This window comes from Coptis chinensis, chromosome 3, assembly GCF_015680905.1.
Source record: "Coptis chinensis isolate HL-2020 chromosome 3, ASM1568090v1, whole genome shotgun sequence".
NCBI classification, from domain to species: domain Eukaryota; kingdom Viridiplantae; phylum Streptophyta; class Magnoliopsida; order Ranunculales; family Ranunculaceae; genus Coptis; species Coptis chinensis.
Window position 1 is genome coordinate 41,853,594 of NC_141458.1, and position 72,089 is coordinate 41,925,682.

At 36.8% G+C, this 72,089-nt stretch overlaps 2 protein-coding genes and 2 long non-coding RNA genes across 5 annotated transcripts in view; 2 read left to right on the plus strand and 2 right to left on the minus strand.

The window, feature by feature from the left end:
- The window catches only part of LOC147509665 (nicotinate-nucleotide pyrophosphorylase [carboxylating], chloroplastic-like), a 1,279-nt gene extending 429 nt beyond the window's left edge, over positions 1 to 850 (plus strand). Inside the window, exons 1-4 of the mRNA XM_086599243.1 lie at positions 1 to 80; positions 184 to 276; positions 509 to 642; positions 738 to 850. The exon at positions 1 to 80 is cut by the window's left edge and continues 429 nt beyond it. Of these exons, the coding sequence (XP_086455369.1) occupies positions 1 to 80; positions 184 to 276; positions 509 to 642; positions 738 to 785 (355 nt within the window). The 3' untranslated portion in view covers positions 786 to 850. The remainder of the gene's footprint in view (positions 81 to 183; positions 277 to 508; positions 643 to 737) is intronic.
- A 34,800-nt stretch (positions 851 to 35,650) lies between these two features.
- On the plus strand, positions 35,651 to 41,404 carry LOC147509666 (uncharacterized). The gene is made up of 7 exons (XR_015216601.1): positions 35,651 to 36,357; positions 36,447 to 36,550; positions 36,778 to 36,883; positions 40,378 to 40,441; positions 40,532 to 40,660; positions 40,871 to 40,958; positions 41,090 to 41,404. It is a non-coding gene; the product is annotated as an uncharacterized LOC147509666 (long non-coding RNA).
- Positions 41,405 to 41,908: 504 nt separating this feature from the next.
- Positions 41,909 to 45,413, minus strand: LOC147509667 (uncharacterized). Of its 2 annotated transcripts, XR_015218570.1 has the most exons (9): positions 45,277 to 45,413; positions 45,041 to 45,115; positions 43,806 to 43,960; positions 43,601 to 43,721; positions 42,809 to 42,973; positions 42,643 to 42,714; positions 42,445 to 42,538; positions 42,251 to 42,328; positions 41,909 to 42,142 (listed from the first exon to the last, which is right to left on the minus strand). It is a non-coding gene; the product is annotated as an uncharacterized LOC147509667 (long non-coding RNA). The 2 variants fall into 2 exon arrangements; XR_015218569.1 differs by lacking the exon at positions 45,277 to 45,413 and having other exon boundaries at positions 45,041 to 45,182.
- Positions 45,414 to 55,763: 10,350 nt separating this feature from the next.
- Positions 55,764 to 56,294, minus strand: LOC147509668 (uncharacterized). Its single transcript, XM_086597878.1, has one exon. The coding sequence runs from the start codon at positions 56,292 to 56,294 to the stop codon at positions 55,764 to 55,766; it is 531 nt and encodes a 176-aa protein (XP_086454004.1).
- Between the last annotated feature and the right edge of the window lie 15,795 nt (positions 56,295 to 72,089).

Below are 72,089 nucleotides of genomic sequence, written 5' to 3' on the forward strand. Positions count from 1 at the left end.
AACAAGTGATTATCATAAGGCAAAAGTATTGTTTGTCTCTATTGCTTTCTCGCCACCTGATTCCCAATTAAAGCTCAAAGGTTAGTCAATAACTAGTTAGAATTTTCTTTTATTGTTGTATGACTATCAATTATGTGTTAACACACCTAGTTAGAACCTTTTGTTATTGTTGTGTGGATAAAGCTAGTTATTGTAATGGGAAAAGCACAACTATATTAGTAGATCACTTCAATGCCCTTATCAAGCTTGCCCTTTCCGAAGACGCCGGCGATCGAGGTGCTCTCCTTTCTCTAATAATTCACTTATGCTTCACTCTTTTTTTTATACTTCATTTTTTAGCACAAACCCCACTCATGTTGTACCATATTATATATATGTCCTTTCCTTAAATGTTTTAAATGTTGATAAAATCTATTCAAATCTAAAAATTGTTGGTTTTTTATTGGATTCTGATATGTGATCTTTAGTGCCATTAATTTATGTGTTCTATTTATCGGGTTGCTTCTAGGGGACGTCACTTGTTTGGCCACCGTTCCAATAGATATGAAAGTAGAAGCACATTTCTTCGCCAAGGAGGACGACATCATTGCCGGAATTTCTCTTGCAGAGATGATATTTAACGAGGTCGATCCTTCATTGGAGGTATGTAGGGAGTCGTTTATGCAATTCCTATCTCTATTATATTTATTTTAAATGCACAAAAGCGTCTATTTATTAACAACGTTTTTCGTTCTTAGGTCGAGTGGTTTAAGAAAGATGGAGATTCTGTAAGTAAAGGGACATAGTTTGGCAAAGTTTTTGGTAAGGTCACTGCTACAACATTTTTATACTTGTTCAACCCTTCTTTTTTTTTGCCCTTCTTCTTTTGTTTATATTCTCTTTTATTGTGTGGTTCTATTGCTTAGAAATAATTTCTAAGCAATGTGAGGACCTTGTATCTATCCTACCAGAGCTTCATTTGGGTGAGATAGCTTCCAGTGGCACACATAGTAATGATGTCCTTGAGCAATCAAATAATTATGTTCAGGTAAGGGCCTCCACTAAAGTTGCACTTCAAGTTGAGTCCTCGGTTGCCAAGCGTTCTACTCCAGAGCGTGGAGATATTCTTATTGACATCAATGACCGATTCCCTCAAGATTTCCTGTCAGATATATTTTCAAAGGAAAGATTGATTGAAGACTCCTCTAGCATAAGTCCATTGTACAGTGATGGAACTGGATTGAGCATGAACATGGAAAACCATGATCCTAAACATTGGTCATTCTTTCAGAAGTTAGAACATGATGAGTTTGTTAGAAATGATGTTTCTCTTATGGATCAGGACCATCTTGGATATTCGTCTCCACTTACTAAAGTTAAGATCATGTTCGACATTGTTCTTTCTTATCTTAATGAAATAAGTTCTTCAAAGAATTTACTTATGTTGGGTTGCTTTTGTTAATTGGTGGTGATATTTATGAATATGAAAAGGAATGTGGTGGTTTGGGACAGGTTTTTATTTGCTGGTTAATTGTCATGAGCAATACCAGCAAAAAATGACAAAGGGTGAGATAAAAGGTTGTCCAACAATCTCCCGACCTTTCCAAAAGAATTTATCACGGTTATTTTTTGATATTATCTCGGTTTCAATAAAATAAACAGCTCAGTTTTCTTCTATACTAATTGGTTTCAATCAACAATTTATCTCGGTTTTATTCTATACAATATCGGTTTTATTTAGAAAATCGAGATAATATATTTAGATAAGACGTCAGACTTCTGAGATAATTTAGTAACTTATTATCTTAGTTTTACAGAACTCTATTATCTCATTGGATTTTACCTCAGTTGTTTTTTTCTAGAAAACCGAGGTACACTACACCATAACAGGCTATTTGCAACGGTAAAAAACCGTTGCGAATAATTTTCGCAACGCTTTTTAAGCGTTGCAAATAGGGCGTCGGTAAAGTGTTGGAAATATTTGCAATGGTTAAAAAGCGTTGCAAACGAAATTTTCCAACGGTTATTAACCGTTGCAGAGTGACAATTACTAACGGTTAAAAAGCGTTGCAAAAGAAATTTTCCAACGGTTATTAACCGTTGCAGAGTGACTATTACTAACGGTTAAAAGCGTTATGTAGTTTGATTTGTAACGATTATTGATGATACTTTAATATTTATTTTTTGTTTTGCAACGGTTTACAACCGTTACTAATGTGTTGATATTGTAAAAAAATTATTTTTATTTTTTTCTTGCCATAAACCTCGCACCTCCCGGTTTCATATAGAAGCAAAGAAAAATACCAATGCTTTTTCATACCATTTGACAAGTAAAATAAACACAAGCAATTAAATAGCTTTATAAAATTATATCGACCTCGATTAATGGCTCGTGTAGACATCATTTGTTGTTATCCCCACCTACACGCTTCAAAGCATTTCAAAACTTCTTACGGTCCCCAAGAAACTGACCCGTTTGAATTGCACATTATCACTTTCTAGCGATTCTTTATCGACATAGGTCGATCGGAGCCGATTAGCATGCTTCCAATCAAGATGAATCGCAAAGTTAACAACTTCATCTGTTGTCATGTTCTCCCGAAAAAGAAAAGTACAACAAGAAAAAAAATTGGGCAAACTAAGAAACAAGAATCGCACTTACATGCATGCCAATATAATAAATAAATAAATGACTTAATGAGGTAACACACTTCTTCACTTTGCATACCCGATAAAATGTATAAATATAACCCAACACTTGCAAACATGTAAACCCATTATTGCTCACCAAATCGATCAATTGGAAACAATATGGTAAGGAAATGATTTTTGAATATCTTCTTTAATTTTTCACTGCAATCAACAGTCCATTAGAAAGAATTAGTTACAAACATCTATTATTGTTGCAACTCCAAGAGATAAATTAGAAAATATATGCATATAATAGTTTGTACACCACAAGAATATAGCCGAACTCCAAAAGTTCAGAACTCCTAAATAGTTTCAATGATAACACTTGATAGGACATAGAGTGTTGGAAAGATCAAAACATATCATCACTAGACACGAGAATAACCACAAAAATTGCATGCCATCTAAAACGGACATGAATGACAATGACCGGCCGGGTTTTCAACTCCTATTCCAAAGAATTTCTAAATAGAGGAGTGCATTGGGGGTCTGTTTTCCTATTTTAATTTCTAAAACATCATATAGAACCCAATTATAGAAGTGCTACCGGTGATGCTCTCACTAGTGTCATCACAAAGAATTCAACAAAAGAGAGCTGCAAACCATAAACATACATAAACAAAGTGAACATGGTTGACATTAAATTCAAATACAAATTGTCCGACACTCATCCATGAAGCCCATACATAAATAAGTTAAGGGCTGAATTTTGGTGGGGATATAAATTGGACATGACTTGAAAAATAAATACGGGGATATGAGAAGCCCAAATAAAAATGAATATCAAAAATTGCATATCTGCATATGGCGAGGCCGCCGATTACGAACTCCAACGTTTGCCAAATCCCCAATTTGTTGCGTCTCTTCAAGGCTTGCTCTACTCTTTCTATACATTGGATAATCCATGACACTCATAACATATTGAGAACTATCCGTCCCATGAGTCTCCTGAAACAGAACATACTGCAATAACTTTTTTTTTTTCTCTCTTCAAATTTTCCAGGATGCAGGAAGTATTTTACGACAAATAAAAACTTACAATCCACATTAGGAGGTTTTGTGATGGTTTAAAAAGTTATAACCAGCCAAAACAAATGATGTGCTTCATACAAGTTGAATATAAACTTGAAAATGATCATAAGGTTTTCAAGATATCCTACATGCATGAGGAAAACCATCGAAAAAAAGATACTGCGACGAGCCCGAAAAATTTCTAGAATCCCGGACGCTTGCCTCATGAGGTCGGCCAGACAAGTGAACAAATCTTTGCAACTTTATCCCTTCACCGTTTTTCAAGATCCACTGTGGGAAAAAAAAATAAGAAACCTTTAGGCCAAGTATAGATTTCGATTTCCGACATCTCTTACATTATACATGCACCAATTCAGAATATGCAAATGGCCAACTACAGATTTTAGACCCGGAATCACCCGATCACCCGGACCATAAAATGTATGTTCAATGGGATTATCCCACCGTGGAACTTACAAGTAACAACATTTGCTGTGGCCAAGATATCTCCAAATGGAAGGCCCGTCACAAACCACATGAGTTGCACTGCAGCCAACAAACCAAAGATCGATAGTTGCAACACCTCCTTTTGTAGCAGCATTAATAACCTACCACAACAAAATACATATATTAAAGTAAAGGTTCCGCAAATTTCTCAAAAACCTTTATAACTCTTGTTTCAAACTTAACTTTAGAAGTGATCGACATTACAACTAAAACTCAAAAGAAGTATTTCTAAGATGACTTAAACATGGATTCAAACTAAAATTGGAAATAGTTGCTTGAAATCTCCAAATTACCTTCCTTCGCAGACACCATCGAAATTTCTGAATCCATTATATGGACTTGACGGAGAGAACCCAATCTGCCCTTGTCCCGGACTCTTTTCGGATAGTCAGGTTAGCTTGCGGAGTCTGTTGGAGTGTTTGTTATCTTCACGCTAATCCAACAGGGGAAGACAAGAATTCTCGATTATCATTTACCCCGACAAGGCGATTCGACTTTCGTGTTTAGACCATTTTCCTCGGCACTTTTAACACAAGAAAGTGATTCTCTCAATCTCATTTGCAGAAATATCCCAATGAGTTCATTCGCTAAAAGATAACTAGCACACACTCACACATCTATATAAAAACTTCTCACCTCAATAGAAGCTAAATTTTTATAGAAATTCTAGACATACAAGCAATAATAAATGAGCTCTCTAAAGTTACAACTAAACCTGATACCAAAAGCTGTTTGGACTCACCATTCTTTCTAACATCAACAAACCACCCCAAGGTGACAACATAGAGATCATTTCTCAATCCATGCTTCCGAGCGTGCTCAAACTTACGGCCACCATAGCTGTAGAAAAAGTAAAGGACTCTTGCAAGGCCGGATACCCTCATTTAAATAATTAAATAAATAAAAAAACAAGAGAAACAAAAGGGAACGCCCATCATGCTTATAAGTTTGTCAACTTGTTCAACAAAAGGCCCCACACCCCAATATGCTGAAAATTTAACTCATCTCATTATCTCACTACATATATTGATATATTTTTCTCGAAAGACTTGCTTCATCATCACGATTCCAAAGCTAGGTAAATCGATCTTCAAAGAGTTGTGGTCTTACCATTCATCTAATATTTAGATAACGGAGCAAACCAAAGACACCTTTCATCCCTTGAAGGCGACTCTCTCGATGTGCTCGCAAATCGCACTATAAACACCTACCTAACTCCCAATCTTCCCGGTGAAAAACCTCATGTAGGTAGGATTTGAACACCTTCTTTATGCTCTTTCACTAGACTTGCTCGCGACTCCGCCTATAGAAAGAAGACTTCGATGTAAAGAATTCAATTTCGGCGTGTTGACTTACTTTATTACCGACCCATGAACATCCTATCGGAAAGGAGGGGAGGAAATGATGGATGGGTCTATCGATTTAAGTTTTCGGTCGGTCGACGGTTGGAGATAAGCGATCCGGCTTGATTACTAGACAACGGATGGCGTTGTCGGGTCCACCGGGTCGGATCTCGGACATCTGCTGTTTTTAGAGCTTACCCATTAGGTTGTTTGGGAGGAAGCGTAAGCGATCATCCGAGCTACCGGACTTGTAAGACTTCGGCACTCTTGTGCGGGCCTATGACATGCAAATCTAGACATGCTTGGCTTATCCTCCTTCAATGGCTGATGTTAGGTGATCATTATCGCTAAAAGAAATGAGCAAGATCGGGACCTACGGGCGGGGATCCTGCTTGTAGGAACATGGCACTTAAGCTATCCATTTCGTCGTCATATATCCGTGTAGCTCTTGGTCTTTAGAGTAGGAGCTAAATCCTTTGCGCTATTAGTAGAATCTATTTTTCTTGTTTTAGTCTTATGAACAAGAGTAAGTCGGGAGTGTCCGAAGGGGGGGGGATGATGTCTTGGGAGGCGCTTCGAACTTTGGTAAACAAAACCTCTAGCTCTCGGTGGGCAGCTCTTGCCTTTGTTCGAAATGAGGAGCTAGCCTTGCCCCTTTCGGTTGAGTGAGTAAATCTACCTAAAATTTTTTCTGCTTTCGATCAATATTTCAGTTATGGCCTTATCAATGTTTCATTTTCATTGAGAAAGAAATGAAAAGGCGTTATATCAAATCATCTTATATAATACGGATTAACGATCAGGAAAAGATCGCAAGAAAGAGACACCGAAAGATAGGAGGCATAAGGGCTATCTGTATGCCTAGGTCCTAGTAGAGATCCAACTCCGTGTTGGTCAGAAATCTCACCCTATCTATCCCGTCCCCTCGGTTTGCTTTCCTTAGGAACAAGCTCAGGGATCTGAAGACCAATTCTTCTAGATTCAAGAATAGCCGATGGAAGTTGAGGCAACCCCTACAGCGGTCGTCTTAGCAAGAGTAGAAAGCCCCGCAGCTAGCATACTCCTTCAAGCCGTGTGTGGAGTGGAGTTCAGGGGACTATTTAGCGGAACGGAATGCGATCTTGATGAGAACTAGACCTAGCCAACGAAGGAGCGGGAACAAGCTAGGGCTCAAAGAAGGAGTAATATTGTTTCTTGAAGGTTTTAGTATTCCCCAAGCGATGTATTGAATTCTTGAAGACTTGCACTTGTTTAATTTAAAATGGGGAGTTCACTTTACCGAAAGTGTATGAACTACTCATTCTTTATTTTAGAATTACGAGCGAAGCTTCACTCGACGAGTATATGTTTTTTCTTCTGTTATCTAATTAACGAACCGTGACAAGGATCTATGTAAAGTATTATAGATTTATGTTGCATTGAGTTGGTAGTTGGTACCTTTGCAGGGAGCTCACAGTTAAATGCACCTTCAACTTGGTGAAAAGGGGGAAATGAGGTTGTCAATATCAATTGCATCACAGACGAGCAAATGATATTGCATAATATAGAGGCGTGATTTCGTCGTTAGCATTATTTACTTTTGTCCACAGAAATTCAACTTGGGTTTTTCGACCATCTTTTAGTCCCCTATCTAGGAATATAGGATAATCATTGTGATTGAGAAATTTTCAAGTTTCTTTTTCAGAATGAAAAAACAGTGGATATGAAGAAATGTACATTACAATGAAAATCTTGATTATGGAAGAATTTTGAATATAAATATATAATTAAGGACAGAAATGTAAGAGCTCATGCAATTGGCGGGATTGCATTTGCAAGTTTACGACGACACAGTGTCCGTCTCTCACAAGCATTAGTTGGTCAAGTGTGATTGTTAACGTACATTAGTACAAAGCGAAGACAATGAGAACAAGAATGAAGTTAGCAAATTAGAAAGCGATAGATTGTCCTAGTTTCACTTTTTCGGAAGCATGCACCTTTCTAGTTAAGTGAAAAGACTTAATAAAACTACAAATAGCTTCACCGTGGTTAAAACGATAACAATAGTGCAAAAGATGCTAACTCATCTTGTAAACCCTAAGCCAAAGCAACAAAAAAAAATGTTTTTCCAATCGGCTATGTGCATTAAGGTCTCTCTCGTGGTGTAAATTCACACAAATAGCCAAAGCAAGCCAAAGTACAATACATGCACTATATAAGTAGTTAACAATCCAAGTAACAAACACTTACAAGAGTTGCCAATGTGCTATTAAAAATCCCGGATATAGCTTCGAGAGTAGACAAATCAACACCTCCCCAAACCAGTGAACCAACTCCTTCTTCATTAACTAACTGTTTCTCCTAGCAAGTACACCATATTAGGCTTTAATGATTCCAATACTAGGCAACTACAAATCACATAAAACATAATCACTCAACATTCAATGGTTCGGGATCCAACAGATCTGAAGACTAACTAAACTTTAATCAATCAAATCGATATTGAAACTTAATAGATCACATCAAATCGGTAATATTGGTGACTTACAGCGCCTCTTTCATAGTGATGGGAGCATTAGCAGCAACCATGGTGAGTTAGATCGGTTTAACACACAAAATGAAAACCGGATCCGTGTAAATATAAGGTTTCTTCTTCTTCATGGTACTCAATAATTGAAGTGGCGAGAGACAGAGAGAAAAGGGGCACCGCAGTGAGAAAGAGGGAGGAGACCTAGTGTAGCGGCGTGAGAGAGAGAGAGAGAGAAGAGAGAGACTAAAGTTATCTTTTATATTTCAACCGAAATAATAGAGCGATTTTTTGGTTTCCTATTTCGCGAAATTTTCAAAATTTTGATTTGTAACACTTTTCAAACGATTTTTAAGCGTTGGAAATAAATTCCTGAAATTCACCCTAATTAAAGCAACACTTAACAACATTACTAACACTTATATAGTGTTGGCAACTTACTAACGGTAAATAACCGTTGCAAAGCAAAAAAGGTCTGTGTTGCAAATATCCTATTATGGTGTAGTGGTAAAAACTCTAACATCTCACCTTTTAGCTGAGCTTATAAGCCTTTTTTTAGTAGTGACGTCCCTAATCTCATCAAAATTCTTGTCCTTTTTAGACACAATTAGTCTATAGGGATACGGTGGTTTATCTCTATATTTAGCATAAGGGTCAAAAGTATTATTAGTCTTTGCTTTAGCTTTAGCCGTTTTCCATCTAGGTGTCCATATTGGAACCTCTACAGGTGTAGGATCATCAATTTCTATGGTGGTATTCGGTAAAGTTGTGCCTTTTGGTTGTGGTTGGGCTGGAACTTCTACAGTTGTAGGGTCTTCAGTTTCTATGACAGTATTTGATATGGTTTCATTTTCAACTTCTATTTGCGGGCGATCTTTAGGCATAGTTACTTGTTATCAACTACTCTCCCTGAACGAAGGGTAGTGACTGCCTGTAAGTGCCCTGGGGTTATATTACCATTACACTGAATACTATGTATATCAAAGGCGGTGTTTGTTGACTTAGGATTAGGCACTGCTTGACCTGGAAACACGCCTGCTTGGTTATTATTTGGGTTAAGAGACCTGTCAATAACCTTTTGGCACAAAGACTGCATCATTTGCATCGTTTGTTTCATCATATTAGAGTTTTGATCGTGCTGATCTTTCATCAAGTTGGAGTTTTGTTGCATAATTTGATTTTATTGTTTTTCAAACAAGGTCACAACTACTTTGTCTGTAGATGGTTGGACTGGAATTAATGCTTGTTGAATGTTCATGTCTTGATGTTGATAGTTATGGGTCATGGGCACTAAACCTCTATTCTGGTCACCTAAGTATCCTTGCCCTTGATGTGGAGTTAACTGGTTGAAGTTTGATGGTTGTGGTGGTGGTTGTGCATAGACAAGAGGACAATAGAAGTCGGAATGCTCAAGACTAAAACAGACATTACAATGAGTAGAGTTAATGTTCATGACTGGAGTGGGCTGTTGTTGAACAGAGATCACATCTACCTTTTTAGTGAGGGCATCGATAAGAGTTTTAAGCTCGGGATCATGTTTAACCTCAAAAGAAGAAAGAGTGGAGTGGGAAGAGTCGTTACCTCCCCAATTGTTGTTCCTCTTAGATTGATCTTCTAAGAATTTATAAGCCTCCAAGACTCCTTTACTAAGAAAGCTACCCCCAGTCATGATATCTAGAACCTCCTTATGATGATGTACAAGCCCCTTGAAGAAGGCACGAACAAGCGTGTTTTTCGCAAGATTATGATGTGGGCATTCAATGAGAAGATTAGTTAAACGATTCCAGGCCTCTGAAAATGATTCATGAGGATTCTGGTAGAAGAAATGAATCTTTTGAAGCATTTCATCTATCTTCAGTGGTGGGTAAAGCTGTTCTATGAACAATTGAACAAGATTAGCCCATGAGTCCACAGAGTTTGGCGTTTGGGCAGTTAACCAAGATGCCACCTACAAGCTAGGGTGAATGGAAACACCCTAAGTTTAACTTGATCCGGACTTACGCTAGGATGATGGAATGTAGTAAGAACTTATTCTATCCTACGCATGTGTTGATAAGGTTTCTCGTGGTCTAAACCATGAAAAACCGGTAACAAGTTTAATATATTCGAGGGAATTCAAAAATTCCCCACTAGGTCTGCAAGAACGATGCACGACTTAGGGCCATCGTTTAGTGCTTTATAAAAATCAGAGAGAGGAGTCTCTGGTTCTTTAGCCATTGATACAAGTGTAGTGTGTGAAATTCTAGATAGGTGTGTGGTATTTTCTTTATAAAAAACAAGCCTGATTATACTAGAATTAAAATTTCTCTGACAGAAGGGGCGAGGAGTGGAAGAAGGAGTACCTGAATGCCTCCTTGCTACATGTATGAATTACGTCTTTGATACGCAATCTCAGTGTAATTAAGAATATGGAAACACAGAATATATATATAAATATGAACAAAACGAGAGCCGGTGAATCAACTAGGAAAATCGGGCTTTGCTTTAGATGGGCGCAGGCGCACTTGGAATCAGGCTAATAAGGGCGCATGCGCGCTCTTGCTTTACTCGATGTCCAGTGTTTTGAGCACGGACGCGCTCTAACGATAGGGTTAAGAGGGCACGTGAACGCTCTTTACAAAATTTGAAATTTTTACAGTCATTTGTTAAGACTTCCAGTAAGTCACCTGTAAAATTTCAGATCAATCGGAGTTATGAAAGTCCTACTACTGCCCTACAAAGTTTGTGAAACAGTTTTCGGACACAACACAAACAACCAAATGGTTAACCAATCAAAACAGAGCCAAAAATTGTCAAAATTGTATTAGAAAATCCTGACAGATCATGCGTATTACTATAAAATTTTTAGAGCAATTGGAGTTATACAAACCCTCCTTATTGGTTGTTGTTCCAGAAATTAAGTGTTGAAAAACTGCAAACACACACTGAAAACAATCCACTAGTTAGGTGGTCAGAATAAATAAAAAACACTTCAAAATTTTACTGTAAAATCCTGACTTATGATAGATACTCCTGTAAAAATCTTAGAATTTTTGGAACTGCCTAAGTAACATTACTTGTCAGTGTTTCCCGAAACTTACGATTTGAAAGCTGAAATGCAGCACTGTAAAGATGGTAAATAGTTCACTAGGTAAAACAACTGGGAAAACTCTGAAAATATTCTAGTAAATATTATGCCTAAAAAATTTCAGAATTTTTGGAAATTTAAAAATACCTTTACCGTAGTGTTCTACACTGTGAATCCGCAGACACAAGGGAGGGCGGGCGCGCTCAGAACAAGGCAAAATGGAGGGCGGGCGCCCCTGTGCCAAAAACAGTGAACAATACCAAAAATGCAAGAAATAAAAAAGAAAAATAAAAGGGTGGGTGGGTTGAGAATGGGGGATTGCCCCTTGGATTAAAATAATTGAATTCTTGTCCTGAATGAGTTTAAGATGGTAGCGGCGCCATTTGATAATGACAAATTTACGTAAAACTAACTATCTATGCGTAAACATAAATAATCAATTAACTAAATAAGTTCTTAGATCAATATTCATACTCTTAAATAATGAAGTAATATAAAGAGTACAGATTCGTTCCACTCCTAAACTATCAAGACATAAATGAAATTCAACTAATCAAACAAAAGGAACAATGGTGAGAGTAATATTGTGTTGTGAGATTTATACTCTACGATTATACTATCAATTGATTTTATACTAATATTAACTAAAGATAGATGAATCAAATATGGAGAAAGCTAAACAGATTGAAATCCACTTTTTAATTTCTTAACATGCTAGTATAGATTTGTATAAAAAACCCTAGCCTAGATATTCTCACACAAGGTAAAAATATAAAGACTAGACTTTTAATGATCCCTAATTACTTTATACTATCTCTAGTCATAAACTAATTAGCATGAGAGAAAGTTTGTTCCCATTCTCATGGCAAACTCACTATTATCTAGTTTAGGTTAAATTCTTCTTATCTCTAAGTCAAGAAAAACCTAAACTTAAAACCCTAACAACAAATCTATATTAACAAATCAAGTCCTCTCAAAGCTTCATTCAAACTCCCTCTAATGGGAGTTTAGCTTTGATTCATTAGACTATCATGAACAAAAGAATAAAAGGAAGACATAATGTAAAGAACTACTTTATTAAAAGATACTTGAATTGAAAAAACTAAAGTTTTTATTAAAAGGTTCTAATGGAGGCTACAAACTAAACTAATTAACTAAACCTAACTTAAACTAGAGAGAGAGAGAGAGAGAGAGAGAGAGAGAGAGAGAGAGAGAGAGAGAGAGAGAGAGAGAGAGAGAGAGAGAGCCCCAATTTACAACTAAAGTAAAGAGGGGAGTAGCCTTAATTACTACGAAAGTAATGGGGGAGCAGCCAATCTTTGTTTTAGCCTTAACCCTCTTTGAAACAGAACGGCTATCAGCAGCTCCTCTAGCTGTTCTCAATCCAGAAACAGGTGCCTTTCTTTGGCTCTCCCTCTCCATCCCACTGTCCGAGCTAGAACCAGAGATATTAAGAACAAGCTTACGAGCCCTCTTCTTCTGCTCAGTTTTCTTCTTGTTAATCTTCGCACCACCTCGCCTCTTGAAGTAGTGTGCAACCTCACCCAGCAAAGACGCTTTCTCTTCCAAAGTCAGCCTATCAAACTCTTCAATCGCTCCCGAGGACGTACGATTCTGAACTATGACCTCTACAAAACAAACATACATCAGAATGTCATCATATCAAACGTATTACCAAAACAAACGACCTACAACCTACAACTTACAAACATAAAAATGACCCACATCAAAACAATGACCTACCATCAGTCCTCACATTACGATTCTCCACCGTATAACCAGGTGCACAATAATCCCCCACAATCAACAGAGGCCTATGCCACCACTCCTCTTTACTCACACCAATAATCACCGGTGACTTACCCCTCATTACTTGAAAACAAAAATTCAAAGCAAAAGATATTTTTATAGCAAAGTGCTCCAGCACGTCAAACAAACAGATGTTGTAACCTCTGAGTCTCAACAAATCCAGCATGTGGAACACCCTCAAACTATTACCCACAAATTGTAAGGGATGCTTACCACAAAAGTTCAGAACGTCTGAAGTCAGAAGTGAGAACGGAAACCTCAACCTCGCCTTCAGTTGGCCATACGTAATTACAACCCCACCGTCTCGAGGCACATAATCACAGCCAAACACATTCTTTCACCACTCAAGTTGTATATCATCAGGTCGGGGCTATCAATCCCAAACTCCTTTCTCAAATTCCCAAAGTTATCCAACACCGACCTAGACACCCCAACATCATTCATCGTCTCCAATGAAGAGGTCGATGAATCCTCACCTCCACTACGTGTCTTAACAACATCATCATCATTACTCAAAGTTCTCTTTCTCCACTGATCAACCTCAACTTCCCCACTCAAGCTATCACTAGTGATCGATATTACTAAAACAGAAATGAAACAAAAGATCAAGTTTTTGAGATAAAAAGATGCACCTGAGAACAAAGGGTGGAAAAGTTTTTTCTTTTCTCTCTTTCTTTCGCTCTGCTTTTTCTTTGTTGGTAGAATGAACAGATGGAAACCTTTTGCAAACCAAAACCCCTTAGCTGCCCAAATCTCAAAAACAAACAAAACCTTTTTGTATTCCCACGAAAACAATCATAACTCACCCACAAACCGCCGCGATTTTGGGCCCATAGGTCAGATCCAACAATTCCCACACATTTTTTAAAACCTAGCAAAGCCAGCTGTGCGACACGTGTTGACATTTATTCTATTTTTTCTTTTTTCACAACACAGCTGTCCAAAGAACAAATAAAATAAAGGGGGCTGTGTAAGTACCCTCCGTTCTGCGCTCACGTCACTATAACACACGTGTCCACACCAAGTCATATCCCTACCAGCTCATACCACTTGACCAGAACGTCATAACGACCCAAACTCAGGTCGTCCCAAATCTCAGTTTCGACCATATATGGAAGCAAATCATCTAGCGCAATCTTGGAGTTCAGTCAATGCACCAATCAAGGAGACATTTACTTTGTAACATCAGGAGTAACGGCGAATCATCAAGATAGCACACAATGTGGATATGCCCTTGACAATGGCCTGAAGCAAATAGGGCAAGTCAGCTCAAACATCTATAAGTAGAGAGAGATGAACTACGTAAGGTTTGATTCAAGTTTACCCCAAGAAACTTGATACGTAGGCAACTGATAAAATCCCAAAACTGTAGTTTTAACCCCTTAATAATATCACATTTAGACCAATTATATGTATAATAAAGGAGCAAAGGAGGAGTATATGTATAATAATATCACATTTAGACCAATTATCTGAAAAAACATATCACTTTTGCGAGATAAAGGAGCAAAGGTTGGTTGCTAAGAAGTTCTATGATTCAAGGCCAAGATTCAAGGAGAAAAAACCTTTTTAAACCCTATTGCACGTAGTTCCTAAGAGCGAATTCCTATTATTTATGTAGGAGGAGTCTTAGGAGTCCCAGGGTTAGAGTTTCCTTCCCTCTTTGGACTCTGATTTTCTATTAGGAATCCTCTCTTCTTGAAAGTTTGAATCTGGACCATAACTTATCAGAGGTAAGTTTCCTTTTAGGTAATAATAACTCGTCATGTACGGGAAGATTAGGCCCAAAATTAAAGGTAACTCTTAGAGATATGTCATCTTGATTCCTTCCTTATTATCAAGGACCATCATCCTCAGTTTCCTTATGTTCAGGAACTGTCTATATCAGTTCCTAACGACTTGGAAAACTGTTATCTTCAAAAACGGCCTGTCACGTGACTAGCACATGTTTATGAAACACTCGTGATAAACACGAGATTACTTATTCTCAGAACTAATCCGATGGTTCTTGTCTCATTCTAGGTATCTATAGTTCCAGGTCATTTCTCGTCCACGTGTCATTTAGTTATTGACGGCAAATCCCCCTTACAGATGCCCCCTCTCGTGCCATCTAGCACGTGGGCGTTCGAAGCGATGCTGCTTTTAGTGCAAGAATCTTTTTCATAAGCAGTTGTCGCAACTACTTATGAGCTCACCTAATTAAGGCTCTAAAAAGACGGCTCGAGTAGATACGTCGTTTCCTAAAAAAAGGTAATGATGGCAGTTCCATCTTGGAAAGACGCAAGGCTTGGGACAATCTCAACCGTTCAACCTATAAATATATAAAGAGTTTGGTGAGAGAGTCCTCATTATCTCTTCAGCTAGCCTCCTTTGTATACTGAACCTTTCGTTCTCCCGCTAGGGTTTAAACCAAAAATTCAAACTTTCTCTCTTCTCTGATCATGACGAATCCAAATTGATCACTTATAAACTTCGGGGATATCTCTTCATTGAAACTTATCAGAGAGAAATTTCACATCCCTGCTAATATTGGGCTTGAGTAGGGGAGATTATCTGATAAGTTGGCATACAAAACGGTTGCGTGATAAGTGCTCAAAAAGTACAATTTAACCTTCGATTGTGCCTCTTGTTTAGACATCTTAGTGGATTAATAGTGTTTGTAAGTTATGTTTTATGATTCTACAGGTGAAAAAGAGAGTTTTGTGGAATATTAGAGAAAAAGGGGTAAAATAGAGCAATTCAGAGCATTAAGGATCACATAGGAAGTGATAAGAGCCCAAAACTGTAGTTTTAACCCCTTAATAATCATACTTTTAGACCAATTATGTGAGTAATAATTAAGAGTTAACACTGATTACGTGTTTTTATGCATTTCAGGCTTCAAAGTTCATTATGTGCAGAAATGTGCCACTTTAGCGAGATAAAGGAGCAAAGGTCGGTTACTAAGGAGTTCCGTGATTAAAGGCCAAGATTCAAGAAGATAAAGCCTTTCAAAAGCCCGGTCAAAAGCTGAAAAGTCGACGCTGGGCGTAAAACAAAGACACAAGTCAGCAAAACTTCCGAAGGCCGTATCTTTGGACTCAGATCTCGGAATGGGGCCTACCTTATGTCAAAACGACCGGCTCGGAAAGAGCTTTCCAATGTTCCAAGCCTTGACCCAATCAGAGGAGCAGAAGTGGATGAAAAGTCTGTTGAAGCCAACTGCAGTTGAAGAGGCCTTTTTGGACTGAAAGAATTGGGTTTTGGGCCTGATTCTCTGGCCCAAAACATGGCTCCAAGCCCATGCACGATTTTTGGATCTGAATGTATAAAAACAAAAGCTTAGCACTTTGTTAATGGTAGATAGTTAGACCTAGATTAGAAATTAGATTAGTAGCCTCCATTAATTAGTTTTAGATCTCAGTTTTAGAATTTCATTCCATGTTTTAGATGAAAACTTTAAATCATTGTTCTTTATTGATTAGATAAATAAAATAGTTATTCTTGTCAATTTCGATTTTTGTCATTTACAATTTATTAGATCTAATTTCAATTCTTGTTATCATTCAATTCTTAGTTATTAATTAGATTTCGATTATTGTTTAGTTAAATTTCATAAAGTTAGAATCTTTGTAATATGTTGTATTCAATTTCAATGGAAAATGATGGTTTGATGAATCAAGGCTAAAACCTTCATTAGAGGGGTTGATGAAGCCTTGATGAAAACTTAGTTGTATAGTGTAGAAGCGTTGTAGAGTCTATTCCATTCTAGAAGGTCGTGTTTAGCCATGAGAATGGGTGGGCGACCTCACATGCTAGTTATAATTGGTAGAAATGCCATGTTAATTAGGGATTAGAGCGAGCAATTCTTACCGAAGAAGATCGTGAAGAATTGGATTACAACAAGTCTATTCTAGGTGATTAAGTTGGATTCGAGGTGGATTCAATTCCCTCTAATTCTTTTATCTAGATTCAAGAACATTAGTATTTCCATATATTTCGTAGTGACATTCAACATATTGCTTTTCATATTGCATCGTAGTATAATTCCCCCTCGTAAAACTCTCATTAGACTTAAAAACGATTAGTTAACTAGAAAACATCACATGCTAGAGAACTAGGAGTGGAACGAACTTGTTACTTCACTCTATTTTGATAGATTTGAGAGTAGAAACTTTGATAAATATAAACATATAGGCTCATAAGATAGTTTTAGTTTACTTACGTTTTGAGTTTCATCGTTCATCTCGTAGGTAAATTATTCAATTTTTTATGTTTATCAAATGGCGTCGCTGCCGGGGATTTCCGCATCCCCCCAAATATATCAAATGGCGCCGCTGCCATCTTAGTGCACTTTAGCATTGTTTTCATAGTAGAATTAGTCATTTTTAAGTCCCATTAAACCCACCCACCCTTGTTTGATTCATACTGTTGTTATCCGTTTCAACTTTGAAAAATTCTGTGACAAAATTACACCGAAGCGACCGGCTTATAAGGAGCGACTCAAGGCCTTCTATAGTCGGGTAGTACGGAGCCGACCGCCCCCATACCAGTAGCGACCTGCCCTAAGTTATGGAACATGAGCGACCAGCCCCCATGTGGAGCGCGACCCACCCTTAAACACTGGAATTTCAAGTTACACGGGTGAGCGACCACACTTCTATACTAAAGCGCCGCGCTCTAAGCCAAATTTTCTCGGATTTCTACAGTTTGTTTGAACTTCGATTTTTAAGTTTTTCAGTGTTCTAACTTGTTATATACACCGAACACGCCAGAACAAGACGCTTATTCATAAGCGAAGCAAGGACGCAATCAGGTATTCCTTTCTTCCACACCTCGCGATCTCCGGTTAGAGGTTTCTACTAGTATATCGTAATTGTTTGGAGTGTTGCATGTTTAGTTAAGTTCGACTTAGTCTTGCATGAGATTAAGGTCCGGTCGAAGAAAAACAACTAACGTAATTACACGCAACGTCAACAAACAAGTCTATCTAGTTTCCCACCCACTACACCTCTAGCTACTATTTCACATATACCACGATATTATGGATGAAGAAAGAGACTCCTCTCTCGACTTTTATAAAGCCTTGGCGATAGCCCTAAATCTTGCATCATTCTAGCAGGACCATTGGGGATTTCCGCATCCCCCAAATATATTTAATTTGTTACCCGCTTTTCATGGTTTAGACCATGAAAAAACCTTATCGGCCACGTCGTAGTATTGAACAAGTCCTTACAAGATTCCACCATCCTACGGTTGGTGCGGAACAAATTAAATTGAGGGTATTCCCTTTCACCTTAGGCGATAAGGCTGCGTCTTGGTTAACTGCCCAAGCCTAATTCTGGACTCGTGGGCCAAACTTGTTCAAATTTGTTTATGGAACATTTTACCCACCCCTAAAGACGGATGAAATGCTTTCCAAGATTCACTTCTTTTCACATTTAATCCTCATGAATCATTTTGAGGAGGCTTGGAATCGTTTCACCGATCTTCTTATAGAGTGTCCACACATCACCTAGCAAAAGACACGTTAGTTCGTGCCTTTTTCAAAGGACTTCTACACCACCATAAAGAAGTCCTAGACATAATGAATGTGGGTAGTTTCCTAAGTAAAGGAGCCTCAGAGGCATATAAATTTTTGGAAGATCAGACTAAGCGTAATAATAATTGGGGGTAGTGACGATTACTCCCCTCTAGTAGTTCTTCTTCAACAGATTAAAGGCTACCCGGTATGTTTGAGGTTAAATCAGATCCTGAGCTTAAAACTCTAATTGAATCCCTCACAAAAAAGGTAGAGGCCATTTCTATACAACAAAAGCCTATCCCCGTCATGAATGTAAATTCAAATCCATGTAGTTTCTGTTGGAGTCCTGAGCATCCCGACTCCCACTGTCCTATAGCCTATGAACATTCTTGTTCCATTAATAGTGAACCTAACGCCCCTTGGAGACAAAATCCCAACTTCGGTTGGAGAAATAACCAACAAGTCACACCTACAGGGTACAATAATCAATATGTTAGGCCAACGCATAGTTATAACCAAGCTCCACCACAACAAGGATAGGATCAGGGTAATTATAATAATTATAACAACCAAGCGCAACCTCGACAAGGTCAAGCACAAGGTCAATGTAGTTATCATAATTATAATGCTAATAGAGCTATCGTTCCGGTAAATAATAAGTATCACAATCCGCCCATAAATAATCAACGAGATAGTTCGGTCCACAACACCCGTGACTCATCGCGACCTACACTGACGGATCGTCTTGACACCTTCATACAAGTGAGCCAACAACTTTCCAAACCATGGCTCAATCTAACCAACACATTCTACAATCCGTTAATAATTTAAACCAACGGTTAGCCCAAGAGAAAGCCCAACTAAAAGGCGTGTTTCCGGTGCTGCGATACCCAACCCTAGAGCAACAAACACACGGCATTTGGCGTAAGCGGTAATACTAGTGCGGAAACTACAACCGTAGGTGAGCTAAATGCCATCACCACTCTCCGATTCGGAAGAGTGGTTGATAACAAAGTAACTATGTCTATAGTTACCCCATCAAGATTCTCTACACCGGATATCGAACTAGATGCGAAATAAAAACTGAAGAACCTACCACCGTAGAGGTACCGGTTAAACCACAACCTAAGAAACAGAAAGCCAAGGTTACACATCAAGTCGAGCCATACGCTAAATATAGAAGCGAAACCACCGTTCCCTCAGAAATTAGCCATGCTAACCGGGGATACTAACTTTAAGGAGATTAGGAACGCGTTTCAAAAATCTAACGATAAACCTTCCTTTTTCGAAGCAATCAAAAAAGCTACCTAACCACGCTAAGTTTCTTAAGGAGTTGTGCACTACTAGGCGAAGACCAACATACCTAAAGCGCCTTTCTAAGCTGAGCAGGTTCCCAACTTTAACCGAAAAAATAATGAAATTGTTAAGTACAAGGACCCGGTCGCCCTATCAGACAATGCACCTTAGAAGATTCTCACACGACGACGCGGCTACTAGACACGGGGATAGTGTTAACTTACTCCCATTTTATTTGTATAAACAAATAGGTCTAGAGGAGATGCAACCTACTAAAATGACATTGCAATTAGCGATCGATTCTATTAAGTATCCTAAGGGGAGTGGTTGAAAATGTCTTTGGTTAAAGTCCAAAATTTTTACTACCCAAACCGACCGTTATCCTCGACCGAAGTCACTAACGACTCTGTACCTATCATTTTAGGCGTCCCTTCTTGGCTATCGCTAACGCGGTCATAAACTGCCGCCGATGGTTCGATGTCCTTGTCCTTTGGCCATCTTTTCTGTTGAGGTAAATGTTTTCAAAGCGAGGACCACGGTATCCCAATTCATCTACAAATGGCAAGGTTAGCATGATCGAGAGCTTAGCTCAAGATTACTTCAAAAACATGTTTCCGGAGAAACAGATTAACAAATTCCTTTCCTTCGGAAATTCTGACTTTAACAATGAGTCCCTGGTAGTAGACGAAATCGAAGAAGAATTCCTGCAACTCTTTTGCACCACTTCTTTACCACTTCGCGAGTCCCCCTTTGCCAACAACCATTCATCCCTTGATGCTATGATGGAAGATGAATTTGTCAATCTCTATCCCAGTGATCCTTTTGACCCACCTATTGAGGAATGTCTTGCATATATCAAGATTTATGATGATATGGACTTGAGAGCTCTAGCTGAGAATCATTCACCTTCCATCACCAATATTCCCTACCCTCCACCTTTTCAAAGGAACCTCAAGTTTGCACTCGATCCTTTAGTTTCTCCTGTGCTTCATGATTTTTTAAATCCACCTAGTAAACAAATACTTCCCAAGGATAAACCACTTGACACCTTCATTTTCAGACTTGAGACAGTCCCTAACTACACCATGAATGAGTTTTGTGCTAAACCCACATCCTCATTTTCTCCATGCTTTCCCTCTAAAACTTATCCCAATCCACCATATTTTCTACAACCATTCACTTTTCCACACTTTTCCACTAGGACACCCTCTCGTTCAAAGATGAAACATAAGGTGAATGCTCGGTTATGTTATAGGTCTATCCGACTTCGCTTTCATTCCACTAGGCTGCGTCGTAGGAAATCTTGGTGCTTGATTGTGTTTGGATATGTTTTCTGCGATATTTATTTATGGAACGATCCACAACTATTTCGGTTGTTGATATATGATAAACTGCATATTCATACATATATTTAGATAAAGTCTCGAGTATCGACTATAAGCGACTCAATTTTTGTGTTTGGTGCATTTTCTTTCATTTCCATATATTGGTGAATGCACCATTCAGGTAACGGGACCTCCTATGGAGTGTGTGGTTGTAAGTACCGGATCCTAAGTCCACGGTTCACATAATTCACGTTTTCCACTCTTGCATGTTTTCTTGGTTTTGAGTCATGTTTCTCTATGGTGTGAATTATGTCTTTCTTGCTTATTGTTTTCCTTTATATTAAACCTAATTCATAAAAAGTAAAAAAGTTTAAAGCTATAAAAATAGTAATCTAGCAAGTCTCGGGAATCGACCTTAAAAGACCCAAGTTTTAAAGTACAATACCAACTTTACGGGTATAGGCCAAACAAAAATTTCAAACTTAAAAAGAGTTTTCCAATTTTGTTTGGGGGTGGTATATTTTGGTATTCATTTCAAATCTTGTTGCCACCCTAAGCCTGTCATGTTTACTCCAAAGAGTTTGTGTTAGTTAGCACGTAATGGTTTAATTGTGTTTCATATTATCATATCATCTTTTCAATATTTACATTGCAGTGCGCCTATTTTTGCCACGCGTTTCTATGGTAAATTCTTTCCTTATCTCTTTACACTTTGAGGACAAAGCTGCCTCGATTGTTTTGGGGTGGGATAGAAACATTTGCAAAAATTAGACACTTTTAGGATGTAAATTATGCACTTTTATTTATAAAATGTTAAAAATTATAAAAATTAGTTAGTTACATAATTTAATTGTGCTATTGAATTGTTTCATGAACCCCTTCTCCCAAATTGTTTTGGGGTGGTATAGAAACACGATGTAAATGTTAAGCACATATTATGTTGTATATTACGTATTATTTGTCTTAAAAATAATAAAAATAAAAAAAAAAAGTTTATGCTATACACTTAGGAATATTGGTATTGTTTCTTTCTCTATGCTCTTAATAATCTAGAAGTCTCACGTAGCTTTTTGCATTAGAATAGTTTTAGAAACTTAGGTTAATATGTAGGTAATAATCTTTGCATCTATCTATAAATATATTACATGAGTATCTATGATTGTTTGGCAGTAAGTTTCAAATCTAGGCTAGAGTACTTATTCTACAAAATCTGTGAGAATATAGCCTAAAGCCTTATATGAGTGAAACATTTGAGAAATGACACAAGGGAGAAGTATATTCGAATAGAGAAATCACCGTCCACTTGCTTGACCACTATACCATGTCCTAAGAGAGAATTTAGGCCCTTTTTGGATCGATATAGCTAGAAATTCGACCTAAGTATATTTTCCGCTAGTTAAGCTAATTGAGCCTTTTATTAGCCCTTTCATAAACCACAAATCCTTTACCCTGTTACAAAACAAAACAAAATAAAATAAAAAATTCAACCTACCCAATTTAGGTAAGTCTGAGAATAGAATAAGGAAGAAAGAAGAAGAGAAAAACCTCGTGTAAACAAAAGTTAGTTAATTGCTTGGAAAATAAAGAAAAGAAGTTTCCATCCAAAGAAAAGAAAAATAAAAATAGAAATAAAATAAAACTCCAAAAAAAAATAGAATAAAAGGAGTCAAAAGCCAAAGAAAAAGAAAAAAAAAATATGGTTAAGGATGGAAACAAAGTGTAGAAGCAAAAAGTAAATAACAAGGTTTTCTCTAGTTACCTAATATGAAGACTCTATTATCTCGGACTTGTCCCTTTTGAATATCCATTTCCTTCCTTCTTAAACCATCTCCTAATCCCATGACACCTAATAAAGACCTCTAGCTTAATTAGGAATAGGTTAGTGGGATAGTAAGTGGCAGATGTGTTTGATCAACTTCGGCTTCTTTGTGTGTCATTGAGATTGTAAGGTAAAGTATGCCCCCGACCATATTTGGAGTAGCAAAACTTGAGTGGAAAAATCAGTGATTTTTGTCTTGACTTTTATGTGAGAACCTACTTAAGGACGCTATTCCAAAGTTTGAAACGGACTGTTCTGCATTTCATAGCATTACTCATTGTATATATGTTTATTTGTAGATGATTGATTATTATGCATATATTAGCTTAAGTTTCGACATGATTATTCGTATTCATTGCTAGTGAGATGTATAGATAATTGAGACATAAATAAGGAAACAATAGTTTTATTTCTTAGTCGTTGTAGTATAGATGAAGTTTGTGAGTACCTTCTTTGGAAAACTCTCACGAGACTATAACTTCGTCCACTAGGGAATTCCTAGTGGTTTAAAGGCCTTGTTGCGTATATGGTCAATGCAATTTCACTCAAAGCGAGAGTAGATAGAACTCATTTTTGGTCACTTATTCTAATTTCTCATCTTTGCTTGAGGACAAGCAAAATGCTGTTTGGGGGTGGTTTGATAAGAGCCCAAAACTATAGTTTTAACCCCTTAATAATCATACTTTTAGACCAATTATGTGAGTAATAATTAAGAGTTAACACCGATTCGTGTTTTATGCATTCGGGCTTCAAAGTCCATTATGTGCAGAAATGTGCCACTTTAGCGAGATAAAGGAGCAAAGGTCAGTTACTAAGGAGTTCCGTGATTAAAGGCCAAGATTCAAGAAGATAAAGCCTTTCAAAAGCCCGGTCAAAAGCTGAAAAGTCGACGGCGTCTTGAAAGCAAACACACAAGTCGTGAGAACTTCAAGACCGTATCTTTGGACTCAGACCTCGGAATGGAGCCTACGTTATGTCAAAACGACCGGCTCGGAAAGAGATTTCCAATGGTCCAAGCCTTGACCCAATCAGAGGAGCAGAAGTGGATGAAAAGTCTCTTGAAGCCAACTGCAGCTGAAGAGGCCTTTTTGGACTGAAAGAATTGGGTTTTGGGCCTGATTCTCTGGCCCAAAACATGGCTCCAAGCCCATGCACGATTTTTGGATCTGAATGTATAAAAACAAAAGCTTAGCTCTTTGTTAATGGTAGATAGTTAGACCTAGATTAGAAATTAGATTAGTAGCCTCCATTAATTAGTTTTAGATCTCAGTTTTAGAATTTCATTCCCTGTTTTAGATTAAAACTTTAAATCATTGTTCTTTATTGATTAGATAAATAAAATAGTTATTCTTGTCAATTTCAATTTTTGTCATTTACAACTTATTAGATCTAATTTCAATTCTTGTTATCATTCAATTCTTAGTTATTAATTAGATTTCGATTATTGTTTAGTTAAATTTCATAAAGTTAGAATCTTTGTAATATGTTGTATTCAATTTCAATGGGAAATGATGGTTTGATGAATCAAGGCTAAAACCTTCATTAGAGGGGTTGATGAAGCCTTGATGAAAACTTAGTTGTATAGTGTAGAAGCGTTGTAGAGTCTATTCCATTCTAGAAGGTCGTGTTTTAGCCATGAGAATGGGTGGGCGACCTCACATGCTAGTTATAATTGGTAGAAATGTCATGTTAATTAGGGATTAGAGCGAGCAATTCTTACCGTAGAACGTAAGAATTGGATTACAACGATCTCATTCTAGGTGATTAAGTTGGATTCGAGGTGGATTCAATTCCCCTCTAATTCTTTATCTTGATTCAAGAACATTAGTATTTCCATATATTTCGTAGTGACATTCAACATATTGCTTTTCATATTGCATCGTAGTATAATTCCCCCTCGTAAAACTCTCATTAGACTTAAAAACGATTAGTTAACTAGAAAACATCACATGCTAGAGAACTAGGAGTGGAACGAACTTGTTACTTCACTCTATTTCGATAGATTTGAGAGTAGAAACTTTGATAAATATAAACATATAGGCTCATAAGATAGTTTTAGTTTACTTACGTTCTGAGTTTCATCGTTCATTTTGTAGGTAAATTATTCAATTTTTTATGTTTATCAGGAAGCCCATGGACAATCATGGAGAAGGCCAAGGAATTGAAGCTATTAAAGATGCGACTTGGACCTATTTTAAAGCCTATTTGGATGCCCAAGGCCAAAAGATTTGTTTCTTGCACCAAATCCCACAAAAGAGGATAGAAGGATAGAGCAAAAGAGGGAAAATATATTTCCGTGTCTGGGACGCATGGATCGTGCATCCAAACGCATTGCTCGCGTCTGAGACACAAGGATCGTGTGTCTAGACGCATGAAATGACACTGTAGCCACTTCCTTCTCAGTTTTGGAGATAAAGTTGGACTCTGAAAGAAGATGATTTGTATTAGGAAACAAATGACGGTTTGGAATGCTTCTAGAACTCATTGTAACCCCTATAAATAGAGGACCTAAGTGCCTCATGTAATTTGCCAATTCACTTATATTCTTGTCTCTAGAACTTGAGGCAGAGAGAGATTAATAATAAAAGATTCGGTTTTAACTAGTCGAGGCTTAATAAGTTAGTTGATAAGAGCCCAAAACTGTAGTTTTAACCCTGTAACAGTCATACTTTTAGACCAATTATGTGAGTAATAATTAAGAGTTAATATTGATTACGTGTTTTTATGCATTTCAGGCTACAAAGTCCATTATGTGCAGAAATGTGCCACTTTAGCGAGATAAAGGAGCAAAGGTCGGTTGCTAAGGAGTTCTGTGATTAAAGGCCAAGATTCAAGAAGACAAAGCCTTTCTAAAGCCCGGTCAAAAGCTGAAAAGTCGACGCGGGCAGAAACAGTACACAAAGTTAGCAGAACTTCCGAAGGCCGTATCTTTGGACTCAGACCTCAGAATTGGGCCTACCTTATGTCAAAACGACCGGCTCGGAAAGAGCTTTCCAATGGTCTAAGCATTGACCCAATCAGAGGACCAGAAGTGGACGAAAAGTCTGTTGAAGCCAACTGCAGCTGAAGAGGCCTTTTTGGACTGAAAGAATTGGGTTTTGGGCCAGAGAATCAGGCCCAAAACATGGCTCCAAGCCCATGCACGATTTTTGGATCTGAAAGTATAAAAACAAGAGCTTGACTCTTTGTTAATGGTAGATAGTTAGGTTAGAAAATAAGTTAGGTTAGGAAGCTAATGTTAATGGAGTTTAGGGTTAGAAAAAGATAGATCTATATCTAGTTTTGAGTTTTATCCCATTAATTAATTAGTTTTCATACCTTATTTTAATATAGATTATTGAATCATTGTTACTTTTCATTAGATTAATAAAGTTAGTTGTTTTTTATAATCTAGCTTCATTTTCCATTAAACATCTATTGCAATTCATTGATGTCATTATTAGTTTAATTAAATTATTGCATGATTAGTTTCCATTGAGTTTAAATAAGCAAAGTTCAAATCTTGATATCATGTCTTGTTTGAATTCCATTGGGAATGATAGCGTAATGATTCTCGGCTAAACCTCCATTTGAGGGTGGTTGAGAAGCCTTGATGAAAGCTTGATTCCGATTATCGTAGAGTCGTCGTAATTTCCTTTCCACTCTAGAAATGATTAGTTCACCATGAGAATGGGTCTAATCGTTCACATGCTAGTTATGAATTGGTAGAAATGTCATGTGTAATTAGGGATTAGGAGTAACCATATTGTTCTGCGAAGCAGTTCAATTCGGATTACGACGATTCGTTGTTAGTAGGATTAAGTCGAGTTAAGGTGGAATCAATCCCCCTCTAACTCCTTATCATAGAATCAACGTAGCATTCACATTATTGTTCTAATAGTCGACTAGTTGCATCTTGTGGGTAGTTACATCGTAGTCTAGTTGCCATTTCGTAAATATCTCATTAGACTTTTTAGTTAAGATTACTTATACGTAGAGAACACAGCATGCGGAAGGACTAGGAGTGGAACGAATCATCTACTCCACTATATCTCATAGGATTGAGAGTAGAATCTTTGATAAAATATAAGCACATAAGATAGTTTTAGTTTACTTACGTTTTGAGTTTTATCGTTCATTTCGTAGGTAAACTATCAATTTTATGCTTTATCATTAGTCTTTCTAGTCTTATGTTCTTCAACTTTTCTTCTTCTCATTCTTCATGTTCTTCCTTCTTTATGGAAGGCTAATCTTCTATTTCAAGGGAGGAGATGAAGCCGATGCTTAAGGTTTAATGATTCTTCTAGTTCATGGTGTTCCTCAATCAGGTTAGTTCTTTATGTTTTTAGTTATTAGTTCCATTGCCCACACCAGGGGATGGAAGTATAGAATAAGGTTTATGTTTTGCAATATTATATATCATGCTAGTGTTCTTTAATTTTCTTCTAGTAGTATAGTTCTTTAGAGTTAGGGAAGTATTCTTTGTGTTGCCTTAGAAGGGGTAGCTCAGGGAGTGGCTGCCTAGGGGAAGTATTCTTTGTGTTTGCCTTAAGTGGTGATTCATTGAATGGCCGCCCTATTAGGAAGTACTCCTTGATGTTGCTCTTGGTAATACATTAAATGGCTGCCCGAGCTTACATAAAAGGAAAGAAGATATTAATAGCATAAACATAGGAACAACCTTAAGTAGAATTAATTGTTAACGATGTTTTGTCCAAGAGGGCATTGGCACTCGCTCGATTGCCTAATTGTAGTCTACTTGTAAGAACAACCATAAAGCATAATGTCATAGATCAAAAGTATTGGTGGATTCTAATCTCTTGAATTCCCTCTCTTATAAATTCTCAATAATTTAGTTTAGAATCTAAAATCTCTACAATCATAGTTTTTAATCCCTCTAACCCCCTTTCCAGTCCTGTCCATCACATAACATACACTTAAAAGTGGAACGACACCCTACTCATCATTTACTTATTAAGGGATAATTAGGTTTTGATACGCTTCTATTTTGTTCAATGACCATCATCCATCTACATCATCTACCTACGTCATCCATATACCATCTACACACACAAAAAGAGGTAGGTCAAATGGCACCGCTGCCATTTTAAGTTGTTTATGTTTAACATTTTCTTTCAAGATTAGAACTTTGGATCTTGAGGTAATTTTAGCCGCATCATCCATCCTTTTGAGAAAGAGAGAAGCTTGAAGGACATCTCGAAGACAAGATCTACCATCCAGGTTAGTCGAATCTTCATTCTTTTTATTTCATTCTTAGTATAATTGCATCATAGTTTAGTATTATTGCTTTCTAGTATAAATTGCATTTAGGACCTTTTCAACAATTGAAGTTGTAACCCATTACAACGAAATATCAAACTCTAGTGTTTCTTGTCTGAATCTTGACAAACAGACTATTGTCTGTGGGCTGTGGTACTTAAGTAATCCAAGTGATTCAGACAGCTTTAGACAACGGGCGAGATACTAGCTACAAAGCCCAACCCAGTTGAAGGAAAGTAGTTTTACATTTTAGTATAATTTAGAATAGTTGCATATTATTCAAGCATTGTAGGATAGTTTTTCGTCATTTTCGCATAGCATTTTCTATTGTATGCCCCGTCGTCCATATCATTGTCCGGTAAGAACACAATAGTGGACAAGGTTTAACAATCGACTCACAAGAATACTAGACGAGATTGACACAATGGCCGCACGCAATGATGGAGGTGTTATGGACCCAAATAATCCTAAAGCTATCCCACCCTTGCAAGCACAACAGAGGAAGAAGCTGAGTGATTTCTATTCGCCAATCATTGGAGACCCACCCAAAGCCGAGTATGTTTTTCGAGCGAAGCTAACGGTTTGAACTTAGAGCATCAGTAATCTCTATGCTTCCAAAGTTCATTTGTTCAGACAATGTTCAGCCTTATGTTCACATGAACAAATTTCTATCAGTCCTCAGAATTTTCAAGAACCAGAATATCAGGGATGAGAGTATCAAGTTAATTCTTTTTCCACTCTCACTCGAAGGCAAAGCATCCGAATGGTTAACTACACAGCCGATCAATTCAATCAACAATTGGGAGAAGTTGAGAACAAAGTATATGAACAAGTTCTACCTACCCCAGAAGACATATGCCATGCAGCAAGCTATCAGCAATTTCAAAGGGAAGGTGACTGAAGAATATCATCAAAGCTAGGAGAAATTCAATAATCTGCTAGTCTCATGTCCACATCATGGTTATGATAAAAGCACACTGGCTCATTTTTTTTTGAGGACTTTCTATAATGAACAAGTAGATGATACAGTCAATGCATCAAGGTAAGTTTACATCATTGGATGGAGAGGAAGCCTACAACTTTCTTGAGAATTTAGTTGAAGACACTAAACAATGGAGTACTAGCAATGAGGATGTAGCTAGAGTGGAGGGGGTGCTGAAGCAATTTGGCAACCAAATTCAAGAAGACCCAAATCAAGCGATGCTATCAATTATGGCAAGCCTATCAATAGGACTTGAAACTCTAAACAAGAAGTTTGATAAGTTCTCCATGAATCCTCCAAAATCAAACAATTTCCAAGCTAAACCTCAGCCATCCAAGCCTTGCTATGCCATTTGTTAGCTATGTTCTGATAAAGGCTACACCACTGAAAAGTGTTCGTACTATTTGGATACTAATATAGAGGCATGTAGTATCAACTCTTTAGGAAGAAATAACCAGTTCAATCAGGGACAAAATTATTGGAAGCCACAAAATACAAATCAGAGGAATTTTCCTCCAGGATTCCAAAATAAGTCAAATCAGTTCCAGAATAACCAGTATCAGTTCCAAAACCGCCAGCAACCATACAGAAATCAACAGTCATACTAGAACCAACAATACCAAGCCAACACAAACAGAGAGTTAGTACCAGATCTTATGAGTGGATACATTGCCCCTACACCTCAGTCGAGCAAAGCAGTTATCCCACATCTGGAAGAAGCTATCACCACCATTGTCAATGAGCTAAAACAGACAAATCAAAGAACCTAGAAGCTGGAGAATAACTTTAGTGTCATTCAAGGCCAGATAGGGCAAATCATTTGCCGCCTTTGACGAGAGAGATCAAAGGAGCATTACCAAGCCGGAGCCAAATCCGAAAGGAAGAGGTGTCCTGCAGGTGGATAACCTGGAGATTACTCAGTCGAATGACCAAGTTAATGCTGTCACCACTCTGAGGTCAGGCAAGAAAGTTGATAACAAGATTGTCTATGAACTAGGAAACGATTCTGCAGAGCCTAAGGTAACTTATGTCCCCACCATCCCACCCAGTTCTAACATTCCAGATATATCTAGTGTTATGCCACCTGCTAAAGAAACTGTTACAAAAGAAGTTGAAGGAACTACTGTGGAAGTAAGTAAGAAGAAGCCATCACGAGTGACTCCACTTGTCACTTCACTGTCTGTTACCAAGCCAACCGAAGCCGAATGAAGAGAACCGATATTGAAGAATCCACCAGCACCATTTCCTTTGAAACTAGTGAATCCCAGAAAGGATGACCAGTACAAGGAGATTTATGATGTATTTCAGAATTTGCATATTAATATCTCATTTCTGACCGCCATCAAGCAAGTTCCCTCGTATGCTAAATTCGTGAAAGATTTAGTGAATAAGAAGACCAACATTCCGAAAGAAGCTTTTATCGCTCAAAGATGTTCATCGTACCTATATAATCTAGCGGTTGTGAAACTGAAAGATCTTGGAAGTCCAACTGTTACATGCAAAATTAGAGATTCTTTGGAGAAGCAAGCTTTATTAGATTTGGGTGCCAGTGTGAATCTTCTACCATATTTTGTCTATGAGAAGTTAGGCTTGAAGGATCTAAAACCGACTGATATTACTTTACAGTTGGTAGATAGATCAGCGAAGATACCTAGAGGAATCATTGAAGACGTCATAGTCAAGATCGAAGATTTCTATTATCCGGTTGATTTCATAGTACTCAACACAGAACCTATATATGGTAGGCAGATACCAATCATTCTAGGAAGACCATTCTTGGCCACTGCAAATGCACTCATTAACTATCGAAACGGTAATATGACGTTATCCTTTGGTAATATGAGAGTCGAGACCAATATTTTCCATATGTTACAGCAACCACAAGAGGTGTGTGCTGTGAACGAGGTATGCATGATTGAAGCGTTAGCACAAGATTATTTGACTCATTCATATCCTACTGATGAGTTATTGAAAGCTCTAACAAACTCAGACTGTGAGGAACTTAGTGTCGAGGCAATCAATGCGATTTTGGATTCATCACCTGTCATGGATGACAGCAAGTTCAAAGAAAAGTTTGAATCGCCTATGCCTGATGAACCATCTAAAGAGCTTAAGAAGGAGCCACCTAAGCTAGAATTGAAGCCTTTGTCGTCTACACTCAAGTATGTTTTCTTGGAAGATTTGGGAACCTACCCTAGTTGAATTGATATAATAAAGTTTATTTAGTTCAAGTTTGTCGTCTACGCGTATTATTCAATTTTGTGTGTTTGAATCAAAGTGTAGATTCTACATTTGTTATCGGAGTTGTAGGTTTTAAAGATTAAATATAGAAGATGATATGTGGATGGTTCCAAAATGGGAAGAGATTATGAATTTTGGACATTGGAGTTTCTAGATAGAGATTGTGTTTAAGTATCTCAATATATGGGAAGTTGTTGATTAAGGAATTGAAAAACTTGAAAATGAAGCATTAATGACCGAAGAAGAAAAAAAAACACTAAAAGAAAACAAAAGAAGAGATGGTATAGCATTGTGTTGTATACATAAGGGACTGGGTGTTTCATATTATAAGAAAGTTGCTTCCGCTCAAACTTCAAAAGATGGATGAGAGATTTTACATGATTGTTTTGATGGTACTAGTGAAAATAAAAAGATTGACAAATCCAAAGTTCAGTGTTACAAATGTGAAGAAGAAGAGTTGGTTTCAAAAAATGAAATTGGGAAAAACACAAAAATGTTAGATTTAGAAGAAGTGATGTTAGTCTTGATTTTGATGATGATGAAAAAGAATAAGAAAAAGAAAAAGAAGAAAAAGAAAAAGATGGAGAAGAAAAAGAAAAAGAAACATTGAAGTATTACATGAAGAAGAAAATCTGATCGTAGATATGGTAGAGAAAATCCATGGACATGAGAAATTTGAGACAATGAAGTTTACTGAGTTTCTCTGTGACAAGATGATAATTGGTGTCAAATGTAACTGATTAATAAGGAAAAATACAAGAAAAATAAGGAAGAGAATTGTTTGAAAACTAGATCTGAAGAAAAACTACACAAGAAGCTTTATATTGTTACAAGTCAGTAAATAAAGAAGAGAATTGTTCAAGAATCAAATTAGTACAAAAGACACATAAACAAAACATAAAAATGTACAAAGTTGAAAAGGGGGAGAATTATGTGAAAGTTTTAATAGTACAAAGAGTATGCAAACAAGATGGTAGAAAACTTCAAGATCCAGATTGGTTTCAAGTGTTCATACGCAAAATCAAACTTTGTAAGAGTTCATACGCAAAACCAATCTTCTCAAAACCAAACTTGAGAAGATACAAGAAGGGTTCAGTATTTCGTGGGAACAGTAAGAGTGTAGAAGGGGAGAACTTTTCAAGATCCAGATTGGTTTCAAATGTTCATACGCAAAATCAAACATGGCACAAGCCAAAATTAAAGCGGTACAAATCTAAACGAGGACGGTACAAGAATGTTTTGATATTTCATGGGAGGAATGAACACACGAAAGTACAATGTTAATGTTGTAATGGAATTTCATCAACTAGGATGTCAAGTAGCAGATATCATAATGGAGCCGCTGAAAGTTGAAGAATTGATCAAGCTAAAGACAATCTTGGGAATGACCGCGTTCCAAAATCTCAATTTAAGGGAGGCTATGATTAAGGAGTTTGAGATGACTGATATGGGGTTAATGTCCTATTTTTTGGGACTTGAAGTGATCCAAGGAGATGATGGAATATTTATTTCACAAAGGAAATATATGCACAAGATGTTTTCAAACGTTTTCGAATCGAATCATGCAAGTCTATCATGACAGTTAAGGACAAGTTAAAACTAGTCAAAGATGGTACTGGAGAATTTGTTAATCCCCATTTATTTTAAAAGGTTAGTAGGAAGTCTTCGTTACTTTGACTTCTACTAGACCAGATATTGTGTACGGAGTTGGGATAATTAGCAAATTCATTGAGTCTCCACACCAGTCTCATTTGCAATCAAGCAGCAAAGTGCTACGCTACATTCAAGGTACGTAGGACTATGATATTTTTTATTGATTAGCATCTTACAGTTGTGAACTTGTTGGTTATACAGACAGTGACTGGGCTAGCGATATAGAGAAAAGGAAGAGCACTTCAGGTTATGCCTTCCATATGTGGTCGGGAGTTTTTTCATGGTCTTCTAAAAAACAACAGGTAGTTGCTTTGTCTACAACAGAAGCAAAATATATTGCAGCAGTTTATTGTGTTACTCAAGCAATATGGTTAAGAAGGATGTTAGAAAAATTGAATAAAAAATGGGAGATTCGATCCTACAAAGATTGTGTGTGACAACAAGTCTACTATTACGCTCACAAAGAATCCAGTTTTTCATGGGAGGAGTAAACACATTCATATCAAGTATCACTACATTCGTGAACTTGTGAAGGAGAACGAAATAGCTTTGGAATTTTGCCCATCCGATGAACAAGTTGCTGACATTTTTACAAAGTGGTTGAAAACCGAAACATTTGTCAAGTTGCGGAAGATGTTGGGCATGGCCTCATTGGGAGATCTCAATTTAAAGGAGGCTGTTGGAATTTTAAATTGAAAATAGAAAGTTTTTGAGTAATAGCTAATTAAGTCAATTGGAAAGTTATGTGTTTAGAATGTTTGAGTTGGTATTAAGTTAGAAACTATGTTGGTATTAGTAATTGGAGTTTGGTTAGAAATAGAAATTAAATTGTGGTGAAAGAGGAAGCTTGGCAGAAACCTATATATAGTTTTAAGTACAGGACGTAGAAGTGAGAATAATAAGAGAGATGCAATGTTGAAAAGAGATGCATAGATATGAAATTGTAAGTTTTTTAATTTATGAAGTTTAATATAAGTGGTTGAATTGATATAATAAAGTTTGTTTAGTTAAAATTTGTCTTCTACGGGTATCATTCAATTTTGTGTGTTTGAATCAAAGTTTAGATTCTACATGGACTACATCCTTAATATCATGTGCTACTTTTTCTTGCATGTCAGGGTGTATAGACAACCACCTGTACATATACCAAGATAGAGTGGGCTACATTTGTGTCTCTGCAAGCTTCCAGCATGTAAGAAATTGAAACATATGTCCTTCAAATACTTTGGATTTGTATCGCTTAAATCTAGAAACCTTGACGGGAGGTCTTCTTTCTTCTTCTGCAATATCAAATTGATTATACGAAGCGATTAGACAATTAGCTCAATGATATTTTTAGTAAGACGAAAAGAACTTGGAGATATCCACTCACAGAAGAAGCATCTTGATTTGGATTTGAGGCACTTTCAGCCTTTGCCCAAATTAGCTTGTATATGAAATCATCAACAACTTTGATATGTTTCTTTAGTTTGGCTTCATGTCCAACATTAAAGAACCTCTTGATCTTCCAGAATACATCAATATAGCACAACAGAATCAAAGCACTTACCTCGTTAAAAGAATGGGCAAATCATAAACCTTCTTTTTCCCCATAGATGCTATCTAGTTGTACACCAAATCTAACGTCAAACATGCTTAGAAATTGAAAAAAAACAAGTTAACTAACTTGCTCCGATTTTTTATAATGGCGAAATAGTTAATGTTTCAACTCTGGTCTCCATAGATTTGACACACGTATTTATAATACTTCATATTCAATGTTTCCCGGCCTGCCAGGAGTTTGGAAGTGAACCGAATGAATGAACATGCATTCTTACTTGCATATCAAGCGCGTTATTTGAGGCTGTGGCTTCTGAAATTGCCTTATAAAGTACTGAAGCATTTCTTCGGAAGACTCCTATCACTACAAATAAAAAGGTATGATGTGTCGTTTGGTTTGTGTCGGTTATATCCAAAAGTGATACACTAAGGGGGTGTTTGGATCCTATTTATTTATTGCTAAAAAGTGTTTATTAGTGAAAAAACATTTTTTGAAAAAATAAATGTGTTTGGTTTCTATTTAAAAAAAAAATAGTTTTTCATCCAAAAAACACTTTTTGGTCCCAAAAACTTGTTTTATGATAATTAGGTAAAACTTGTTTTTTAAGTTAAAAAACTATTTTTCTTTGAAGGAAACACTTTTGGAGCTAAAGGCAAATGAACTCCCCGGATGTTTTAGACTTTAGTGATTTATGCCACAATATGCCAAAATATATCGAGAAACATAGTGTGAAATCTGATTTGATAAAATAGCTTTTAAGAAAAGTCACAACCAAACATGTTTATTGAAAAACTGTTTTTAGAATAAATACTTTTTCATAAAAGTGTTTTTTAAGAAAAAATACTTTTTTGAAAAAATGAGAACCAAACACCCACTAAGATTTCTTAAGAGTGGTAGAAAAATTGGGTTGATGTGTCACTTTTTCCATAAGCAACCCAAGAACAATTTTTGTGTCACTTTGATATTAAGTGACATGAAGAAACAATTAAGTGACACAAATAAACAAACTTGTTCATGCAATCCTTGAATCCTATCATAGCTAAAAACTCCAAAACACTAAGCGACACAAAATTGTTTTCTTACATAAAAAACATAAAAACCTATAACACAATCTAACTAAATCATAAAAAGAAAAAATTGAAAACCTTCGCTCTCTTTTTTCTTCTCCATTTCCAACAAGTCCCATCTCCCCCAATACCTGTATTTAACCTGATTCGAACGAGAACTAATAAAAAAAAATCTTAAAAAACAAATTTTGATATCGGAATTCCCGAAATTACTAGGCAAATTTTTTCTGGGAAGCACTACGCCGGATGGAAGATTAAAAGACGTCGGTCATGTGTCTTTAATGGCGATTTGATTTCTCTGTTTTGCTTCTGCGTCTCATCAATTTGCAGTTTCGATAATTTGGTTCTCTGTTTAGAGTTAATTTTGTATGGGTTAATGCTTGTTTTGTGTATTTCAAACAATCTAGGTTTCAATTAGAAGTAATTTGAAGAAATTCATCTTGTGAATCCATTTTGTTATTGATTGTTTGATAATTTGGGGCAAAATTGCAAAAAGTGCAAAAAATTATTTGTAAATTATTATTGATAAGAGTTTGTAAATTGTAATTGGAATATTATTGATAAGAGTTTGTAAATTTGGGGCAAAATTGTAAAAAATGAATTTGGTTCTTAGAGTGCCAGGCAATAGAGAAGAGGCTTCAGTTGGTTGGAGTTACAACTATGCTTTAACTTGCAAATATGAAGAAGTCAGTGTCCCTGTCGTGGAGGAGTTGATCATTATTTCAGATGGGCTACACAAGAGCAGAAGTTCTTGACATGGTATATTTTTAATTTGTTTGTTTCCTTTGACTAACCAATGTGTTCTCTTGTTTTGCTAAGCTTTAATGTTTGAAATTGCTTGCTTGCAGGAGAAGTTCATTGTTATCATATTACAGTTTAACATGTCTGTTCCAACCCCATATATGTTCATGACTTCATGAGGAGGTTTTTAAATGTTGCTCAACCTGGCAAGGTCAGTACAAATATATTTCAACATGTCTTGTTTAGTTTTTAACTTTCTTGTATAAATGGTGGAGAGAAAGAAGCTCATACGTATGCCTTGTGTGAAATTTTTGAATAACAAGCTTCTATTTCACTTGTCTTTTTTCTGTTTGCTTCAAGATTATTAACATCTATTTTGAAAATTATTTGTGAAGCAAGTGTATTAAAAATAGATCATTGAATTTATTGTTTTGTTAGAAGCAAGTCTGCCACTATCTTTCGGGTTTCTACTTCAAATTGGGGTGCTGTTGCTGTAGCCGTGTATCACTTGTTTTCATTTTGATTTCTTAGGCATCTGAATTTGGTGAGTAAACCATGTATTTATTGATTGATTGGTAGGTAGCATTATATAGGCCTGCAAGACTACTGTTTTGAATGATGTGAATTCATTGGATTCTTGTTATAGGGTTTTCATTTTCAGAATTCAGAACTGTTCTTGGTAATTTAAGCATAGAAAACTCATTTTATTTTATCTTTTTGATATGAATCCAATGCCTATTTACTGTAGACACAAGAACTTTCATGTTTTTGTAAAATTTCATATCTAGTCATTTTGTATACTGAAATTGAAGTTGAAGTTTGACATAGAAACTGAGCAGTATTCGGTAATAAAATCTTATAAAATAAAAAATTTACTCTTTTGTGTCGATTCCAAAACCAATAGAATATAGACTTATAGAGGTACAATATCATGTTTTTACCTGAGTTCATACTCATGATTAAGATTATGAAAACTAACTTCAATATATGTTGACTGTTGGTGCACATATTCTGGACCGGTTGTATTGTAGGAAGTTTATAGGACACTATACTTCGTAGATTTGTGCAAGGCCAAAACCTAATAAAAGCTTAAAGAGTTTTCTATCCAGCGCAGCAAGCCTTACTCAATTTGGATGAGTGTGGAAAGAGATATGACCTCGACAATTCTGCGTGTTAGAAATTGTGTTTGTCAAACAACAGTTTTATGCATAGTGTTTTATCCCTGTTTTCATAAATTTAGGAGGAGAGTTTGATTATTTGTAAAACACGAAAGAGTAAGGTCTGTGGGTTAGCTTCTAAATACAAAAAACCTCGTCGCTTTTGGATACGTGTGGAAAGAGTTGTGTTATCTAGAAGATAGCACCATAATTTTTAGTTTGCTAAAATTTAAGATTTTTACCAAGTTCGCGCTATAATTACTCCTAGTTAGGCTAAGATTGGGACTTCGGGTTGTACATAAAAAAGTAAGCGTACATATCATAGTTTTCAAATAATCAAGTGGTGCACCATTTGGAAGAATGCAGGAAATTTTTTAGCTATGACAAGTTAATTAGAAAACCTATAGTGTTCTCATTTATGTGCATGAACCTAGTTTGGGAAATATTCCTAGTAATGAACAAAGAGTTTCTTAAACTTTTCATGGGTGTTTTGTATAGTATTTGTAGTTTACTTTTAGATTGTGGTTTTGTTTGGAACTAATATGAATCTTAAGATAGGTTTGGGAGACCCAATACTATAGTAAAATTTGTTTTTGAGCAATTTTGAATTCTTAGGTTCATTGTGCATCACTAGGGCTGAAACTTTATATATATTAATGTGGGAGTATTTGGGACTTGTTATATCTATTTCTAGATAATCTAAGCTGTTGTTTTTCTTATTTGTAAATATAATGAAAATTATGTATATTGCTTTCAGATTCGCTTACTCGAGAAATATCACTAAAAGAGATTAGGTTTTTAGCAACGCTTCAAAGTGTAGCAAAAACTAGCCAAACCGTAGCAAATGCTCTTTTGCCACGCTTTTAGTAGCATTGCTAGGGCGTTGCAGATAATGGCGAAGTAAAAGACAATAGGCAACGCTTAAAGTGTTGCTAATACTTGTACTTTTTACCACAAACAATAGGGTTGCTAAAAGTTCATGTAAAAACGTAGCAAAAACTATTTTCGAGTTCTCTTTCATAAAACATATAATTATTTTAAAAAAGGCATCAGCCACGGCATAAGCGTAACAAAAAGGGACATTGGCCACAGTTTTCATGCATTGCAGATAGTATTGCATCTGCAACACTTGTAGGCGTAGCAGGAAATTAACTTACTCTTAGGTTCTATTCAGTTTTGGCAACGCATTTGACCGTAGCAAAAGATGGTATGTAATTCAAATATTTGATACACTAACAAGCTTTGGGAACACCTTGCATCATGGCTAAAAAAGGGGAGTCTGTTAGCTATTCATTTGATTGTTTGCCACACTTTTTAGTGTAGCAAAAACTTGAACGATTCTATTCTATTTCACAGGTGACCTGTTTCTCACTACAACAAATATGACCATCTGTAACATGCTTTTTACAACATTTTGTGGTGAACGTTACGGAGAACAAATATTTGCAACATATTTTCTACAAAATGTTACTAATTATGAGATATCATATTGTTTTGTCTCATTTTATTATTTAATGTTACAAATTTTAGCTGACTTGCAACATTTGTTCTTGAAATGTTACCAAATTTTGTTGGGCTTGAAACACTTTTCAGTGAAATGTTACTATTTTTTTTTTGGCTTTACAACATTTCCACTTTAGAAGTTACAAATAACGCCAAACCAGTCTTTGTGACATATTTTAAAGAAATGTTGCGAAGGAGAGAATGTGAAAATGACCAAGTACAAATTGATGCCCTGAATTTTCTTTACGGAAAATACTGACATTTCAAATTATTTCATTCATTATCGAAAACTAGGATATATTTCATAAAAATATGAGAAGAAAAAAACCCCAACTATTTTCCCCCAAAAATCATAAAAACACTATTCACTAATTCATTTATGAATCAATCCTCAAACGCTCCTCTCGAATTTGAACTTGTCCACCATTGAAGATTTTTGAAGCTTGATGGCGATTTGAATTGATTGTTTAAATTTGCATCTCAATCTAACGCTTGTAGAACTTGTGATTTGAAGCTTTGTCTCCTTTGGTAAGCAATTCTTTCAGGTTATTTTGTGAGTTGATTGCCAAAACTTAGTTGTATGCTATTTTTAGCATTTGTAAAGACAATAACCCTAATCAAAACTAAGTTTTTTTTGTTTGTTCCAAAAGTTATGTGAGTTGATTGCCATTGTTAAATTGCAGTTCGATATAATGTCTGTTTAGATATTTTAATGATTGGGAATGCAAGAAATTATGTTGGTGAGAACTCAGTAATACAGTTGTGTTGTAATCCGACAAGAAGTTTGTGTGAAACTTGTTCCTAATTTCAACATTCAACATTGGTAATTGGGAATTATAGATCATCACTGTGATGTGAGCGACGACTTTGATTTATCTTAATAATAGGTATTGTTAAAGTTGCATCTTTGTACGTCGTTTTGGGCAATAAGCAAACCTTGTGCTAAATGCAAAATCTCTATATTGTGTTGGACCAGGAGCAATGTTCTATGTCAATTTGACATATAGAAGATGCCAACTTAAGCATTTGACTTTAATCTGTGTGACAAAACAAGAATAATATCAAAGTCTTTTGATGTGACAATTGTTTGTAGATAAGCTTCTCTTCTTATACTGTGTACAACTTTTTGATTAGCATGGCAACTTTGAACTGTTCATGAGTTAGGATGAGAGTTTCCCGAATCCAAGTAATGCGGGGTAATAACTCAGAAGTAGATTGTAAATGAATTCACTCAAGTGAGCCTATATGTATCCAGACTGGGAAAAGCCCCTTTTGTTCCTTCTTAGTCATTCATTAATTATCACTACTTAAGAATGTTATTACTCTTTGGATTTGCTACGTGGTTATATTTAAGGGCATTATTCTTTTTTTGAAACAGATCAAGACATTGGAACTTTTGTTATGCATGGCGTGCTTAGCATTATTGGCACATCAGATGTAAGGTGTGTTCTACCTTTTAAGCAATCTTGGAATTCCTGATGAGATTCTTATTAACATTATGATCCTAATATTCTATTACTTTTTGTTGCTAGTTCTCAAACATACCTTCTACATCATGAATTGCAAAAGTTTGTGCTTGTGGCTATGTCAACTCAGCTTCGCTCAGGACCATCTCCTAGCCAAGAGATGTGCACCCATTTATTGATGCAGCAATAATTCAGGTGAGCATGAATTTTTTTTGTTTGTGTTCAGATATTTCAAGTGAATAGTTGTGTTCTCATAAAACTAGTTTTCATTATCAGGATAGTTCTGTAGTCGGATTGATTATTCGCAGACTGTTGCTTTCTAATTATTTGTCTTTCTAGGGTTAAGTTGCGTATGTTCATTGGTTGTACGTTGAGAAAAGCTTTCTAATTGTTTGTTTTTTCTAGGGTTAAGTTGAGTATGTTCGTTGGCTATACGTTGAGAAAAAAATTTCATTGTTGGCATAGGATAACTCACATTTCAAAGAGAACGAATGTAAGTCTTCTCTTCCATTTCAGAACCAACTTAGGAATATGGTCTGATTTTGTCTTTACAGACTAGTTACTTGATAGTACTATAATTAGTATATGCTACTACTATTGATGACTTTTTGTTGATTTTCACAGATCGGTCTATGTATCATGCATGTGGTGGAGGTCTAATAAAGAATGGTGTTGATCCTGCTAGATTAAACCATCACAATGCCACTACTTTGTCTGTTGATATAGCTTAATTTGGGGAACAAATTATTTTGTATTTGGCTTTTGTATGAGAAATAGGACATATAAAGAAGAATGGTGAACTTGTTAGAGGCACTTAAAGCATTGTGGTTCATCTTCTTGAGAATGGTGTTGATCCAGCTTGTTGGATTAAATCAACACAATGTCGCTACTTTGCTTGCTGCTTTACATTTTATTTGGGGAATGCATTATTTTGTAATTGACTCGCTATGTATGAAAATGATACGTTAGGAAAACTCCAAGATGGTTAATGACATTTGGTTTTGATTTATTTTCATGTTTGTACAATTATTGTTATGGAAATTTAAGTAATTTTTTACTACAACATGTTAGTACCCAAATCTGTGGATGGATGTGATCACGTCTATTAGGTAAACCACAAAGTTTATTAAGCAATCCACAAAAACATGCTTTGTAGCATTTCTAAAGTGTTGCGATAGCTTAATTTGTAACATTTCCAAAATATTACATATTTTGTAACATTTTCAAAATGTTACATAGCATACATTCGTAACATTTCAGAAATGTTACAACTTTTGTAACAGGGGTTTTTACAACATTTTCTAAAATGTTACAAAAGGCTGAAATGTTACAAAAGCCTTTTGTAACATTTCTGAAGTGTCACAACAGCTCTTTTATATTGTAGTGTTCCTGTTTTCAAATTTGGTAACAATTATATCAAAGATGGTATTAAACCATCAAACATTAAATCCAACAAAATATTTTCATAAATTCAACAAAATGATGTTACAAACTTGTTCAAATTTAAGTATAGAAGTATCATTCAAAGTACATCATCATCACACATAATATAATATATATCAATCACTTCATCCAAATGTAATGTTTGTATTGCCCAACTTGTCATGTTCCATTAACGCTTCAGGTTTTACTCGCAAAATATGATCTGTTGTAGTTCAAATCCACTGCTCCTAAGAACTGCAAGAAAGAGAATAAGAAAAGAAGTCGGTACATGAAATAACAAATGAATATGATAGGGGTCCAACAAAAATTGGTAATTAATATAAATGGATATAAAGACTTCACCTTCTCAGAGAAGCAATAAACTCTTGCCTAGTCATATATATGCTTCATCTCCTCAATTTCTCTTTTGTAATTATTCAGCTGCAACCACACATGGAAATCACAATCCTCAGTGAGAGGGCACTAGAAGAACACTTAGCAAACTAATCAAACTACAACACCAAACAATATTGTATAACTTTTAAAGAAAAACATACAGGGAAATTTGTTATGGTGGAGGTTCCCCAGTACTTAAGTGCAGCTAAATTAAATCATATGCCCTTCCTGCCTTCTCTTCTTTGTCATACCCGCCTAGACAAATTACCATACAATCATTATAGTTATATAAGACTCGGTACAAAGCAGAAGAAGGATCGATATGCAGGAAAAGTAGCTACGTAATTATTGTAACTTACCCAAATAGACTACAACCAATAATAAGCGATGTTTCATTAAGCAACCGTGGGACGGTTGCATACATTAACAGGCTTAACAACACAAAACATGCAGTTAGTAAGACAATGAAAGTATATTTGAATGCCTGAATAAACAATATTAATTAGCTAGTTCAAAACGATATACCTTGTCGCCCTTTCCTTGATTGTCCTTCCCTTCTCCTAGTATTATCCCACAGATGAACATCATATCTTCCAGCCCACCTATGCCTTCAGATTGAATTTTCTAAGGTTTCTTGGGCAACAGTGGTGCTAAGTGCCAACAATGGAGATCTTTACAGCACCAAGAGTACTGCAGTTTGATAAGTACTAATACTCAGATTGTATAATCTAATGACTAAGATAATCTAAGTTGGTGTTTAATTCTAAAATAAATAAATAGAAAATGGTAGTAATCTAAGTCGATATTGATACATAAAAAAAAGAGAGAAAACATGGTAGTACAAGTCAGTAAATGTTATAGTTATCTAAGTCAATATTCCTACACGATAAACAATGGGAGTAATCTAATTCAGTATTAGGAATATCAAGCAGAACAATTCAAAATACCACACAAAAATTATCCAATCATATAGTATCACTACATCAACAACTCAACAAGCAAGCGTAAAACACTTAGTTCAAATTATTGGGCTTGAGCATAACCTGTCCAAAATTCAAAATCTAGAGCTGAAACTTCTTGTTGGCGTATTAAAAACCACATGCTTTGATGATTCTTGGGAAGAAGTATATGTTTGATCCATTTAAAAGGTGGTTGGCAGCCCACAGATCAAGTGATGAGCAATGAGGGACATATAAGGCAAGGATTATCAAGAAGGGATATAATACTAGACCCTAAGTGTATCCCCATTTATCTATGTAATGCTCATTGTAAATGAAGTGATAGAAATTAAGGAGTACGTTCTAAGAACATGCTTACTGGAAGGGACAAAATTGAAGGCTCCCAGATTCACCAAACAAAGAGGACCTTCTGGGTTAAGTTTGCATTTCTCCATAAGGCTTAAGCACTTAGCCAGATATGCACCTTGTTGCGCAACAGCCTAACAAGTCAAGAAGATGCAGTCTCATTAGCCCAAAATTTGACAGAAACAATATAGTATAAACAGGCAATGAAACACAATTACCTGAGTAGGACTCTTCATCAGTGAGTCAACCTGTGAAAGTGCCAACCATAACCCTTCAATATCTACTTCTTTGCTATCAACTACTGCTCAACTAACGGCCAACCCAAATTAAAGTTCCGCGTGTTCTCAACTAATGGGCCGACCCAGCACCTTATCTGTAAAGCCACATCCAACACCAAATTTTCAATTGCAACAAGTCATAAAACCATGGGGACTACATCCTAGTGTGCTCACACAAGTCAATACCCTTTGTCTTGATATACATCATTCAATAATACAACTACACAACTATACAAACAATAATAAACAGAAACAAAAAACCTGTGAATTTAAACTTCAAACCTGATTCAAGTCATTTCCCTTGGAATTTGAAATGCAACAGTGAAAACGGTTCAACAAACAGAGTTATAACGAGAAAGTTATGACCAAAACAATATACGTTCTAATTAACCCAAGTACATGGACAATTCCGAAAATCCTTGCTAAAATATTGAAATTTCAGGAGGTGAAAACTTGTTGCAGTCCAAATTTTGTGGTGGAATACCTAATAACAAAACATAAGTAAACTACTACAATCAATGAAAATGGCTTTACATCATTCTAAACAAGTTTTGTGTGATTTAGCTCAAAATACGTCATAAACCCTACCTGTGGACCTATGAGTTAAACTTGTACTAAAAAAATCAGCACTTACCATGAAGTAGAACCCACTAACTTCAATTCAATTCAATTCTAACATAATTAAGTACCCAAGAATGATTCAACAACTCAACCAAAGATGAATCAAATGACAATCAAGAGAATATGTTAGTAATTAGAACATGTACAATCATGTCGTAGTGTCGGCAATAGTGCATCCAATCCTCAAAGAATTGTCACATTATTTCAAACCAGTTTTAGCAATCGTGCATCCAATCTTCATATATGATGCATTATTTCAAGCCTTTTTTAGAAAGCATAAACAAGTCTTAGCACCACAATATATTACAAAACCAAAAAGAACAAGCACAGCCTAAAGTTTAATTAGTACAAGAGAAAACATACAACTGAATAGTTGTTTCCTTTAGCTAGCTGGTATACAGAAGATGAGCTTTTGAAGAAAAACAAAACAAAACAAAGAACAGAGCTTTTATAACAAAAAAAATCAGTAAACAAACCCCACAAGAAAAATAACAATCAAACCCCAAATAACCTTGTACTTAAAGTTAAGAAAAAAAGTAAAGAAAAAAACTAACCATCCTAGTAGTTGTCGATTAGCCACAATCAAAAACCCAAATATGCTACTTGAAATCAAAACCCAATTCCAATTCCTGAATTCAAACCCCCACAAGTTAAATCAAATCCCCAGTGTAAACAAAACAAAATTCATCTTACAGCTACCAGTAAACCATTGATCTATCACCATTCTAGAGAATCCAAACAACAATGAGAGAAATGGGGAAATGTAGACAACAAAGAGAAAAAGAGATACTGCAAGAGAGAGAGAAAGGGAGAAAAACGTGTGCGTCGCCAGTGTAGGAGTGCTTGGGTTTTGATTTCAGGAGAGAGAGCGGAGTTGGCGTTGGAGGCAACAAAAAAGGGTAGGTTTCTTTTTTTCTGGTGGACTTGTGGTGTACAATAGGGTTTGTTTTGGGCTTTGCCTTGGTTTTTTTCTCATCAAAGACCATTAATACTGAGTAGTTGAGAATGCTCCCAGTGACCCACGTCAGCCCCCTTTTTTTTCTCTTAGACTGACACATCAGATTTTACCTAAAAAAATGAATTCTACGCCCTTTTTTTGCGATTTCAATTGTTCGTAGCCCAAAATACATAAAAACCCAAAATAGATAAATAGATAAAAATCTCTTTCTTAAATCTTATCTCCATTCTTAAATTTTATCTCCATTCTTACTCCGTTCTTAAATCTTATCTCCATTCTTAAACAAAAGAAAACCTGAAAAGTGAGAGCCCCGGTAAGTTACTTTTTGTGATCCTTAGGGAAAATCGGCCTATATGTCAAGAGGAAAAGTGCTCTTTTGCTCACTCAAAAGGAGATCAAGTTTCTCAAGAACGTCATTGGTGGAGGCAAAACGCTTTTTAGAGGCCCAAAATAACGATACACGATTTGGAGTGGAGCCCGACTTTATAACTTGGCACTTGATTTGAGATTGACGCTCAACAAGGTATAACTATCAACTCCAAACCCCTTGGTGAAAATCTTTCATTATTGTTTTATGATTATTACAACTATTAAATTAACACACGCTCTAAGATAATAGTGTCAAATTCATCGTTTGTCGATTTGGTTGTCTACAGAGCTCATTGAATTCTCCTCAGATTCGCTCGTAACTCGCTCAAGTTTGTCAAGTCAAGTAGGGGAATAAAACCGCCTCCCGCCTCGGGAATACTGGCCAGAAATGGATGGATAATTTAGATCTCCGGGTTAGCGAATGAACGTCGGCAAGATCGATTGGATGATTTGGTAAAGGCTACCGGTTAGGTCGGGGTTAGCTTTTTGTGTGCACAGGAAGTTCATAATCGTCGACCCAATATCATAAATTAGGCGTGGTGAAGAGCTCTTGACGGGTTTATATGGCCACTCCATGGTCGAATGGATTTGAAGAAGCGTTTGTTGAAGCATCTTTCAATGGGTCAAAGGTATTACCATGGATATAAAATTGAGTCATCAATGCTGATTTGATTGCAAGGACTCCATTCGGGTGTCTTGCCTTGAGCAAAGCCGCAACACCACTAACATGAGGACATGACATAGACGCGTTTCGACAAGATGTTAAACTTCACTTTCCCCGTGATCTATCGCGTAACGGATGGCCCTATTTTCTCGGGTCAGCGCAAGGATGTTCACACATCACACCGAGGTGCAACAAGATCGGGCTTCGAATTTCTAACGCCGGAAGTTGGGTCCTCTCGATGAGAATGTCGCTACTATAGGCGAAGGCCGAATGCCCAACTTCGTCCCCAAGAAAGCTAGAGTTCTTTGTTGGTGGTGGGTTGGTCGTATGCATCGCTTAATCATTTTTCCCGCCGTTGCTCCAACCGCTATTGCCGGTAAAAGATGGCTATCCGCGAACCTCCTCTCCATTTTCAGCGGTGTTGGCCAATATCATGCCCACTCCTCCGTGATCCTTCACTACCGCCCCTTTATGTACTCTGACCGATGCCTCATCACATATCACAATCTTCCCGATCCACAATTTTGGATCCATGGCTCCCTCAAGACACATGGAGGTTGGGTCGGTCGCTTTCGAGTTGGTACCCAAATACACTAACGAATACACTAACGGGTATTACCTCCGTGTTGATAGATTGATCCGCCTCCAGAGAGTGAAACACCCGACAATGTTCTTTCTACTCCTAGCTTCACAACAGATGGGAAATCTCTATCCATCAGGTTTGCTCGACCGTGGTGATCCATGGAGACACATTCATGAGAGTAATCGGATCCGGCCCTCCATTTCGGTGAACAGAAACGAATACACCATTTTCCATTGCTCCAAAAGTCGCCATCGCTAAGCTATCATGGTCGTAAGAGGTGGCGCCATGATATCAAGTACTACTTGATCGACAGCCAGATAAAATGTCCGAACTAGATTGATGAGTAGAACTTAGAAAAAGAAATTTATCTTTCATTGAGATTGAGTTGTCTGCAGTTATTCGATGCTTCATTCTTGCAAAGGCCCGACCGCCGAAGTCACCTCACCTTTTATTCTTGTCGTTCGTAAAAATATAAATATACATAGGAAGGTTGTAATTATTCGCGACTGCATTGCTACCTCGCTAATCGCCTCCAATACTAAGATCCCCGTGTTTGGTGAATTTTATGTCTCAAGGCATTGCTATCGGAATAGCAGTTCATAGTTAAAATCTCAGACGGGACACATATTTTTCTTATCTTTGTTAAGATTGTGGCGTTTGCTTAATGATAATCGTAGGATTCCATTTTCGCTTACGAAACGTGGAGCCAATGTGAGCTAGAGAAACAAGTTGGGGCTGACCTCCCCTCCACCTGTCGCTTCCGGTGGTTATTTCCAAGCACTCGGTATAAGTGGATTTGCTCCCTCGGTAGTCTTTTGCCCTGTACTTGGACAAGTCATACAAATATTCTAATACATTGAAATTGAAAATCGATTGTTCGTTATCCCAAATATGTTCCGGATCCTCCTCCTAAAAGATCCAGACTGCGTTGATGCAATTTCAGAAACTCAAGAACCAAAGAATAACCTTTCATGTAAACCCTATTCCTATTCCTATTCATGTCTTTTTACTTGAGGAGTATTACCATCTTCCACGCTTTTATCCGACCCTTTGAAGAATTGCGAAAGCGGAGATTCTGAAGGCCTTGACTTCTCCGGGCGGAGATGGTACCGGTGAGATCGAGAATCTGCCCCTGCCAAGATGTGTTGAAGACATCGGCCGACTTAAACGGACTTAGGTAGACTCACAGTAGCTGTTAAGCCAAGATGATGGGGTGGCAATGGGTGGAGAAGGGAAAAAGCAAAGACATCAAGTAAGTAACAACATCATTATCAACTATTTAAGCTATATATCGAAGATCTACTTTCAAGACAATAATATCAACTTTCTACAAGAGATTAAAATCTGACATATGCCCATACCTTGAGTTGGCTCAACTTTCCGTTTTTTGAATGGAGGATCTCTCTTTGGTTTATGGGTTGTCCTTCTTGAATTTATTAGCAAAACGTATAAATGTTGTTGATCAGGATAAAATTAAATAAAAGAGGGCGTTAATGAGGCTGGGAGTGGGAATCACAAGATACACCAGAATCTTTAAGATACCGCACAGGAGTAGCTCAGTAACTACTACTCTTTCAGGGGGGTTCTGTACTGCAAGCCTCAACTTTGATCAACTCTATAAATTTTGTGTGGACGACTTTTTAAGCAAAGTACTGATTTTATTGTATTTTGATTTCTTGCATGGTTATTAAAGGTATTGTGGTTAAAACTGCATAGAGAGAGGTGAAGAAGTCTGACACAATCCAAAACGTGAGAACTGAATTTTCAAAACTGGAAGGTATATCTATGGTAAATCAAGAGAGTGCATTTTGGGGAGATTGGCCAGGAATGAGCAAATGGTTGTTGATTATGACATAAAGAATGGCTCAATCATTAGTGTCTTTTCGGATTCGTGGATTAGAACAAAAATACATATAAAGATGTTGCAGACTGGGAAGCCAATAACACTTGATGTGGATATGAGGAACACAGTCCTTACTATCAAGCGCAGGATACCGAACAAGGAGGGTATCTCTGTTGGCCAACAAGAGCTTTTCTACTTAGGAGAAGAACCGGATGATGGTCGAATGATTGCAAGTTATAACATTGAGGGAAGGTCAACAATTTATGCAGTGTTTCGTTTGGGAGATACAATGCTAATATCGGTTACTACTGAAAAAAAATAGAACTTTTAGTCTTAAAGTGAAAAGATGGTTTACGGTTTTGAATGTCAAGTTCCTGATTGTAAGCATGTTAGAGATCCCAATTGGCAAACAGAAACTCTGGCTTGACAAGGTGGAGCTGGAGAATGATATGACTTTAGCGGACTTACATTTTTGAGAAGGACGGACATTGAATTTGAGGAGGACAAAGATGCAAATATTCATTAGGGTGCCTTTAGGTAAATTGATTAATTGCAGAGTGGATGGATCTTATACCGTTCAAAATGTGCAAGAAATGATTGAAGAGCAGGAGGGAATACATATAAAGTCGCAAAGGCTCATCTGGTCGCGATGTAGCTTGAGCCTTGCTAGCTTTGGACGACTACAATATTAAGGAAGACACCACACTTTATTTGGTTCTTCGTCTATGTGGGTGTTAGATAAAGATAATTGTTAATCTTCTGGTTGGATTAGTTGATTTGATAGAAGGTATTGTACGTTTTAGCATATTGTTCTTATTGCTTAGAAGCTTTTTAGAATTTTATTTCTATGCAATTTAAAAATGTATGTATTTTAATTTTATATATTAGCAGTAGTAGTAGTTAATTTTATTTGTTAAATACATGTATTTTTATTTTTATATTTTTAATTTTAGTTTCATTTTGCGTACATTAGAGATGTGTTATGTATCGGGTTCGGTGCACTCCACGTGCGCTTATGACGTGGTGGGATGATATTAAAAAAGTTGGTGCACTTGACCATGCTAGAGATGTAATTCTAGCGATTTTTTTTTTATAGTTAAACTTTGGTATTTGGACTCAAGTTTTAGTAGATTGTTTAATTTCTTTGACACTCATAGGCCACATTATTAGCATGGCTTTCAAAAAGTAAAAAAATTACATAATAAGCAATTAGTGTTGTAATATATTATGAGGCTATAACGGTGCATTTAGATTGATTGTTTTATTCAGTTTTTTTTGTTTTTTTTGTTTTTTTTGTTTTTTTTGTTTTTTTGTTTTTTTATAATGGATTGCTACCAAGTGCTACTCTTCTCAACCATGCCTAAATTCTTAGAAAGAGAGCTGGAAACAATTATGGTAGCCGTGTGTAAATTTGGAACCACGATGAGATATACTCGGTGATGGTTAGTTTAATTGGATTGAGGGAGTATTGAACATTGCTGATAATCAGGTTCTTTGTAATTATAAATTAGAGTGCCATCTACTGGATGTTCCTAATTAGTATTCCCATTACCATATGATTCTCTAGCCTCATAAGGTATTAACATATTGATGTAAGAATGGCATTTTTATCTTTTAAGTGAAACTGATTTATTAGCATCTTAAAAGGATAGACTACAACTCCCTATATCAATAGTATACGGTATTGCCTGAGATCATAAAATATGATAGCTATAAATATATCAGTGGAGAGATTTATCTATATTGATAATATATATTGATAGTCTTGATGATGATAAATGGAGAATTTGCGTGAATTTGAGGAATTACATTTTTTTTTTTTTTTTGAATTGTGGATTGGTAGAACAAAAGAGACATAATTCTATGTTACTCCATTTGTTTAAAAAATAATTTCAGGATATAAAGGGGTTCAAGGTTCCTCCTTAGATTACGCTTTTCATCTCATTTAGAAATGTATGGAACCCCTGTCCAACATTATTTAATTTTCTATTTTCAAGTGAAGTTGAAGTAAAATTTTTAGACGACTTCTCATTTCCAAGGCAAATATAGCTATTCTAACATAAATTACTGTTTCAGGTCATATGGATGGCACCCCGACCAAGTTTGAACTTGGATATTTTCATGTCTAGCAGGATTCAAGGTTCCTCCTTAGATTGTGTTTTTCATTTCATTTAGTGATGTATGCAACTCCTGTACGACAAAATGTAATATTCTATTTCCAAATGAATTTCCATGAAAATTTTCGAGCAGCTTATAATTTCTGGAAAATACAACTATTCCAACAGTATGATTATTGTTTCATGTCACGTGGACGTGCCACCTGTTTAATTTGAACTTAGCCTTACCCACTCTCTCAATGCCTATTCGATCAGTGTCATTCGATCTTCAACTTCACCACCCACCAAATAAAGTTCTTCCCCATGGTAAGTTCTTCCTCAAGGTAAGATAATCACTTTGCTTCAGAGATATATTATTATACATTTTTACAACTCTTAAGATCTGTGCTTTAAAGATAATCACTTTGTTGGGTGGTTATATAACGTTTTCAAGTATATTTTAATTGTTAAAGATTTGTTACCCAAGGTTTACGTCTCGTCATGACTCACGAGGTCAATTTCCAATTAGTAGAGCTCCTGTTATTTGGTTTAATTTGTTCTTATTATGGAATCAAATTCCCAGGTTTTCTTCATCTCTTCAATTCCCTATAAAGTATATGTCAAAATGTGGCCCTTATTTTCTTCATTTCATTGTGCTATTTAGGACAATAATACTTCAAAAAAAATTAGAAAAACATAAACCCATCAAAAAAAGTATATATATATTTATAAGCAGTGAATGCTATCAATATACATATATTATTTATTTAAGTGGATTTTAGGTTTTTGAGTCATTAGCTATCTATGTAGCAAGTCCGGCCATAGGCCGGGCCAAATGGCTAGTATTTCATGAAAATATGGGCGAGTGATTCTAATTTTTCCGCCAAGTATAGGGCGCGGATAATTGGGACACTTAAGGTAGCCAGAGCCACCTTGATGGGCATAACCAATAATAGCATCAACATTGGCATGCTTTGGTGATGACATTTAAATGATGGAAAAAAATCTTTTCATCCAAGTATCAGCAACGCTTTCAAGTGTAGCAAGAGAAAATGAGTATTTGCTATGCTCAAAAGCATAGTTGATGACAATTAATGGATTATAAAAAGAATTTATGTTTTTTTTAAAATGTAAAAGAACTTTAGCAACGCCAATAAGTGTTGCCAAAACTAGCAAATAATTTGTAGTTCTAAAAAAGGTTAGCAATGCTATAAAGCGTAGCAAAAGGTTAACATTTGCTACAAACATTGGGCGTAGCAAAACGTTTTGTAGCAAAAAATCCCATTTCTTGTAGTGAAATTTTATGTGTGGATGCTGTGGAGACTGTTTTGTACCCTAGAGTTCCAAGGTGAGCTCTACATAACTTCTCTTATTGAAATAGGACGATTCATAACGAATGTTGATTGAACTTGTTGGGCATGTTTTCATTGTGCTAGTGTTGGATATACCCTGGGTACATAAAGTGAGAATAATGATTATTTTGAGCACGACTCTGTATGGAAATTATGTTTTTGGTTAAATGCTACGTAAGGCTTGATTCTAATATTGAAAGATTAGATGCGTAGGCAGCCTTATCTAAAGGTGCAGCCGTTATAGTACATATTATATATTTAGTTTTTGCAATCGATATGATATACCCGGCAATTGCTTAACGGTTAGTTACTTTACTGTTCTGGCATTTGTCATGACAGTTAAGTAGCTAGGTTGAGCAATGAGATGTATATTATTATAATTTTTCAAGTTTTAACATGATTTATATTTATGAAATGTTGAAAATATAAAAGAGGTTCTGTCGAATTTATTTTGAATATGATGTTTTTTTTTTGAGGAGTTCTGACTTGAACATATGCCTTTATTTAGGCTATTGGGTGGAATTCTAAACATGTACTAGGTTTTGGTTATTTTAAATAATATCTTATTGACCATTTTATTGTTATCATTTTGTAGGTACTATGGAACTCAAAATGGAGATGGCAAGACCTTTTGTAAAGTGTGCCCATATAGTTAGGTTGATTTGGTTTCATTTTGGCTACTTTGAAATTGTTTTTGTTGATATGTTATTATTGAAGAATGACGTAATTCAGCTACTTTGAAATCGTTTTTGTTGATATCTTATTCACCTCTCTTGTTTAATGTTGAATTTGTGTCAGCATGGCAACTCCCTCTAATGCCAAGGTTATCTGCTTGTTAGATAATGGGCAATGGAACAACCTAGTGCTACAGATGCCAAATTCAGCTTTGAAGAAAGAAATACTCTCCACCTGTGTCCAAAGGCATCTCCCTCAGGACAAAATTGTGTGGACTCCCTACCAGAGTGGAACCTACCCCTTTTGTAGTGCCTATACTGCTCTTAGTCCAGAAAGGAATGAAGTGCAATGATCTAGTTTTGTGTGGGGGAAGTGGGTACTGCCTAGGCATTCCTTCACATGCTGGCAACTGTTTTCCAACAGCATACCTACCCAAGATCGTCTGGTGTATAAGAAAGTGTTAACTTATTCAGTTTGATGTCTCTGTAACAATAGTAGAGAACACTCTAAGCATCTGTTCTTCGAGTGTGCTTACTCCCAGTAGGTCATCTCCAAAATCAAACAACTTCTTAGCATCGTGACGGATTCGAGATCTGTTAATCGAGAATAGTCCTCTATTTTCAGGCTTTGTAAAGGATATGAAATTGGGGAAGTCTATAAAGTCTACATATATGCTGCAGTAGATGCGATATGGAAAGAGAGAAATGGCTGGAGGTTTCAAGGTTCTTCCAAGACAACTTCAATCCTCTTTAACAAACTGGTAAGGGACCTCAAAAATTATCTTGTTGTTCTGAAGCTTACTCTAAAAGACGCGCCTATGTCAAGAGACGTGAATGACAGACTTGGGATTAACATGCAGTTCCAACCCAAAGGCCTTACCAGATGTTCTTGGGACCCTCCCTTAGAGAATCGAGTTAAACTTAATATTGATGGTAGCTTGAGCAGTCGTGGTACAGGGCATGGTGGAACGATTAGAGACAGATTTGGTCGGGTTGTTACAGCATACACAGGAAGTGGAGGAATGCTATCAGTGCTTTTCCAAGAACTTTTGGCAATTGAAGTCGGGTTAAAAAGATGTCTAAATGAGGGGCTATTGAAAGTAGAAGTTACTCAGACTCATTAAGAGCAGTTAACGTGATTAATAAGAAGGAAAAGCCTCCTTGGTACTGCCAGGACATAGTCATGGTTATCTAACTTTTGTGCCCTCTTTTTGAGTTCATTTCCTTTCGACATGCAGTCAGAGAAACTAACCGGGCATCAGACTTTTTAGCTTCTATTAGTTAGGCCTTTTATGTAAATTTTGCTTCCTTTATACCACTTCTTGATGAGACCCTCAACAACATTGTTTAAGAGGATGCACAAGGGAGAGTTTATGTAAGAATTTCTTAAGTAATACAACAGGTGAGGGCCTTCCAAACCTTAGCTTAATTTTTAGAAAAAAAAATAATGACGTAATTGGCTCGTAATGTTTTTTGGATGACTATCATTTTTAATGTACCAAAGTTTGAATGCTGATTATTTTGTAATTAATGAAATGGTTTTTTATGGTTGTTAGTTGCTACCTATATTGTATTGGTGCTTTTGTATAGCAGGTCTAGTGATGGTAATGTTGTAGTCTTTTGCAACTGATTCATATTACAGGTTTATTATTGGTAATATAATCCATATTCAACATCTATTAAAACAAAAGAAAAAAGAAAAAATTGTCTCACTTCTAAGCAAACTGTCACAACAGATGACCATATGTGTCACTTTTTCTGCCAAAAGCTCCTTTTAAATCCTTGCTTCTAAAAAGTGACACAACACAGCTACCTTGTAGTGACGCTTTTAAGCTATTTCAGTGTCAGTTTTTTACAATAAGTGACACAAGTAACCTGTTTTCTGTGTCACTTATAAATCAGAAACTGACACATTAAATATGTTTTTGAGACGTTTTTACCAACTTTTAGTGACACCGGCAGATAAGACATATTTGTATTGAACCTAGGACTGACACAAATAACTTTTTAAGACACTTTAAAAGTGACTCTTTAAGCCTTTTTTTTGTAGTGCATGCTAAAATTCCTTAAGTTTTTGGTGGAGAACTTGTGAGTAAATGTTGTTCTTTGAGTTTTCCACAATTCACCATCTACATTAATGATCCCATCACCGAGATATCCTCCATAATAGTGTGGAAATACCCTCCTTGAGAAAAAGATCATTCAAGTATGTCCATATTAGTACAATTAATTGAAAGTACGTGAAAAATTGAACTAGCATACATACTAGCTTTTGCATATTAATTGAATACATTGAATTGGCCGGTTGGTTACCTTGCCATAGTTTGGGAAATTTGATTAAATTTTTTTTTTTTTTTTTTTGCTTGATAAGTATGAATATATTAAAACTTTAACGAAAATACAAAAAGATTTTGGTATAGGGTGGGCAACATATTGTCCCCCTATTTCATTGCTCTCCAAAACATACCTATAATCATAAACAAGTACGCTGAAGCAAATTCTCACAAAAATCTAGAAAATCTTTGAAATGGAGCCTCCCATTTGTGCAGCCAGTTTGGTCGGCCATTGGTGATGCTCACTTCGCCTTCAGCTAATGTACTCCTCGTTTAGCCAACAAGTCTGCGGTGGTACGTATTGTCTTCCCTCCATATAGTAGAGATTTTCCATCTAGTCAACCTCTCTATACATGTTAACCACCGTGGTTGCATCATCCATGGGACATTCCCAGTTTCAAAGGCTCACACAGCTACTTCGGAGTCAGTTTCAATCCACAAATTCTGCCATCCTTTAATGATTGCAGTCTCAACCCCGATAAGGATAGTCATACACTCCACTCTGTAGTTGTCACCCAACCCAATATTGATGCTCAGTGTGAGTAGGAATTGACCCATACTCCTTCGAAAAGAGATGCCAATCCCAGAAGGTCCAAGATTTCCCATTGCCGCACCATCAGTGTTAAGCTTCACTATGTTAGGCTCAGGTGGTATCCATGTACATTGTTTAACCTGCGATGCTTTTTTCAGTCTTGTACCAATATTCCAGAATCTGAGAATGCCAAACTCTAATGGGTTGTTGTAATAATGACCCTTCGAGAGTTTACCTGTGATCTTGAGTTGCAATCTCACGTAGGACTTGCAATTCCAGAGCTTTGGCTTTCTGTCATCAAAGGGCACTTTATTCCTTTCCTTCCAAATGCTCACCAAGCATGAGACAACAAACGATTTCCAAAGATCTCGTAACAGAGGGCTCCAATTCTTGTTAATCTTCATTGTGTCTTGGAAGATATTAATATCAGTGGTGATGTTAAAAACCTGTGTTATTCATCTCCAAAGCTTCTGAGTGAACTTGCACTACCAGAACAAATGGTGGTTTGATTCAACATCATTTCCACACAATCTACAACAAGAGGTTAGACAGATGCTTGTTTTATGTACTCTGTCATCAGTTGGCACTCCTCTTTGTATGATTTTCCACGCCAAAGTTGATATTCGAGGGTGGATGAAACTCCTCCATATACTTTTACTCCACTCAATCACCAACTTTCTTTTTCTAATTTCTTCATATGATGACCTAGTCGAGAAGTTGCCCTTCAGATCAGGGCACCAGATAACATAGTCTTTGAAAGTAGAGTTACATTTAAGGACAGATGATGAGCTTTTATGAGCACGTTGCAAAACATTTTGCAACCCATCATGAATGCACTAACTATCCCCTTCATGCAGGTCACATACCCGAGCTCGACATCCCTTCAGATCCATTGAGCTGGCATTGAGCATGTGTTTGAGAGATTGAGTCCCTAACTAGATGTCCCTCCAGATGTCCACCTTTTCCCTATTGGCTATCACCCACTAAGTTCTCTAGAACTTTCAGGATCCCAGGCCATATAGAGGTTGGCTTGTGTGATTTAATAATCTCTCCATCTGGATTGATATATTTTGCTTTCATGAACAAAGCAAAAACAGTTTCACCATTTAGAATTTCCCAAGCCATTTTCATCAATACAGCAGTGTTCACATGTTTAAGCCTTCTAATCCCAAGTCCACCTTCACAAGCAGGCTTGCACACTCTATCCCAGCTTATAGTTACACCTTTTCTTATATTAGGATCTCCCAAGCATAGGAAATTCTTCATAATAGTCTCAGCTTCTTTGACCACAGACATTGGCCATTTGTAGATGGACATGTTGTAGATTGGTATGCTACAGAGAATAGATTTTATCAGAGTGATTCTCCCTTGAAAAGACAGCCTCTTTCCCTTCCACCCTATGAGTTTCTTCTTAATATTGTCCAAGATTGTTGTTACACATGCACTGGTGACTCTACCTTGGTGTAAATTGGCCATTTCTCCGGCAGATAGCCTTCAACCATATTCAGTTCCATCAATACATCCTTTTTTCTGAGATGAGTAAAGGTACTAAAGAACACTTTACTTTTGGCTTGACTAATGAGTTGTTTAACTGCCTTTTGGTACCTTTGAAGGATGTGATTATGCTTTCTAATGCCTTTTATCTCGCCATTTGCAAATATAATAATATCATCTGCAAATATGAGGTGGCTAGGTGCTGCGACTTTCTTAATGATAGTTAGTGGCTTGAGATGGTTTTTTTCCCTAAGAAAATGCAAAGCTCTACTCAATATGTCTTCAGCCAAGGCAAACAATAGAGGGGAAAGAGGGTCTCCTTGCTTGATTTCTCTCTCCATGCCAAAGAAACCTACAAGTCTACCATTAACTAGTACTGAAAGCTGTGCTTAACTCACAATTCTCCTTATCCATTTAATCCAAGTGTCTGCAAATCCCAATTTCTGCATAACTTGGAAAAGAAAGCTCCAACTCATTGTATCATATGCCTGACTTATATCCAACTTGATAGCTAGAGATCCACCAAATCGATCCTTCTTTAACTCATTCATTATTTCAGATGCTATGGAGATGCTGGTTTGGGAACATCTTGTAGGAACAAAACCAGTTTGCCCCTTTGTAATAATATCATCAGCCAACTCATTAAGCTGCAGTTGCAGAAGTTTAGTAATGATCTTAAAAAGAAAATTACCCATGCATATGGGTATATACTAGCTGAGTTTCTTGGCATTTTTATCCTTTGGGATCAAAGCTATAAAGTTTGAGTTCAATCCCCTAGGTAAATGATAAGAGCCCAAAACTGTAGTTTTAACCCCTTAATAATCATATTTTTAGACCAATTATGTGAGTAATAATTAAGAGTTAACACTTATTACGTGTTTTTATGCATTTCAGGCTTCAAAGTCCATTATGTGCAGAAATGTGCCACTTTAGCGAGATAAAGGAGCAAAGGTCGGTTACTAAGGAGTTCCGTGAGTAAAGGCCAAGATTCAAGAAGATAAAGTCTTTCTAAAGCCCGGTCAAAAGCTGAAAAGTCGACGCCGGGCGTAAAACAAAGACACAAGTCAACAGAACTTCCGAAGGCCGTATCTTTGGACTCAGACCTCGGAATAGGGCCTACCTTATGTCAAAACGACCGGTTCGGAAAGAGCTTTCCAATTGTCCAAGCCTTGACCCAATCAGAAGAGCAGAATTGGACGAAAAGTCTGTTGAAGCCAACTGCAGCTGAAGAGGCCTTTTTGGACTGAAAGAATTGGGTTTTGGGCCTGTTTCTCTGGCCCAAAACATGGCTCCAAGCCCATGCACGATTTTTGGATCTGAATGTATAAAAACCAAAGCTTCATTCTTTGTTAATGGTAGATAGTTAGACCTAGATTAGTTAGCCTCCATTAATTAGTTTTAGAACTTAGTTTAATTAGTTTCAATTCATTGTATTAGATTAACCCTTCGAATCTTGTTCTTCATTTGATTAGATCAATAAAGTAGTATTTTTATCAATTTCGATTTTTGTCATTTCCATTTCTAGATCTAATTTCAATTCTTGTTCTTATTTCATTTTAGTCATTAAATTAGATGTCATTATTGTTGATTAAGTAAATTTCAATTCTTTACATTATGTTTAGTTTAGATTCAATGGGAAATGTTAGTTTGATGAATCAAGGCTAAAACCTCCATTAGAGGGGTTGATGAAGCCTTGATGAAAACTTAGTTGTTAGTGTAGAATTGTTTGTAGATTCTATTCCACTCTAGAAGGTCGTGTTTTAGCCATGAGAATGGGTGGACGACCTCACATGCTAGTTAGTATTTGGTAGAAATGCCACTTAACACTAGGGATTAGGAACTTCGAAATTCTTGCCATAAGAACGTAAGAATCGAGATACTGACAATCTATGCTAGGTTATTAAGTTGGATTCGAGGTGGATTCAATTCCCCTCTAATCCTTTATCTACATTCAAAAACAATCATATTTCCATAGCATTCGTAGTTTAAATTAAAATAATCAATTTCATATTGCATCGTAGTATAATTCCCCCTCGTAAAACTCTCATTAGACTTAAGACCGACTAATTAGACTAGAAAACATTCCATGCTAGAGCACTAGGAGTGGAACGAATTTGTTACTCCACTCTATTTCGATAGAATTGAGAGTAGAAACTTTGATAAAATAGACACTTAAAATTATTTTTAGTTTACTTACGTTTTGAGTTTATCGTTCATTTCGTAGGTAAACTATATTATTTTTACGTTTATCAAATGGCGCCGCTACCATCTTAGTTGCACTTTAGCATTGTTTTCATAGTAGAATTAGTCATTTTTAAGTCCCATTAAACCCACCCACCCTTGTTTGATTCATACTGTGGTTGTCCATTTCAGCGTTGAAAAGTTCATAAAAATATACATTGGCGTGACCCGCTTATAAGGGCTGGCGCTGCTCTCTATAGCTGGAACACGGCAGCGCTTTCCTTGAGCTGACCAGCCCTATAGTTACTGGACCACGAGTGCGACCAGCCACCGACCGACCCGTGACAGCGCTACTAAGCAAAATTTTCGATTTCTGCGGGTTTGTTTCAAATTTTGATTTTTCAAGTTTTTCAGTGTTTTAACTTGTTATTTACACTGAACACGCGTAAACAAGACGCTATTCATAAGCGAAGCAAGGACGCAATCAGGTATTCCTTTCTTCCACACCTCGCATCTCCGGTTAGAGGTTTCTACTAGTATATCGAATTGTTTGGAGTGTTGCATGTTTAGTTAAGTTCGACTTAGTCTTGCATGAGATTAAGGTCTGGTCGAAGAAAAACAACTAACGTAATTACACGGCAACGTCAACAAACAAGTGTATCTAGTTTCCCACCCACTACACCTCTAGCTACTATTTCACACACACCACCATCGATATTATGGTGAAGAAAGAGAGACTCCTCTCTCGACTTTTATAAAGCCTTGGCGATAGCCCTAAATCTTGCATCGTTCTAGCGGACCCGATTGGGGATTTCCGCATCCCCCAAATATATTTAATTTGTTACCCGTTTTCATGGTTTAGACCATGAAAAACCTTATCGGCCATTATCGCGTAGGATTGAACAAGTCCTTATAACATTCCACCATCCTACGGTTGGTGCGGAACAAATTAAATTGAGGGTATTCCCTTTCACCTTAGGCGATAAAGGCGTCTTGGTTAAGCGCCCAAAGCCTAAATTAATTGGACTTCGTGGGCCAAACTTGTTATTTGTTTATGGAACATTTTACCCACCCCTAAAGACGGATGAAATGCTTTCCAAGATTCACTTCTTTTCGACATAATCCTCATGAATCATTTTTAGAGACTTGGAATCGTTTCACCGATCTCCTTATAGAGTGTCCACACCATCACCTAGCAAAAGACACGTTAGTTAGGTGCCTTTTCAAAGGACTTCTACACCACCATAAAGAAGTCCTAGACATAATGAATGGGGGTAGTTTCCTAAGTAAAGGAGCCTCGAGGAGGCATATAAATTTTTGGAAGATCGGACTAAAGCGTAATAATAATGGGGGTAGTGGCGATTACTCGGCTCCGCTAGTTCTTCTTCAACAGATTAAGGCTACCGGTATGTTTGAGGTTAAATCGGATCCCCGAGCTTAAAACTCTAATTGAATCCCTCACAAAAAGGTAGAGGCCATTTCGTACAACAAAAGCCTATCCCCGTAATGAATGTAAATTCAAATCCATATAGTTTCATGTTGGAGTCCCGAGCATCCCTCCCCACCGTCCTATAGCCTATGAACATTCTTGTTCCATTAATAGTGAACCTAACGCCCCTTGGACACAAAATCCCAACCGGTTGGAGAGATAACCAACAAGTCACACCTCCGTGGTACAATAATTAATATGTTAGGCCAACGCACAGTTATAAAAGCTCCACCACAACAAGGACAGGGTCAGGGTAATTATAATAATTATAACAACCAAGCGCAACCTCGACAAGGTCAAGCACAAGGTCAATGTAGTTATAATAATTATAATGCTAATAGAGGTATCGTTCTGGTAAATAATAACTATCACAATCCGCCCATAAATAATCAACGCGAGATAGTTCCAGTCACACCACCCGTGACTACTACACCCACACAACCGGATCGTCTTGACACCTTCATACAAGTGAGCCAACAACTTTTTCCAAACTATGGCTCAATCTAACCAACGCATTGTACAATCCGTTAATAATTTAAACCAACAGTTAGCCCAAGAGAAAGTTTCCAACCAAAGGCGTGTTTCGGGCTAAAAGCGATACCCAACCCTAGAACGCAAACCACGACCTTTGAAGTAAATGGTAATACTAGTACGGAAACTACAAACCGAGGTGAGCTAAATGCCATCACCACTCTCCGTTCGGAAGAGTGATTGATAACAAAGTAACTATGCCTATAGTTACCCCATCGATACTCCTACACCGGATATCGAACTAGATGCGAAATAGAAACGAAGAACCTACCACCGTAGAGGTACCGGTTAAACCACAACCTAAGAAACAGAAAGCCAAGGTTACACATCAAGTCGAGCCATACGCTTAAATATAGAAGCGAAACCACCATTCCCTCGAAGTTAGCCATGCTAACCAAGGATACAAACTTTGAGGAGATTAGGAACGCGTTTTCAAGAATCTAACGATAAACCTTCCTTTTCTCGAAGCTATAAAAAGCTACCTAACCACGCTTAAGTTTCTTAAGGAGTTGTGCACTACTAAAAGTAAGACCAACATACCTAAAGGCGCCTTTCTAACTGAGCAGGTTCCTAACTTTATCCGAAAATAATGGAATTGTTAAGTACAAGGACCCCCGGGTCGATCCCCATCTGACAATGCACCTTAGGAAATTCTCACACGACGACGACGGCTTACTAGACACGGGGGCTAGTGTTAACTTACTCCCGTTTTATTTGTATAAACAAATAGGTCTAGAGGAGATGCAACCTACTAAAATGATATTGCAATTAGGCGATCGGTCTATTAAGTATCCTAAGGGTGTGGGTGAAACGCGTCTTTGGTTAAAGTCCAAAATTTTTATTACCCGGCCGACTTCGTTATCCTCGACACGCGAAGTCACTAACGACTCTGTACCTATCATTTTTATGCGTCTCTTCTTAGCTACTCGCCAGCGGCTCATAAACCGCCGCGATGGTTCGATGTCCTTGTCCTTTGGCCATCTTTACGGTTGAGGTAAATGTTTTCAAACGAGGACCGCGATATTCGATTCATCTACAAATGGCGAGGTTAGCATGATCGAGAGCTTAGCTCAAGATTACTTCAAAACATGTTTCGGAGAAACAAATTAACAAATTCCTTTCCTTCGAAATTCCGACTTTAACAATGACTCCACGGTAGTAGGCGAAATCGAAGAAGAATTCTGCAACTTTTTGCACCGCTTCTTTACCACTTCAGCGAGTCCCCCTTGCCAACAACCATTCATCCCTTGATGCTATGGCGGAAGATGAATTTTTCAATCCCTATCCCGGTGATCCTTTTGACCCACCTATTGAGGAATGTCTTGCATATATCAAGATTTCGATGATATGGACTTGAGAGCTCTAGGCGAGAATCATTCACCTTCCATCACCAATATTCCCAACCCTCCACCTTTTCAAAGGAACCTCGAGTTTGCACTCGATCCTTTAGTTTCTCCTGTGCTTCATGATTTTTTAAATCCACCTAGTAAACAAATACTTCCCAAGGATAAACCACTTGACACCTTCATTTTCGGACTTGAGAGGCGGTCCCCCTAACTACACCATGAATGAGTTTTATGCTAAACCCACATCCTCATTTTCTCCATGCTTTCCCTCTAAAACTTATCCCAATCCACCATATCTTCCACAACCATTCACTTTTCCACACTTATTCACTAGGACACCCTCTCATTCAAAGATGAAACATAAGGTGCATGCTCGGTTATGTTATAGGTCGATCCGACTTCGCTTTCATTCCACTAGGTTGCGTCGTAGGAAATCTTGGTGCTTGATTGTGTTTGGATATATTTTCTGTGATATTTATTTATGGAATGATCCACAACTATTTCGGTTGTTGATATATGATAAACCGTGATATTCATATATATGTTTAGATAAAGTCTCGAAAAGTATCTGACTATAAACGACTCAATTTTTGTGTTTGGTGCATTTCCTTTCATTTCCATATATTGGTGAATGCACCATTCAGGTAACCGGGCCCTCCTTATGGAGTGTGTGGCTGTAAGTACCGGATCCTAAGTCCACGTTTCACATAATTCACGTTTTCCACTCTTGCATGTTTTCTTGGTTTTTGAGTCATGTTTCTCTATGGTGTGAATTATGTCTTTACTGCTTATTGTTTTCCTTTATATTAAACCTAATTCATAAAAAGTAAAAAAAAAAAAAAAAAGTTTAAAGCTATAAAAATAGTAATCTAGCAAGTCTCGGGAATCTGACTATAAAAGACCCACGTTTTAAAACAAATTTTTACAAACCTGTTTTCAAAAATTTGTTTGGGGGTGGGGTGTTGGTTTTTCCATTCTTGATCACTCAAATTCCTATTCTTACCCCCACCTCGCTCCCTTGAAGAGCAGCTAGATTTCTTCTTGTTTGTTGTTTTGATGTAGTTTTTTTTATTATATTTAGTAGATAAGATGTTACGTTGTTAAATTCCGTAGTTAATTTTGACTTTTGTAGTGAAATGTTGTTTGAATGACAATATTAATATAATGTCGTTATTTTCATTGTGCGTGATTGTTTAATGTTGATCCCACCTTCCCAAATTGTTTGGGGGTGGTGTTATCTATTCCAGCATGATTTTATATAAACTTCATTCATTCTACACTCACAACCCACACTACACCTAACTTCCATCACTCACCTTTCACTCCCACGTTTCCCACGTTTCGTCTCATTTATCAATCTTCAACACTCGAGCGCACTGGCCTTGAGGAGCGCACTCGGCCCTACACAATTGTCGAATTTTGTGCAGGCGCTTTTCAGCTTCAATTTGAGCACGACTTCGCTTTTAAACACTGGATTTCAAAATCATCGAGGCGCTTTTCAAATGAAGTGGAAGGCTTGCATACCGACTTCCGTGGACCAGAAAAATTCCAGTTTTCTGCGGGTTGTTCCGGGTCATTTGCAGCTGTTCCAGAGCGTAGTTTCGTGATGACATCTCCTACAATAATACCGGAACAGTCTTTCGAAGATTTGTTCCAAAGTACTACTTATGGTGCTTGGTCTTGTGAGGCGATCAAACACGTAGACTGGGAACCGCTTATGGTTCTTGCTAGCATTTGTTCTAGGACTTGCCATGCCCGCTGAAATACAAACCCCATGGTGCTATTGGGTAGATAATATGTATGTCCGGGAGATAAGGTAAATTTTTAATTCCATTTAGTGTCTGCTTATGTCCCAAGCAATTTAATTCTGTTAACCCCATAATGGGTGGAACTCTTATAGAGTTGCGTCAGTTTTTTATTTCCTATATTAGTATGTTCTAACCTTGTTTTGCAGATGTTCCAGAATTTCACGCGCGCGTTTCCATGGTATTTTTCTACCCTCTTTATTTAAATGCTTTGAGGACAAAGCATGTTTCTTGTTTGGGGGTGGGCATAGAAACACGTGTAATTAAGGCATCTGTTAGGATATAAATATGTATAATATGCACTTGTTTTCTAGTTAAAATTTCAAAAATTCAAAAATTCAAAAATAAAAATAAAAAGTTTATGCTATACACTTAGGAATATTGGTATTGTTTCTTTTTCTATGCTCTTAATAATCTAAAAGTCTCACGAAGCTTTTGCATTATAATAGTTTTTAGAAACTTAGTTTAATATGTAGGTAATAATCTTTGCATCTATCTATTAATATATTACATGAGTATCTACGATTGTTAGCAGTAAGTTTATGAAATCTAGGCTAGAGTACTTATTTTATAAATCCCGTGAGAATATAGCCTAAAGCCTTATAAGAGTGAAACATTTGAGAAATGACACAAGGGAGAAGTAAAATCCGGATAGAGAAATCACACGTCCACTTGCTTGATCACTAAACCATATCCTAAGCGAGAATTTAGGCCCTCTTTGGATCGATATAGCCAGAAATTCAAACCTATGAATTATTTTACGCTAGTAAGCCCCTCGAGCCTTTCTTTAGCCTTTCATAAACCACAAATCCTTTACCCTGTTACAAAAAAAAAAAAAAAAAAAATCAACCTACCCAATTTGAATAAGTCCGAGAATAGAATGAGGAAGAAAGAAGAAGAGAAAACCTGTGTAAATAAAAATTAGTTAGTTGCTTCAGAAAATAAAGAAAAGAAGTTTCCATCCAAAGAAAAGAAAAAGAAAAATAGAAATAAAAGAAAAACTCCAAAAAATAGAATAAAAGGAGTCAAAAGCCAAAGAAAAAGAAAAAAAAAATATGGCTAAGGATAGAAACAAAGTGTAGAAGCAAAAGTAAATAACAAGGTTTTCTCTAGTTACATAATATGAAGACTCTATTATCTCAGACTTGTCCTTTTTGAATATCTATTTCCTTCTTTCTTAAACCATCTCCTAATCCCCGAAACACCTAATAAAAACCTCTAGCTCAATTAGGAATAGGTTAGTGTGATAGTAAGTGGCAGATGTGTTTGATCGACTCCGACTTCCTTGTGTGTCATTGAGATTGTAAGGTAAAGTGTGCCCACTGTGCACTAGAGTAGCGAAACTTGAGTGGAAAAATCAGAGTGTTGTATCTTGACTATTATTGTGAGAACCTACTTAAGGACGCTATTCCGAGTTTCAGAAATGGACTTGCTATTGCATTTCATAGTATTACTAATTGTATATATGTTTATTGTAGATGATTGATTATTATGCATATATTAGCTTAGGTTTTTGACTTGGTTATTCTTGTTCATAGCTAGTGAGATGTATAGATAATTTGGAGCATGAATAAGGAAACAATAGTTTTATTTCTTAGTCGTTATAGTATAGATGAAGTTTGTGAGTACCTTCACTGGAAAACTCTCACGAGACTATAACTCGTCCACTAGGGAATTCCTAGTGGTTTAAGGCCTTGTTGCATATGGTCAATGCAATCGCACTCAGCGAAACGAGAGTAGATAGAACTCCATTTTTTGTCACTTATTCTAATTTCTCATCTTTGCTTGAGGACAAGCAAAATGCTGTTTGGGGGTGGTTTGATAAGAGCCCAAAACTGTAGTTTTAACCCCTTAATAATCATATTTTTAGACCAATTATGTGAGTAATAATTAAGAGTTAACACTGATTACGTGTTTTTATGCATTTCAGGCTTCAAAGTCCATTATGTGCAGAAATGTGCCACTTTAGCGAGATAAAGGAGCAAAGGTCGGTTACTAAGGAGTTCCGTGAGGAAAGGCCAAGATTCAAGAAGATAAAGCCTTTCTAAAGCCGGTCAAAAGCTGAAAAGTCGACGGGCGTAAAAGCTTGACACAAGTAAGCCAGAACTTCCGAAGGCCGTATCTTTGGACTCAGACCTCGGAATAGGGCCTACCTTATGTCAAAACGACCGGCTCGGAAAGAGATTTCCAACGGTCTAAGCCTTGACCTAATCAGAGGAGCATAATTGGACGAAAAGTCTGTTGAAGCCAACTACAGCTGAAGAGGCCTTTTTGGACTGAAAGAATTGGGTTTTGGGCCTATTTCTCTGGCCCAAAACATGGTTCCAAGCCCATGCACGATTTTTGGATTTGAATGTATAAAAACCAAAGCTTCACTCTTTGTTAATGGTAGATAGTTAGACCTAGATTAGTTAGCCTCTATTAATTAGTTTTAGAACTTAGTTTAATTAGTTTCAATTCATTGTATTAGATTAACCCTTTGAATCTTCTTCTTCATTTGATTAGATCAATAAAGTAGTATTTTTATCAATTTCGATTTTTGTCATTTCCATTTCTAGATCTAATTTCAATTCTTGTTCTTATTTCATTTTAGTCATTAAATTAGATGTCATTATTGTTGATTAAGTAAATTTCAATTCTTTACATTATGTTTAGTTTAGATTCAATGGGAAATGTTAGTTTGATGAATCAAGGCTAAAACCTCCATTAGAGGGGTTGATGAAGCCTTGATGAAAACTTAGTTGTTAGTGTAGAATTGTTTGTAGATTCTATTCCACTCTAGAAGGTCGTGTTTCGCCATGAGAATGGGTGGACGACCTCACATGCTAGTTAGTATTTGGTAGAAATGCCACGAACACTAGGGATCAGAACTCGAAATTCTTGCCATAAGAATGTAAGAATCGAGATACAGCAATCTATGCTAGGTTATTAAGTTGGATTCGAGGTGGATTCAATTCCCCTCTAATCCTTTATCTACATTTAAAAACAATCATATTTCCATAGCATTCGTAGTTTAAATTAAAATAATCAATTTCATATTGCATCGTAGTATAATTTCCCCTCGTAAAACTCTCATTAGACTTACGACCGACTAATTAGACTAGAAAACATTCCATGCTAGAGCACTAGGAGTGGAACGAATTTGTTACTCCACTCTATTTCGATAGAATTGAGAGTAGAAACTTTGATAAAATAGACACGTAAATAGTTTTAGTTTTACTTGCGTTTGTAAGTTTAATCGCTTTATTTCGTAGGTAAAACTATTCATTTTATGTTTATCAGTAAACAACCCTAAATGAAGAAAGACTGGATAGCCCGACACACATCTTGATGTATAATATTCCAACATTTGAAGTAAAAGTGTCTTTGGAATCCATCCGGTCCAGGTGAACTATCAATATTCATGCTGGAAACAGTCTTCTGAATTTCTTCATAAGAGGGCACTCTTGTCAGACTCTAATTTGCTTCTTCATTGATCATCCTGGGTATAATGCTCAATAGCTCTGGATCTTCTTGAATTTGAACCTCCTTGTATTTCTCTGGATAGTAGCTTGTTACATACTCTTTAATCTGCTTTTGATCCTCTAAAACAATGCCACTCTCTGTCATCAAATCAGTGATCATGGATGATCCCTGTCTAATGTTGCATATGTTATGGAAATATGAAATGTTTCTGTCACCCTCATCTTCAAAACAGGTTCTATTTTTCTGTCTTAGTAGGGAAGATCTATTTCCTCTAGCTGTATCTAGTTCAAACTCTTTATGTATCACTTCTGTTGTGAGGAGTTCATCCTCTACTACCAGATCAACATGCTGCTGCATTCTGAGAAGTTCATCTTCATCTTCAGCTTTCTTGATTGAGGCATCTGTGTGACCAAATTCATCTAAGTTCCATTTCTTTATAACCATTTTCAGGCGTTGGAGCTTGCGCATTACCTTAAGAAGGGGAGGGAGAGGCCGCCCTTCAAATTTTTGCGTCCAGCTAGCATTAACCATTTCCAAAAAGGTGGGGTGTGAAAGCCACATCTTATTGAACCTAAAGGGGATATTCCTAGGCTTAGGAATATTAGGGTGCATGCCTAACAAAGGAGAGTGATCAGATGTTTACCATGAGCCTACATTATATTTCCACCCAGCAAACTTGATATTCCAAGCTTCTTTAAAGGAAGCCCTATCCAATCTGCAAATAACCCTTTTATTACCACTTTGGTTGTTGCACCATGTGTATTTATTGCCATCCCAATATGTTGTATTGACAAAGTCATTAAACTCCTGCATAGCAAGTCCGTTAGGTTGTCTACTGCCTTTTTTCTCATCATATCTCAGTACATCATTAAAGTCACCCATCACCAGCCATAGAATAGTGGGATTCAGCCAGCTTAGATATCTCCACGACTTCATCTCTTCTATTGCCAAGCCAACAGTTTGCATGTACAAAGGACACATCACATCTATTAACCAAAATAGTTAATTGTTGGTCAGTGATAAGTGCTCAAAAAGTGTTATTCAACCCTCGATTATGCCTCTTGTTTAGCCATCTTAGTGGACTAATAGTGTTTATAAGTTGTGTTTTAAGATTCTACAGGTAAAAAAGAGAGTTTTGTAGAATATTAGAGAAAATGGGGTAAAACGAAGCAATTCGGAGCATTAAGGATCACATGAGAGGCCCATGGACAATCATGGAGAAGGCCAAGGAATTGGAGCTGTTAAAGATGCGACTTGGACCTATTTTAAAGTCTATTTGGAAGCCCAAGGCCAAAGGATTCATTGTTTGGACCAAAGCCCGCAAAAGAGGATAGAAGGATAGAGCAGAAGAGAGAAAATCGGCTTATGCGTCTGGGACGCATGTATCGAGCGTCCAGACGCATTGAGTGCGTCCACGGGACGATAAATCAGCGACCAGGCGCATTGATTAAGTCTGGTATGCATGAATAATGCGCCGACGCATGAATCGATTTCTCAGAGCCAATTCCTTCTCGGTTTGAAGACGAAGTCGGACTCTGGAAGAAGTCTATTTGTATTAGGAAACAAATGACGGTTTGGAATGCTTCTAGAGCTCATTGTAACCCCTATAAATAGAGGACCTAAGTGCCTCATGTAATGGGCCAATTCACTTATATTCTTGTCTCCAGAACTTGAGGCAGAGAGAGATTAATAATAAAAGATCGGTTTTAACTAGCTGAGCCTTAATAAATTAGTCTTTCTAGTCTTATGTTCTTCAACTCTTCTTCTTCTTGTTCTTCCTTCTTTATGGAAGGCTAATCTTCTCCTTCAAGGGAGGAGATGAAGCCAGTGCTTAAGGTTTAATGATTCTTCTGGTTCATGGTGTTCTTCAATCAGGTTAGTTCTTATGTTTGTAGTTATTAGTTCCATTGCCCACACCAGGGGATGGAAGTATAGAATATGGTTTATGTTTTGCAATATTAATATCATGCTAGTGTTCTTTACTTTTCTTTTAGTAGTGTAATTCTTTAGAGTTAGGGAAGTATTCTTTGTGTTGCCTTAGAAGGGGTAGCTCGGGAGTGGCTGCCCTGGGGAAGTATTCTTTGTGTTTGCCTTAAGTGGTGATTCATTGAATGGGCCCTATTAGGAAGTACTCCTTGATGTTGCTCTTGGTAATACATTGAATGGCTGCCCGAGCTTACATAAAAGGAAAGAAGATATTAATAGCATAAACATAGGAACAACCTTAAGTAGAGTTAATTGTTAACGATGTTTAGATCCAAGGGCATCGGCACTTTCGCTCGATTGCCTAATTGTAGTCTACTTGTAAGAACAACCATGAAACAGAAGGTCATAGATCAAAAGTATTGGTGGATTCTAATCTCTTGAATTCCCTCTCCTATAAATTCTCAACAGTTTAGTTAGTTTAGCATTAGAATCTACAATCTCTACAATATTAGTTTTTAATCCCTCAAACCCCCTTTCCAGTCCTGTCCTTCACATAACATACACTTAAAAGTGGAACGATACCCTACTCATCCTTTACTTATTGAGGGATAATTAGGTTTTGATACGCTTCTATTTGTTCAACGATCATCAGCTATCTACATCACCCATTATCTCATCTACACACACAAAAAGAGGAAGTGTCAATGGCGCCGCTGCCGTTTTAAGTTGTCTATGTTTAACGTTTTCTTTCAAGATTAGAATTTTGGATCTTGAGGTAATTTTAGCCGCATCATCCATCCTTTTGAGAAAGAGAGAAGCTTGAAGGACATCTCGAAGACAAGATCTACCATCCAGGTTAGTCGAATCTTCATTCTTTTTATTTCATTCTTAGTATAATTGCATCATAGTTTAGTATTATTGCTTTCTAGTATAAATTGCATTTAGGACCTTTTCAACAATTGAAGTTGTAACCCATTACAACGAAATATCAAACTCTAGTGTTTCTTGTCTGAATCTTGACAAACAGACTATTGTCTGTGGGCTGTGATACTTAAGTAATCCAAGTGATTCACCATAACCCTAGAAGTGACAGCTTTAGACAACGGGCGAGATACTAGCTACAAAGCCCAACCCAGTTGAAGAAAAGTAGTTTTACATTCTAGTATAATTTAGAATAGTTGCATAGTAGGATAGTTTTTTGTTATTTTCGCATAGAATTTTCTAGTGTATGCCCCGTCGTCCATATCATCGCCCGAAGAACACAACGATGGACAAGGTTTAACAACCGACTCACAAGAATACTAGGCGAGATTGATACAATGGGCGCGACACAATGATAGAGGTGTTTTGGACACACCAATAACTGAAGCTATCCCACCCATGCAAGCACAAAAAGGAAGAAGAAGCGAGCGATTTCTATTCACCAATCATTGGAGACCCACCCAAAGTATTGTTTTTCCGAGACGAAGCTAATTAGTTTGAACTTAGAGCATCAAGAATAATCTATGCTTCCAAAGTTCAATGGTTCGCATAATGTTCAAATTTTTATGTTCACATGAACAAATTTCTATCGATCCTCGAACTTTCAAGAACCAGAATATCGAGGGGATGAGAGTATCAAGTTAATTCTTTTTCCACTCTCACCGAAGGTAAAGCATCCGAATGGTTAAGCACGCGACCCGATCAATTCATTCAACAACGGGAGAAGTTGAGAACAAAGTTTATGAACAAGTTCTACCTACCCGGAAGACAGATGCCATCGCAGACGAAGCCATCAAGCAATTTCAAAGGGAAGGTGATCAAGAATATCATCAAAATTTGGGAGAAATTCAATAATCTGCTAGTCTCATGTCCACATCATGGTTATGATAAGAGCACAGCCGGCTCATTTTTTTTTTCGATGACTTTCTACTATGAACAAGCAGATGATACGATCAATGCATCAAGGTAAGTTTACATCAT

Excerpts from the sequence above, each read along its gene's own strand:
- LOC147509668 (XM_086597878.1), bottom strand. The coding sequence starts at position 56,294 with ATGAAGATTAACAAGAATTGGAGCCCTCTGTTACGAGATCTTTGGAAA.